This window comes from Xiphophorus hellerii, chromosome 3 (genome assembly GCF_003331165.1).
Source record: "Xiphophorus hellerii strain 12219 chromosome 3, Xiphophorus_hellerii-4.1, whole genome shotgun sequence".
Taxonomy (NCBI): domain Eukaryota; kingdom Metazoa; phylum Chordata; class Actinopteri; order Cyprinodontiformes; family Poeciliidae; genus Xiphophorus; species Xiphophorus hellerii.
The window spans coordinates 1,388,128-1,447,632 of record NC_045674.1 but is presented as its reverse complement, the minus strand read 5'-3'; the positions used below and the strand labels follow the sequence as shown (position 1 = coordinate 1,447,632).

At 42.6% G+C, this 59,505-nt stretch overlaps 4 protein-coding genes across 10 annotated transcripts; 3 read left to right on the top strand and 1 right to left on the bottom strand.

Annotated features, from left to right (window-relative positions):
* The first annotated feature begins 1,822 nt into the window (after positions 1–1,822).
* zp3d.2 (zona pellucida glycoprotein 3d tandem duplicate 2) lies at positions 1,823–5,173 on the top strand. The gene is made up of 8 exons (XM_032557464.1): positions 1,823–2,389; positions 3,017–3,132; positions 3,219–3,322; positions 3,732–3,906; positions 3,984–4,089; positions 4,185–4,270; positions 4,353–4,426; positions 5,046–5,173. The coding sequence occupies exons 1-8, from the start codon at positions 1,970–1,972 to the stop codon at positions 5,120–5,122; spliced, it is 1,158 nt and encodes a 385-aa protein (XP_032413355.1). The 5' UTR covers positions 1,823–1,969; the 3' UTR covers positions 5,123–5,173.
* Positions 5,174–6,085: 912 nt separating this feature from the next.
* fli1rs (Fli-1 proto-oncogene, ETS transcription factor-related sequence) lies at positions 6,086–25,059 on the bottom strand. 5 transcript variants are annotated; one of them, XM_032559042.1, is made up of 10 exons: positions 24,835–25,059; positions 16,857–17,062; positions 15,760–15,929; positions 11,714–11,917; positions 11,038–11,124; positions 8,956–9,027; positions 8,765–8,827; positions 8,129–8,176; positions 7,556–7,642; positions 6,086–6,977 (listed from the first exon to the last, which is right to left on the bottom strand). In XM_032559042.1, the coding sequence occupies exons 1-10, from the start codon at positions 24,850–24,852 to the stop codon at positions 6,454–6,456; spliced, it is 1,479 nt and encodes a 492-aa protein (XP_032414933.1). In that variant the 5' UTR covers positions 24,853–25,059; the 3' UTR covers positions 6,086–6,453. The 5 variants fall into 5 exon arrangements, with proteins under 5 accessions (XP_032414933.1, XP_032414932.1, XP_032414935.1 ...); XM_032559041.1 differs by lacking the exon at positions 24,835–25,059 and adding an exon at positions 24,378–24,685; XM_032559044.1 differs by lacking the exon at positions 24,835–25,059 and adding an exon at positions 24,349–24,681.
* Positions 25,060–32,261: 7,202 nt separating this feature from the next.
* etsrp (ETS1-related protein) lies at positions 32,262–36,864 on the top strand. 2 transcript variants are annotated; one of them, XM_032555062.1, is made up of 8 exons: positions 32,262–32,386; positions 32,498–32,588; positions 33,498–33,605; positions 33,684–33,752; positions 33,830–33,976; positions 34,332–34,598; positions 34,671–34,789; positions 36,187–36,864. In XM_032555062.1, exons 2-8 carry the CDS (start codon positions 32,507–32,509, stop codon positions 36,454–36,456), a joined length of 1,062 nt encoding a protein of 353 aa, XP_032410953.1. In that variant the 5' UTR covers positions 32,262–32,386; positions 32,498–32,506; the 3' UTR covers positions 36,457–36,864. The 2 variants fall into 2 exon arrangements, with proteins under 2 accessions (XP_032410953.1, XP_032410943.1); XM_032555052.1 differs by having other exon boundaries at positions 32,265–32,386; positions 33,687–33,752.
* Positions 36,865–38,368: 1,504 nt separating this feature from the next.
* caspa (caspase a) lies at positions 38,369–57,449 on the top strand. 2 transcript variants are annotated; one of them, XM_032558583.1, is made up of 9 exons: positions 38,369–38,695; positions 39,272–39,322; positions 42,458–42,502; positions 42,732–42,778; positions 43,053–43,229; positions 43,327–43,561; positions 43,648–43,788; positions 43,873–43,982; positions 56,422–57,449. In XM_032558583.1, exons 1-9 carry the CDS (start codon positions 38,452–38,454, stop codon positions 56,539–56,541), a joined length of 1,170 nt encoding a protein of 389 aa, XP_032414474.1. In that variant the 5' UTR covers positions 38,369–38,451; the 3' UTR covers positions 56,542–57,449. The 2 variants fall into 2 exon arrangements, with proteins under 2 accessions (XP_032414474.1, XP_032414475.1); XM_032558584.1 differs by lacking the exon at positions 42,458–42,502 and having other exon boundaries at positions 38,370–38,695.
* Positions 57,450–59,505: the final 2,056 nt, after the last annotated feature.

Sequence of the window (59,505 nt, the reverse complement as noted above, 5' to 3'; positions counted from 1 at the left end):
ATATCCCACAATAAACAGATGGTTTATTATTTACAGTGAGGTTATGCAGAGCGGTTCTGAGCAGTCAGCAGGATCTCAGTGTGGAGAATCAGGGAGAAATTCTCAAAGGGAGCGAAGCAGGAAATAAGATGCTTCAGCTGCAAACTGGAAAATAATCAGATTATTGTTGCTTTATATGACACCATGTTATATTACATTATATTATATCATCATTAAAAGCATGAACAAAGCAGTCTGCTGTATTTCATGACACTGACTGCAGCCTGCTGTCCTCCAGTCTCCCTGTTCTGCTACACCTGCGTGTTTCCGGCCGTCTCTCCTCTGGACTGCATCCGCTTCCCGCTGAAGTGTCCGCCGGGGCAGCTGTGCCTGTCCAGCCGGGCCGCGGGGCAGAAAGGTGAGCTCCCCTCGGGTCGCTGGGTGGGTGAAAGCGAATCAAACCCGATTTAATGGACCTGGTGGTTCTGCAGGTGACCTGCGGGTGGTTCTGTACGAGAAGAGCTGCATCCTGCCCGCGCTGTGCGGAGTCACCGGGGAGAAGTACGCTCTGGGTCTCAACTTCACCTTCATCAACGAATGCTGCAACACACACCTGTGCAACGCGGCCGGCCCCCCCGCCCGGTCCCCGCTCTGGACGGCCCTGCTGCCCCTGCTGGCTCTGGGCTCCGCTCGGTGAACAGAAGAACATGAACGCATCATGGAAACTAACAGGGAGTGAATCCTTCTGATTCCAGATACATGTTTCAGAGTTTTAAAGTGAAACTAAAACTAATCTCTGAATTAAAAGCAGAAACTTCAGAAATGATTCCAACCAACTGAACTTTTCCTGTTTTGGTATTTTATTCAGATTTATGAGCAATACAAAGTCAAGCAGGATGTCTGAACCGGAGGGAAACAGAAATTCTCCTTGGAGCCGAAATATTAAAACTCATCTGATGAAAGAACATCTTGTGCCTGAAATGTGATTATATGCTTCTGATAAATGATTTAGAGTCTGAGGCTGGATGAATGCTGGATGTTACCATGATGTTTAAATGTCCCAGAAAAAAGGTTTGGATCCAACATTCAAACAATTATACGAGTTACTTTTTGTATTTTGAGTTTTGGATCAAATTCAACATGAAATAATCTCAGTAAAACCCATAAATAACAGTAAATCAAAGAGAATTTGCACATTTTAGTTGGACTTTGATAAATTCAAGAGGAGTTCAGCACCAAACTGGACTTTTTACTTAAAGTGTAACTAACCAAGCTGGACCTTTAGAACCAACAGGAACATTCAACTGCAGTAGCAACACTGCAACCCCAGAGGGCAGCACTGACACGGTTTTAGGAAAAATTTTACAGAAATAGTCTGAAAAGTCTCAAAAACTTTTTATGTTGCACAAACAGACATCAGCAAATAAAATACAGCAAAAAAAAAAAAAAAAAACCTGCAGAAAAATATCGGACTCATTCTGTCAACAATATTTAGGTTTTTATTGCATTTTTTGGTCAAGGCTGAATTTTCTCTGCTTTGTTTATAGATTAAGAAAAAAAATAGTTGAAACTGTAATTTTGACCAAACTTCAAAAATAGTTAAAAACACACTCCACGAATATTAAAATGCATAAATAAATATATTTACTTAATAAAATGTGTATTTTTTTAAGTTCATATATTAAAAAAACATAAACAGTGTTATTATGCAGTGAAGGAGTTTATTATTAAAATACTTTTACATAACAGATTTAACTGCTGACCTCGGAAGAACATGGAAAAGAAATTTGTCTTACATTTTCTTCTGAATCTACATTTAAAGATAATCTCTAGTTTGGTTTGGATTATCAGTTTGCTGCATTACCTCCCGCTGCCAGTGAGTGGCGCCACCTCCGGTCCTTTCCTCCAGCAGGTGTTCCTAATTGGACTGAGATCATGAGGCAGCAGAGCTGCAGCCTCAGTTAAATGCCTGAACGGTGTTCTCCTCATCATGGTTCTGCTGCTGCTCCTGCTGCTCTGCGCCCGTCAGACGGTCCAGAGCCCGAACCGAACCGCCCTGCTGCAGCACACCTACCTCAGCCTGCCCATGTACCTGGACTGGGCCCTGCCGTTGATCCGAAAGGATTTCTTCTCCCCGGCCAGAGGCAGCGGGCAGGGCGGCTTGCCGCGGCCGGTCCGGGAGCTGCTGCTGCCGGTGTGGCCCCGCGCCGGCGGCCCGCCCAGCGCGTCGGGGGCCGCCGTGAGGACTTCCTGTGAGCGCAACCGGATGCAGCTGCAGGTGGAGCGGAGCGTCCTGGGCTCCGGGGAACCGGGCTCTCACCTGAAGCTGGGGACCTGCGGGGTCAGCAGGTCCACTGAGGATCACCTCTACTTCGAATATGATCTGCGCATGTGCGGAACCAAGCGTACCGTGAGTCTGAAACGCAACAGGGATGCTTTAAAAACCAACCAGGGCGAGATTTAAATCTAATAGAATCAGGGATGCCGTTCCCAGTTTGACCAGTTTTGTTTTAAGGTCTGAACTGTTAATCCCAGTTTGTCCAGCAGCTTTGAATCGAGATGAAAATGAAGGAATTACAAGATAAACACATAAAAACTTAACAGAAATATTATGTGTTTTAGTGAACTGAAGACCGATTCAAGCTGCTGGTTGAAGCTTTTAGACTGAGCAGATCAAGTAAAACCAGCTAATTTCTAATCTGATCGATTAATCTGTGGTTTTTATTGTTTCAGAGTTTTTAAGCTTTTTCAAATGTTTGGACATTTAAACTCAAATGATGCAAATATTCCTGTTCAGATCCAAAATATTTAAATGATCATTTCTGCACAGAAAATTAGTTTAGACTCTGGCCAGTCAAGTCAAAAACTCTTCAGAAGTAAAATGTATGGAGAAAACATTAATTTAATTTTGGTGATTACACCTATTGATGTTTTATTTTAATTTCCAGAGGAGGAAATCCAGTCACTCAGCTTTAAATACAAAAGTTCAACACCAGCAGTTCAGATCAAAACTTCTCTTATTATTGACCACTTACAGATGGTCAATAATCGGATGGTTTACTTCAACATGCTGCATTATGACCCTCTGAAGCCAAAAGGACCAATCAGACGAACGGCGCCGTTCAGCGTGCCGGTGGCTTGTTCTTTTAACAGGTCGGATTAAAACGGGAAGAACTCGGCCTTTTATCACGGAGCTGAAATCATGTTGACTTCTGTGTTTGTTTTCTTTAACTGTTTAGGTTTGTTTATTCGTATAAAGTTGGATACTCTCCTAAGGTGCAGGTGAAGAAGTTCCTGAAAAAATTGAAGAACGTGACTAAATTCGTTCTGGCTCCAAGAAACGGTAACGAACTTTCTGACTCCAGTTTCCTTTGGGATGTTTTCAGCTGAAAGACAAACTTTGTTTTCTTCTGTCAAAGTTGCTCCTTTGTGTTTGAACTACAGACAGCTGAGATCAACACAGAGCTTTTAAGTTCCTGCTGGTGGTGCTAGGCTATTGGATCTCCATTCTACTGCTTTTCATCCGTCTCTCCCGACTTTCTCTTTCTAAATTGGAATAATTAACAGAACTCTTAATTTTATTCACTCACAGTTCATCTGTTGACTTCATCTGAACATATTTCACAACTTCAGACATGAGCTTACTAATTATATTCCAAATTAAATGTCAAAAATCATTAAATAAGCTCTTCATATCCCCCTAAATGCTAAAACCATGGATTTCCTTGCGGTGCGTTTGGCCCGGCCTCCAGCCCAGTGGAAGAAGCTTTCCGGGTCGGATCACTTTCTCCTCGGTGAGCCCGTGTTCTTCGCCGCTGAGGCTCAGGCTTTGTCCAGAGATGAGCGACTCTACGTCCTGTCCTGCTACGTGACTCCAGAGGAGCCCCCCTCCTCCACGCCTCAGTTTCCAGTCATAACTAACTTTGGGTAAACCTCAGCGGCGTTTATTTTTAGGTTTTAAATGACCCCATGCTGACAGGTTCTCCTCTCTCCTGACGGTGCAGATGTATGGCTGAGAGTAAGAACAGCCGCTCCAGATTCATCCCACACGAAAACGACGCCGTCAGGTTTTCTGTCGATTCCTTCGTCTTTAAGGGAGAGACGGGTCGGGTCAGCAGAAATATCGAAAACTTTGAGTTCATGTTAAATAAGCCGCTGCAGCTTTTAGAGGTGAAATAAAGATGCGTTTTTCTCCTGTGCTGCAGCTCTACATGCACTGCAGCATGTTGGTGAGCGGTTCAGAACCGACACCGACAGCAAAGTCCTGCAACTATGACACCAAAGCCAGAAGGTTGGTGGATTATTTTCCACACAAATGAATAATAATTCATCTCATTTTGATGAATGGACTCATGGTTCTGGTCGTTCTGCAGGTGGGTGGAGCTGTTCGGGTCCAACTCTGTGTGCGACTGCTGTGATTCCAGCTGCAGCTCAGATGAATCTGCAGGTTTGTTGTGAATGATCCAGTTTTTAATGATCTAAAACAAGCAGAAAGTTTTAGTGAACATGATGAAAGTTTTCCTCCAGCAGACGGTTTTCTCTGATCAGTCGCTTTGGTTCCGGTCCAACTCTGATTTCCAGCAGTGGTTCTGTTCTGAGGCTGTTGGTTAATATTTTAATGGTCTTGGGAGAGGGGAGGAGCACAGACAACATCACCAGTTTGAAGGAAGTTCTTCGGTTTGTTCAGATGAAATATGAAGTTTGTCCCTGAAAACCGAAGCATGAAACGGCAGTTTCCCCCGGAATGAAACGGCGTGGAGCCCGGTTCATGTTTGTTATCTCAAAACAACTTTGTTCAGTTCAAGGTTCCCAAAAACATGAGCCCCACTAACAAACAGGTTTATGCTCAGTGCTGGTCATTGCTGATGTCTTTCTAACTTGGTGTTGGGTTGAGCTATTCTGGTTTATTCCTCAGAAACAAAATGTTTTTGATTAATAAACTTCCTTTATATGCAGATATTTTCTTTTTCCTACTCCCTGTTTTAGCAACGCGGCTCTGTTTTGTGATCAATGAAACGTCTGACTGAAAGGTTAACTAAGAAGTTAAATATATATTTTATATTCAGAGACTGAAGTCATCAGCAGCACGTCGTGGATCCTAAATGAAATGGAGGAGAAGGACGAGGACATCTTTGATTTTTGACTTAAATTATTATTGCATTTGTAAAACACAGCAAATAAAACAAATATTTGAGTGAAATCGGTGTTTGTTTCTGACCAGGAAGTAAAACCACAAAGATTTTTTTTTAATAAAATTTTTTATTTCTGCTTCTCTTCGGTGGGAACTGAAACGTTTAATGATTCTGACCGGTTAGAGGCTAAATAATCCGTTCCTGGTCAGTGAACTCACCACACCAATGCACCAACAGGTGGCGGTGAAAACACTCTTCGGTGTGGAAGTTGTTACTGGAGAGGAAAAATCAAAGGTGTTCAGAAATTTTGTGGAAACTTGAACTTGTAGAGAAGAAGGGAAAGTCTGTTGGGTTTAAAAACTCTGCATGCTAATCATGCTAACGGCTAAGATGCTAACCACGGTTTAAAATGTCGGCTGGAATCATTTTGAATGTTGGTGAAATCCGTCTTACTGCAGAGCTGGGTGGCACCTGCTGCTCTCTGCCACACAGTGTGACATCTCCTCTGCTTAAGGCTCCTCTGATGAATAAATGTTAGGAAATATTTATGATCATGTAGAAGAATGCAAAAAATCTGGAAATTTGATCCATGTTTGTTTTTTTTTTTTTTGTGCAGCGAGAACTTAAAATGTGTTTAATGGAGTAAAGGATGCAGATTGTGGTTCTGTTGGGTTTTATTTATAGATATTTTATTATTTTCATGCAGAAACACCGCTCTGTAACATTGAGCTTTATGTTTTTTAATTCTTCTTTCATTATGAACATTTTAATGCTGACAGTTTGAATGTCAAATCATCCAGAAAGTATGAAAATTATTTTAAATAGAAATGAGACTGCGCTAAAATTAGTATTTGTGGGTCAGAAACTGATAATTTAGTTTATCTGAACTTATCAGTACTTTAAGTTTCCTGAAGTGGATTTTTACCAGATAAATTAAGATGTTAATATTCTAACAGAAGAAACTGAAGCCTTGATTTAGCTATAGATAATGCATAAATGTTTTATTGTTTCCTGAAAAAGATTCTGTACAGATTGTTTTACAAAAAGTCATCCTTAATGTGAACTTTTTTTTTTTTTTTTTTTACTGGATAGAACAATCATAAAACCGTTAATAACAGGTGCTATCAAACAAAACTACTTACAAACTGAATGGAAATGTTAACTGAATGCATACACTGTGCCGTCCGTAGTCTGAGTCCAACCCGTGGTTCTGGTTCTGAGCGGGGAAGTGTGATAATGCCTCGTAGGAAAATGGACCGTAGGGTCATGTTTCCTTCTGGTTCTGCTTGAGACGGGTCAGCTCAGGTTCAGCACTTGGGTTCGCCTCCGGATCGTCCCGTCATCAGTAGTACGAGCTGAGGTGGGAGTGAGCGGCCGGGTGTCGGGTCATGGCCGACCCGGGGTAGATGGGGCTGCTGGCCGAGTTCCAGTACGGCGACGGGGAGCCAAAAAAGTTCCCTGGGGAGACGGACATGGGAGCGGGATGTCCGCCCATGAAGTTCATTTTGGGCTGGTGGCTGTGGTACTGCTGGACGTAAGACATCTCAGTCTGGTACTTGACGAGGCCGCCGTCCGCCCCGTGGTTCTGGTGCGCCTGCGAGATTCCCTGGAAGTCGAACTTGTAGGCGTAGCGCTTGCCGTGAACTTTGGTCATGATGTTCTTGTCGTAGTAGTAGCGCAGGGCGCGGCTCAGCTTGTCGTAGTTCATGTTGGGCTTGCTCTTGCGCTCGCCCCAGCGCTTGGCCACCTCATCCGGGTCGGTCATCTTGAACTCGCCGTTGGTTCCCTCCCAGGTGATGATGGCGGCGTTGTTGCTGTCGGACAGCAGCTCCAGCAGGAACTGCCACAGCTGGATCTGACCGGAGCCTGGCGGGAGACACGGAGCGTCAGAACCACTGAACAGCGAACTTCTGCCAAAAACTCCGAAATTTCTGAGCTCCAAGTCAAACATTTACAAGAGAAAAGTCATTTTCTGAGCCAGTAAATCAAAAAATTTCAGATGTCAAAGTTGACTTGACGAACTTGGAAAATGTGTTTGATTTAATAGAAAATTTATGAGACTAATCTCTAAATCTGAGGGTTTTTTCTGGCAAATGTTCAACTTTGTTCAAAGTTTTTTTTGTTCTTTTCTAGAAATTTCCAGATTAAGTTTTCAAGCTGAGAATTTTTTTTCTCCGTTTTTCTCACATTGTTGACTTTTAGAGGTCAAGGAATTTAGTTGTTTTTCTAAAATTTCTGAGTTTTTGGTGAAAATGTACTCCTTTTATCTTTATATCTACTATGGCCCTAATAAGCTGCCGTTCAGGTTTATTCCTTCTCTTCATCTTAAACTTTAAGCACACAAGCAGACAGCTCTATCAGGTCAGAGGTTATTCATTTCACCAAATGTGACCTTTTCACTGTGAGGCTTGGAGGAGCAGCAGGAAGCTGGGGCAGAAACCTACCCACAGGCCTGTGAGCGCTGGGGTCAGGCAGCTTGTACGGACTTTGTTTGCCTGTTCGGTTCTTGGATGAGCTCAGGACTTGGCCTTCTGTGAGGAAACAGAAGGGCAAACGGTCACTTTGGTGAGATGGACGCCGGGTTTGGAGTCCGGCTGAATAGTCCGAGGTTTGTGAAGGAGTGAAATGACCTGGAAGTGTCTAAACAGCCTCGATAAGAGCTGGACTGCTGCTTTACATGTGGAGGAAATGAGCTTCAATGCTTCCTAGATCATCTGAGGAAACGGCGGACCATCCTTCATGGATGAAACTTTGAAGGAGATTATGGTCTGACTGAAAGCAGAAGCAGTCGAGCTCCTGTGGATTGTAAATTTTCTCCTAGAAAAAGGTCAAAGGTTGAGGAGAACGTGATGGGATTGGAGGTTTGACTATTCAGCCGGATCCTTGGTCTTGGCGTGAACTCTGCCAGCCCTTTTCTTGCTTGTTTTAAGTTTTGAAATAATTTTGCCAAAGCAGACAGTGTAAAGGCCTCATTTGTTTCATGTTAGTGTTTCTGTTTGCTGCTTTGGGAGCCTTACCTGGATTGGCCAGCCGGCTGCTGATCGGCCCTAACGTCTGATACGGGTCTGCAGAAAAGAAAGCAACAGTATTTTAAACATTTTAAGTTAATTATTCCTTCAGGTTTCACAAAGTTCTCATTCTGGATCTGATGAAATCAGGAAAGCTGGTTAGCATTTGTTTTTTTGGCCATATCAAAATTTATTTATTTTGCAAAACTGCAATGGAAACACTGTTTTTGCATCATGAGTCACATGGTCAACAGCCAGATGTTGCTGCTGGCGGACGCCATGGAGACAACAGGAAGTAGCTGCAGGAGGATGTTTAATGACTTATCACATGAACAAACTTATTCACTTGTGATTTTAATTGATTTAATGGAATCGCCACAATTACATTTTTGTTTTCAACATAGCAGAACTTTGACACAACGTTTGTAACGGAAACCCAGCTTTTGCTGCCTGGTTTCAACCCTGGCGCCCTGACCACCAAGTTGATGGTCTGTGAGATTTTTTAGGATCTTCTGAAATCAAGGAGAACCATCTTACAACAGACCTGGCAAAAGTTTTGCTTTCTATGACTTTGTCTCTGTTTTCAAAGCATCGAGTTTCTGTCAAAACCAGCGTGGCTTTATTGAAGTCAGAACCTGTTTGTACCTTGGATGATTCTGGGCGTTGGATCCGTCACCCTGCTGTTGTGTTGGTGTTCGATCGGAGAACCTGGAAACCGGAAGATGGATGTATTACATATGAAGCTGTTTGATCATCCGCTGCGAAACATTTTTATGCAAACGTGGTTCTGTGTTCACGGGTGAGTGAACCGTCACACGGCCGGCCTCGCTGCCTACCTTTGGGCACCGTGGGCGTCATGGTGTTGGTCGGCCAGCTGTTCCTGCGGCCGATCTCATCAAAACTGTTTTCTGCAGCAACACAAAGAGGGAAAAATGGATGAACTGGATGTTGGTGCCAAACGTGTTTGAAGTGAAGCCGGCTCTGCTGGGGAAGGAAGCAACCGGAGACCGACCCGATAAGAGCGGAGCTCTGAAGATGACCCAGACTCTCTTCTTGGGTGAGCCTGCTTTTGTTTCGGGCCACCAGCAGATGAAATGGATTGTGTCCCAGGAGCAGGACCCATACCCCCCATTTCCTGTGACGGCGCAGCTGTTTCCTGTCTGAAACTGGCTGTTGAGTTTTGGACTCGTCACAGTTTTTGTCAACAGCAGTTTGTGCCGTGCAAAGAAGCCTTTCAGCCCTTCGATACCGTGTTAACGTGTTTCTGAAACTCAACACGTTATTCTTAGATCCCTAAATCAATCAAGAAAGTTCCTTACAGCTTTTCTCTGAGTTTTATTTCACACCAAACCGCGTGACTCACAGGAAATGGTGGCAGTTGTGAAATGCAGAAAGATCTTTTGCATGAATTTGAATTGTGCAAAGTTCGAAGTGACTTCTTTCCCTTGAGGGGAAGTTCTTATAATCCGTCCAGCAGATCGACGAGCCTGACATGGAGACGTACTGCAGCTCATCCTGCAGAACATCCACATCACCCATTAACACTCTATCTACCTCTGTTTAAATAAAGATGTTAGTTGATCTCTGTGGCCTTTGAGTCGTCTTTAACTGAGCCGTACGTTTCCAGGATGTTACTCATTCTGCTCAAACGTGTGAAACTCGGCGCCGTTGGCACGAGTTCACCTGAAGCTGCTGTGTGAAGTTTTCCTCCACACCTGCCAGGTAAATGTTCTGCAGAATGTTAAAACACTGAATCAGTGTTTTGGTGAAGCTGACCACAGACCGTCTTCCTCCATCTCACCCCAACCGAACCCTCTGCTAACCTCAGTCTGTGCACCAGGAACCATTCTGTGGTCTCCGCCTTCTTCCTCCCTGCCAGCTTCTCCATTAATTAACCTCCAATATTTGTCTTCTGTGAATGTCCAAACCACCTGAACCTAACTTTCACCACCATCACATGTTTGACTGCAGGAGCTTTAATTATTCAGTTCCTCCATTTCCTGCTTCGTTTTCTCACTAAGCGTCACAGTTTTGATCTGTGAACATCAGAGACGAAACAAAACCTCCAAATCACCACAATCAGTCCATCAAAGAGGATTAGACTCAATAATTCACCATTAAGTCAGATTTCATTTCAGAGGTTGAGAGTGCATCTAAACCTTTTAGATAAACAGAAAATGAGCTGAATGTCCAAAAGAAAAGACTAAATAAAATGTATTGAAGCGCAGACTGTTTTCAGACGGTTATGGAAAATCATCATGTTTTGACTAAAAACTTCCCCAGGACATTTTTGTCTTGATGTTTTTTACACTTAAGTGTTGAATTAAAACAAAGTTCACATCAATAATTTTGACTGTTTAAAAAGAAAATAAAAACATGAACTTCAGATCTTAGAGAAACCTGGAAGCCAGTAACGGTCAGAAGAATCCTGGCTGATGAAGTTGGTTCTGGTTCTGCCCCAAACAGGTTATCTATTAAAAATATGTTCTTTAAATTAAGATATGGATTCAAAGTGACATAAAGATGCTTAAAATCAGAGGCCAGAATCGAACCTCAGTGAATATCTGCTGATTTTCTGTCCCACACATTCAGAAAAGAGAAGTAGAAAAGTTCTCACATTGAAAGACGAAACTGATTTTCCACAACTTTAGTTTCTGCTGCCAACATGCATAAATGTAAACAATGTTAAACCTAAATACTATAGAGGCTAAATAACTGGGGGCCAAACACCCATCATGCAACTGAAACAAAATTTGGTTGAACTCCTAAAATTGACCAGAGGTTTTTTTTTAGGTAAATGACGTCAAAATGTTTGAACTCTTTTAGAAACGGGAGAGTTGTCTGACCTTTGCAGTTCCTCAGAAGCTAATATGAAAGGCTGCATTTTGATTTGTGTGTGATGAAAGTGGAAATCTCACCTGCTTTCACTTGCAGCCTGGGCTGTGGAGGCTGTGGTGGAGGCGTGTTGTTGGAGGGCGTTGTGGAGTAGGAGAACGTGGGGCTACCTGAGGCGACACATGAAGAAGAAGAAAACTGAAGTTTTTCCTGCTCCAAACGTCTGAATCCAGAAATGAGCCGTTAGTTTGCAGACAGGTCTGCAGCCTCAGCTGGAGTTACTTCTTGAAAAGCAGCTGAAGTGCGACTGTAGCAGTGATTCGCAGAAACTCGATCAGCTGCATCGATGGTAACATGACAGGATCATGCAGCAAAAGTCACAATCATCATGAACCTGCATGTTTACCAGGCTGAGTCGTCGACGACCACAAACATTGTTTTCAGTGCAGCAGTTCACAGCTTCATGCACCTGAAAACCTTCTTCTGCAAACGTCTTCACACTGCGGTGTGTGAGAATGTTCAGTTTGATTTCTACCACTGATCAAACTAGTTTGAATTAAATGTTTTATGATGTGCAAGAAAAATCTTTGTTTTTCTGCTGAATTAAAGGTTAAAATGAGTTTTAATTTACTTTAAAAAAAAACATGCCTGATTCATCTCAACCTGAAGATTGCTTCCATAAAGACTCAACTCATCTTCAGCTTTATCTCTGAATAATGAAGTGAACCAGAGCAGGACTGTGGAGGCGGAGGGCCTTACTCTGCCGGAGGTAATTGAGGTGAGAGAGCAGGATGTCTGCGTTGTAGGCCGACGTCAGCCGCATCATGTCGTCTTTGGTCATCTTGCACAGCGCCTTGCCGTCCAGCGCCTGGAAGAGCGAGACGTCCACCTCTTCCAGGACGTACTCCTTAATGGCCCAGTCCAACCACTGCCGCACGTGGTCCTGGGTCCAAACCTCAGGGTCTGCAGAGCAGGAGGAGGAAGAGCTGCATAAACTCTGATGCTCTGCAGAGAATCTGAATTATCATAAAATACTGAATACAAACAGGAGCTAGTTACTCCAGAGGTTTTCTGCTAAACGCAAATAAGGTGCAATCTGAACATGCTAATTCATGACGCGCATGTACTTGTATTTTGAGACACGTTAACATCAGTGAAGTGAAACAAAAGATGGAGTCATGCAGAGAAGCTGAGCAGCAGCAGCATGAAAGTGCTGAATAACAGCGGAAACCTGATGCTTGTGATTCTGATGCTGATTATAACAATGAGCTGAAGCAGTGAAAACAAAAATACCTGAGACTCCGCCCCTAACATGCTTAGACCTGCAATATTTTATCAGTTCAAAAACTAAAAATAAATTAATATGCATTAATAGACTGTAACATCTGGTCTCTATCTCTAAGTAAAGTGAATGGTTCGCCTGTAAATGCAGCCAATGTTACAGATTCTAACGTCACATTTAAGGATTTCTGCTGAACAAGCTGCACTGAGTTCTGACAGGAAAAGTCCAGAAAGGAGAATCTCAAATGGCTACAAGTTGTGAAAAGGGTCTGGAGTCATTTCTAAACATCTGCTGGATCATCGGAGTGACTGGAGGTCCAGTTGATCAGGTGTGTTTCCAGGTGGGAGAGGAAGTGATGCAGGGAACCATCAGAGCTCAGTGTCAATATTAAAACAATATGCAAGATCTGCATGGTTTAATAGTGGAAAGAATATTGATAGATTCAAAGTGACTCGTTTTCAAATCTAAGGACACCATGGGAAACATGGTGGTGGCAGCATCATGCTGTGGGACTTTCCAGCTGCCAAAGTTGACAGAAAACTTATTTCTTTACTGAGTCAGAATCCTGATCCAACATCAAACTGGTTTAAATGGAAAAAGGATTGAGACTAATTTGATTATTTAATAAAGATGTAGACATTCAACTTGTAAAGGCACCATTTCTGATATTTTCACAATTTTTTATAACATATTTTTATGCACATGAACTTTATAATTCTGTCATTATTCCTTATAAAACACTTCATTTTACAATAAAAAGTTCAAATAAACAATTTTAGTCACAAAATGTTTGTAAAACAAATTGGATAAAAAATGTACCCCAATATTTCAGATGATCAAACTAATTTTAATATCAAAGGTTTTTTTAAAGAGAAACCCAGAACTCTAAACCATGAACACTAATTAATCCTGAAGTTAATCATTAACTGTGATTAACTCCATTTTCTGTAAATCAGTTTAATTTGACTGATTAAAAGGTTAAAATATTCCATATTACTGGCTGGGTTTAGGGTGCACTTACTTTTCACATACAGCCTGATTGGTTTGGACCATTTTTCCCTTATTAAATGAAACCATCATTTAATAATCAGATTTTTTTATTTATTTATGTTACCTTCAGCATTTTAGTGACCAAAAAGCAAAAATAGAAAAAGTCTGTCTGAGGGTGTGAATACTTTTTCACTGAACTGTGACAGAATTTCCACTGAGTTAAAATTGAGTATGAATGAATACATGATGAAGGTTTTCTGCATGTTGACTCATTACATCTCCTGTGGATTATCATGAGGAATGTCAGAGTTTTTCTGCCAGTAAAACTTTAACTGGACCAGTGGAATGTTTCCAGTGTGATTCAGGACGCGGCTTTCCAGAAGCGAACAATGCGGCCGTCATGTGAACGGCCCGTGGAGCTGGACGGCAGCGCGAGGGGCGCCACGCCCTGGGCAGCTGATTGTTTCGCTCAACACATGCCGCCTGACGCAACATCCGGCCATTATGGAGCCCAGAAACGCGGCTGGTGACTCAGTCTGACTGCAGCGGGACGGAGCTAAACTCTGGACAGCAAATGACAAACCATGTTTAAAACCTGGAATAAATCAGAGATATTCCTACAAAGAAAACTGGAAATGCATCTGAAAACTTCAAGAATTTAATTCCAACTTTTCTCCATATTTATGTTTTTTATTTTTATCTAATTTTATAGTTTCATGTCTGCTGCTAAAGCTACAAGCTGGTGGTGTTTTTCATTTGAACAACAGCTGGACCACAATAACAAAAACTGACACGTCTAAGGAAGTGAGGATTTCCACTACAGGTTTTCACTAAAATACAGAAACAAGCTTTAAAAACTCGACTAATTCTGGATTGAAGGTTTTCTGGCTGGTGACGTCAGACCTCTGACCCTGCAGCTCCTTATGTTGGACTCTTAGTTTTAGTTTATTTATTTCAAAATTCACATTGAATTTTAAACGAGATAGACAGAAGTAAAAACTTATTTCCTCCTTTCATTTATATCTTACTTTTTCATATTATTTATTTAAGGGGAAAAAAAGATACTCTGAGTTTCAGGTGTTAAGAAAATGCATGATGAAGTAGAAATGTGATTAAAAACAGATGGAGGCAGTCAGACGTTTTTAATCATGTGACCTGAGCCTGTTGTGATGTCATCAGAAGCAGAAACGTTTGTGTAAGATTTGATTTCCTCACAACTAAAGAGATTTACAACAAAATGCAAAACCAAATGAAGAAACTGGCTGCGGGATGTTTAGTGGGAAACAAACCCTCACAGATTTCTCCTGTGTTTTATTTTTATTTCCTGGGTTTGACCCGGTAAAGCCCACTGACACCCACATCTCATTTCTATCCCATTTCTTTGTTTTTCACCAGCAGCATCCGGATCGCTGCCGGGCTGGAACCGTCTGACAACACGAAGCAGGTCAAAAGATCTGGAAAAGCAGCAAGTGAGAAACGGAGTCACAGACGTCAGTTAGAGCTTCCTCAGGTTCTGGGAGTCCAGTTAGAACCGTTACCATGGAGAACCGTCCAGAGGCCGACCCACCAGAACCACTCCAAGAAGGACATCTAGAGCCTCACTGCCCCAGTTAAGGTCAGAGGTCATGATTCAACAGTCAGAGAGAGAAAATGGCCTCTGGTAAGGCAGAGTGGGCCGACGCTCAGCGCAGCGGTTACACGAGTCTCAAAATAATAATTTAAAAAATACTTTTTTGTGTTGAAATTAGTTTGATCTTTCTAAACATTTAAGTGGGACATAAAGGCAACCAGAAGAAAACGAGTTTTACTGTCAGGTTGTAAAAGAGCGGATCAATGACTAGGCCCGTTGCAATAATCAATAATCAATAATGAAGAAATCAATAAATCACATGATAAATTGAAACAAACTCATTAATTTCCATTTACAGGATTTATCATTTTTCTCTTTCTACCAAAAACTGGATGATAAAAATCTTCAGTCTCAACAAAGACTTTTATTTTGAAGGTCAGTTTTTTTACGGGCACTAAATAATTAATTTGATTGAATATTTCTGTTGTTTTGGCTTTTGATTTTGGATATTTAAAATGTCTTCCTGCTCCAGTATTAAAAGTTTATTGTTCTTGCATCATTACGTCGCCATAATATTAGTTGAAAATGGTCTCACAACATCAATATTATCGTTTATCTTAATAACTTCCGGGACGATTTATCGTCCAGCAAAATGTATGTGACAGCTGTACTTGTGACTTTCATAAAACTTTTGTTTTATGATTTATTAAGAAGCATCAGATGCAGCTTATTTATATTTATTTCTTTACAGAACCAAAAAGTGAAGCTGGGAAGATTATAAACAATCATATCTGCGCCTAAAACGGTTCGACCCCGTGACGTCACGCTGCGGCAGGTTGAGCTGCAGCCTGTTGCTGCAGCCTGCTGCTGCAGCAGCCTGCTGGAGGAGGAGGATCAGAGATTCAGTTGCGGTTCGCCAGCGGTTGGGAAGCCGCGCTGTGACGCGCAGACGGCGGGCCTCACCTGCCGGGACGATGACCCTCTTCTCCTCGGTGGGGTTGGTGCTGGGCGGGGTGGCTGTCTGCGGGCTGACCCGCGGCTCCGGGTAGGACGCCTGGTACGGCAGCGGCCCCCCGTCGCTGCTCATGTGGCGGGACCGTTTGGTGACGCTGCAGTCCACCGGAGAGCCGCGGCTGAAACACACATCCGGTTCCCCTCATTACTGCAGATTTCAGGTGTTTAATCTGAGGCGCCGCGACTGAAGCTCATTAAACCCGATGGGGGAAAAACTGCGGCTGCTAATCTCTGGCTGCAGAGAAGATTTTGCAATATTAGTGCATTTCCTCTTGCAGTGTTTTATCTGTTGGTGACAGGAGATAAAATTAACATCTGAACGAAACTTTTCCACTAAGCAGGTGACCACGACAGAAAATGACTTCAACCACATAAACAAGTTTTATTTTTAGCCACCAACATTCACCACCAGAGGTTTGGTCCTTTCCTTTGCCGACATGTAAAAACTTAACTTCCTTAGTTTTAGTCATATTCTAGTGAAAATAATCTTTATCGATCAGTTATCATTAATTTGCTTCCGATGAAACATGATCTCTCTATCTGACAGTCACATATGAAAGCTGAGTCAGTTTTTGTTTGATGTTCATGTTGCAGTAAAATCAGCTGCTTAAAGCTGCAGACAGAAACTTTACAGCCATACTTACATATTAATACATGGAGTTAATTCAGCCGAGATCAAACAATTCATTGGAGATTAAACCAGAGACAATTTATTCAAATTAGTATGAAAATAGTTTCAGAGATTTGATTTACAACCTTTAACTATTAAACAAGCTATTTTAGTATTAAATGTATCCAGTTTGTATTTGTTGCTCCAGCAGCAGCTGGGCGGCAGGAATCTCTTCCTCTGTCGGCCATAATGTGTATTCCTGCAGTTCGGGTTAAAAACAGAACAAAGAAACAATCGGGACGCTCCGTTTGGATCCTGAACAGTAAACAAAGAATTTAAGTGTCTGGAAAATCCCGAGTGTCCACACCGGCAGCCAGCCCATCCGGGAACCCGGCCCCCCGCCGCCGCCCCTCTGCGCGGCCCTGGCCTGACTCACCTGGTCCCGTTGACGTGCTCGGATCTCTTGCCGGGGTTCTGCGCCGCCGAGCCCACCCACTCCGACTCGGCGGGTTCGGGGCTCGGCTTGGAGGCCTGGCTGAAGCCGCCAGGTGACGTCATCTCGCTCTTCATGTGCATGGCGGGCGCCGCGGAGAAGTTCGGCTCGAATATGGGCTGATCTTCACTCACCACAGAAAGCGCTTCCTGGCCAACACAGAACCGGCAGACGGTCACGATCCATGAAGCTCAGTTGGTTCCGGACAGGTCGGGTTACTGTCGGGTTGCTTTACTGCCATTTATTTTCAGATCATCATATTTTCTCTGGTAATTTGGATAAAAATTAGAAAATTGAAGCTATTTATTTTTTTCAAAATTCATTTAAACATGGTTTACTAAGTTTTTAACAGAATACATTTTAAATTTAAATACATTTCAGTACATTGTTCTGAATTTTATAACGTTTTTCCTGCTAACTAAAGATGCTAAAATATGAATTCACTTTTAAACAATTAAAACATTTCTGGGGAATAATTTTATTAGAGGTGGGATTCAGGGTTCAGTGAAGGGAACCGGATCAAGCTGGGCTCAGTTCTGCCCTGTTCCTCCCCTTGTGCCTGTTCTCTGTCTCACTTAGCAGCAACAGAGGAGCTAATGTAGCTTTGAGTTTGTTAGCGTAGAAACACTCGACCCGCTTCCCGTTATCCACATTAACAGGTTCTGATTCTTCTGTTTTCCCACTTCAGGGTTCAGTAACACTAACATCCCACGTTAGCTAAAGGCTAATCGGCTACAGGCTCAGCTCTTTGGGTTTTTAAACGGAAATGTTACAATAACTTTTAACGATCAAAAAGTGATATAAAGGCTTTAAAAGGCTTTTAAATATGCATATCCAGGCTCAGTAATAAGTTCAATCATTTTAGATATTTATCCTGTGTGTGATAAGACTGCAGCTGTTTGGTTTCTGTGCTGCTTAGGCTAACTGTTAGCTTTAGCCTCCAGAAACAGCTAATCTGTATTTAATTTGCTTTTTTGTACTCAGAAGTCAGAATTTCCTTTTAATATACCAATAATCTAAAATGTGGATTAATAAACATTACTTCCACATCGGACAGACTGGATCAGTGGCAGACGGAGAAAGTTACGGCTTCAGCTGATGAACAAGTTCAGCAGAACAGGAAGGGAAATGCGTCATTGTTACGGGTTTGGGTGTTGAACAGAAACTTGGACTGGACCGAGACTTCTGACTAATAAAACATGAACTTCAATACAAATGAAAGCGTTGTTTATAGAGGTTAGTTATAGTAAAGTGTTCTGTGTTGCTGTCAGTTTTCATCTCAGCAGTTCTATCCGTTATTTCATCACTTCATCGCCTGCCTGGGATTTTCTGCAGAAGAATCTGGACCAGGCAGGATCCAGTGAACTTTAGCCTCTGACCCGGCCTGACCTCCAGGTCCAAACTCTGTTGGGTTTATCTAAGTAAAGTAACTGGACATTTTCATACCATCTTGTGTGGCTCATAAATTACCACTGAGGAAATTGAAATGAATGTTTTCAATTCAACATGTTAGGTCTTATTGGAGGTCCGCCATCTTTGATTTCAAAATGGACGCCATTTTTATTCCACTTCTGTTTCTCAGTATATTTGAAATTGACCAAAACCTTAGAAAGGTCATGAACCCTGGAAAACTACCGGAGGTTTTCCTGATGAGGCTCCAGAAACGTTTTGGGTTTCCTGCATGAAATGAAAAATATCTCCAAAGCGTAAAACCGTTTTCTGTCTGTTTGTTTTTCTGAGGAAAACTTGTTGTGTTTTGAAAGCTTGTACTGTTGTCGCCATGGAAACTTTCTCTGGCAGGTTACAGGAAATGATGTACGTCAGACTCTTCTGAATAAATGAAACTTTTTGAAGAGTTGTTTTGATAATTAAAATCGTCCATTTTTAGACTTTATCTTTTCTTTTCCTTTACTGAATATTTAAAAACAGTTGAAGTTTCTTTCGATCAGAGTGACTCTGTGGTTCTGATCAGCGCCGACCCGAACCAGCGGCTCAGTTCACACCCTGACCTGAACTGAGCCGCTGACTGGAGATCCAGGCGGAGGTTCTGGTTCTGACTGGTCCAGTTGTCAGATTAACTGAGATTACAGGGATTAATCTGGATTCTGTTGGACTGATTTGGACTTTGGACCTGCCTTCAGATGGTTCCTGTTACTTTGTGCAGATTTGGAAGAGCTGACAGAAAATCATCAGAGGCTTTATGTTCACTTTTAGGTCCACTCCAAGTTGGACGGTTTGGACCTTCGGCTCCGTTTCCTCTGAACGATGGAAGGAGATTCTGCTGCTGAACTGCTGGAGGTTTTCAAGCATCTAAGAAAAACTCTGAGCAGCGACGTGAGAAGCTTGGTGCTCAGAAATAGTGTGAAAGCAGCCAGCAGGTTTTCTAATCTCACATGACATCAGTAACCTTAACCACACTTTTATTTAGTCGTTAGGATCGGGGGTTGCTGCGGGGGGAGGGTGAAGCTCAGGGCGGAGTCTAATTCAGATTTAACTCCGTCTTCCTGTGTTCCTCCACAAACCGCCCTGAGATGGCACTTCCATCCAGCGGCCCGTTCTTCTTCTCTGCTCCTCAGATGGAGGTGGGGGGAGGGGGCGGGGGGCGATGCGTGTTTGTTTAGAGGAGCCCAGCATTGTCTTCAGGCCTCGTACGTCAGCGCTGAGCTTTTTCAGTGGCCTGCAGGAAGCCGGGCCGCCATGTGCACACGAACCTTTTGGCACAGGCCAAGGGAGAGGAAATGGAGGGGAGGGGGCACAATGTATGAATGTGGGTCATTTTAAAGCTGCAAAACAACTCTGAAAAAGATGGTGGGGGGCGGGGGGATCATTGGATAGAAAGGAGAGCTCAGGCTGTTTGAAGTGCCGCCATCACATTGTTCTCTCTTTGTGTTGTTGTGTTTTTAGCTCAGTTGCTGCCTGAACACTGGAAACCACATCTTACTGCCTGGCACCAGCCGTTCAGGCGGCTCCGCAGCGCAGCAGTGTGTGTGTGTGTGTGGGTGTGTGTGTGTGTGTGTGTGATCACACACACTGCTGCACTGAGCACACACACTGCTGCAGCGATCACACACACTGCTGCAGCGATCACACACACTGCTGCAGCGATCACACACACTGCTGCAGCGATCACACACACTGCTGCAGGCTGCAGCTCCTGGCTCTGCAGCCTGCTTCATGTTCAGCTTCAGATGAGTTGATGATGCATTAACTCGGTTTGTGAGGCTCCGCCCCCTGCAGGTTGACCGAGGCAGCACCTGCTGCAGGCCTCAAACATCCTGCAGAGGCCTGATAACATGTTTCACGTTTCTTTATCAACGTATCGCAGCTCAGTGAGGCCTGAAAGATGACTTCTTTGTTCAGAAGCAGCAGAACCAACATGGCCGGGTTCATGAGATCAGCAGAACTTCAGCTTCTAGAACCTGAAGATCCATTTAACCCAGAGAGACTCAGAGCTGCTGGAATAAAAGCTACAAATGTTTTCTTCAGGTTTTTAACTCGGACTGAGAGGCTGAACCCTAAAGTTCAGTCGAAGATGTTGAACCAAACCCCCGCTCCCAAACACACACACACACACACACCCGCCTACACACACACACACACACACCCACACACACACACACACACACACACACAGCTAAGGCTGATCTGTGATTCACTGCACCGTTTTTTCGGTTCATCGTTGCATCAGAACATAGAGATGTGTAATTTTTGCGCAACAATTCTACAAACTGCAAACTAGAGCATCTTTTATATCATATTTAATATTAAAACATTTTTTTTAACTTTACAAAGTAAAAAGAAAATCTGTGAACATTTTCATCTCCAAACCATCTAAACTTTTAGTTTGAATGTTTTTCCATGTCTGGGTGTTTCAGGGTGGATCAAACTTTTTCTGATGTTTTGATTAAATTAAAAACATCTCAAAGTTTTAAAGTTTTCAAACTGCCTGAACTTTTTCCTCATTTCTTCACAACAAACTTCAGTGAGTTTATCAGACAAGCACAAAGTGGAGTAGAAGGAAAATGATTCATGGTCCTCACAGTTCAAAAACAGAATCTGAAAAGTGTGGCATCTCCTCAGATCCTCAGTGGTGTTTAGGTCTGGACTTTGACTAGGCCATTCTGCAGTTCTGGCAGAATGCTCTGGTTTTCCTCCAGGACTGAACTGTCCCACAGCATGATGCTGCCACCACCATGAGGAGGGATGTGCCGTGTTGAGGTTTGGTTACAAACCAAACTTCTGGCCTAACGTCCATAACGGCTCAACTCTGCAGCTCCTCCGGGTTGCCATGGTTACCTGACCTGCTGCTGGTTCTCTAATGTTCCAGCAAACAGAATCAGTCAGTGAGTTTCTGCTAAACTTTCATCTTTGGTGTGTGTAGAACACACACACTTTACTCAACAGAACAAGAAACGACTGAAGAGTAAAAAAGTATTTGGTAAAAAAGCAACACAAGTAACTGAGTAACTGATGGAAACATCAATTATTTAATATTCAAAATTACATCTTCAGATGGACCAAAATATAAAGTTATATGAAGATTTGAAATGAAGATGGAGATGAAAATAATTCGTATAGATTACATATTTATAAAGTAACAGAATTAGGCGAAAGACAAAAAAAATCCAAATTAATTTCTTTCAATATGAAGTTTATAAAAGTTTAACAAAACCTGCAGGTTTGTTATTCCTTCAGTGAAGTGACTGTAGAGGAGCCAAACATTTTACCCAACAATAATTATACTTAATAAAGTTACTCAAGAAAAGTAAAAAGTACAAAAACTCTTTCAAGTATTTTTTCCTCTAAAACTGACTGACCTAACAGAGTCTGAGTTTTCAGCTGACCGGTGAGAAACTGGATAAATAATGTTCTGCTGATCGGTCCCGCTTTCTCTGCCTCTTCACTCTGTGCAGAAGTGAAACTTTGGCCTGAAGGCGGGATAAAAACTCACTTGTGACTCCAGACTGAGCAGAGCAGCGAAGACCTGAGGAGTTTCCTCCTGTTAACCGGATTTTATGGAGTTTTGCTCTGCAGAGTGAAGGAGGAATGAGGCCTGAGCTTCATCTGCGTCTCTCTGCGTCTCTCTGCACACTGATACAAATATACCAAACTGTGGCCTGACCGCCGATGCCACAACTGACTTCCTGTTCAATGTGTTTCAGGCTGTTGCTCGGTGACACAAAACAACTTTATAAAAAACAACATGACCCTGTTGAGGCAGAAGCCGATGTCCTAAAAATCCTCTGCGCTGCAGCTCGACACTTTTCACCTGCTGCAGCACAAACACCGAGTCCTGCATGGAAACCCTGAGCCAACATGGCTGAGCCGTCAGCAGCGCTGCGGGTTGCATCATGCATGTTGCCCAAAGCGGCTGCAGCATCAGCGGCTGCAGCAGCAGCGGCTGCAGCAGCGGCTTCTGCTGCCAGATGTCTGATTCCTTCACCAGAATAACGACACAGATCAGCAGATCTGCTGCGAGTCTTCGTGACCTTTAGGCTCAGAGACGTTTTAGGATCGAGAAGCAGAAAGAAGCAACAAAAACATCTAACATTTTTAAATCAATAAAAAGCATAATTATTATATTCCTGGAAAATATTATTTTATTTTAAAAAACATTTTCCAAAGCTTCTCTATAGTTAGTGTAGATTTAGTTTTCATTTATGTTCCAGTTTATTTAAAATCATATAGTTTCCTTATTTTGGACATTTTTATTACGATAATCCACTTAAAAATGAGTTTTGAATAATTGAATATAAATTTTAGTACGAATTTTATTATAAAATATATGAAATTCATTTTTAAATTGTCAGAAAAGAGAAAAAAACAATTTGGCGTTTTTAAACTTAAAAATATTTATGGCAAGATAGCATATAAAAATAATAATAATAATAATAATAATAATAATAATAATAATAATAATAATAATAATAATAATAATAGAAAGTTTCACCTTCTGAAAATGTTTGTACTGTTACCTCTGATTTCTTTTTTGTAAATAAATAAATAAATTAATAAATAATTGCCTGTAAGTTTCGAAACGACTTCTGCGCAAAAAGCCACAGAAATAACAGCAGCTCTGGAGGTTAGAAGTAAAGAAGGAAGGACTTCCTCCGCCTGGAGCTCAGCTTGTGGTTCAGTTTTTCTTCTTGCATAAAAACCGCATTCAGATCCATCAGTTTGTGACACTTTTAGGTCATCGACTCTTTAGTTTCTCACTAAGATCTGCTAAGAAAAACAGACGCGTTTCTGGCGCAGCTTTTTTCAGACACAACGAGGTGAAAATGTTTTCGATCTGCTGAATTCGTGGATTTGATTTGATTTTAAGAAAAGCAAAATTATGTGAGGATTTTTTTCTCTTTCTGAAGCTGAAAGTTTGATTTCCTGGTTCGGAGATCCTCGTTTGGATTTTTAAAATGTAGATTTAAAATGTTTGAACTAATTTGTTCCTGTTGTAATTAAAGCTGAATTTATTGAGCAAATGGAGGCAGGAGAGGCCTCGCAGGGGGTTGTGTAAAGGCGCAGCCCTGCGTGGCGCAAAAAGCAGAAGTAAAAGTCGCAGCGAGCTGAGTGTGCAAAAGGCCTGAGCGGCAGCGCGGCTTTCTGCGGGCTTTTCTCTGCGCGGCCCGGTTCGGTTCGTCCACCGACTCTTTGTTGCCTTTCTGTTTTTTTTTTTTTAAACTGTGTGTAAATGTGTGTGTGTGTGTGTGTTCTCGGGTCCAGGGTACGGAAATGTGTGCGGAAAGTCTGAGGTTTGAGACAGGAAGCCTGCAGAGTTCAGATAACGACACCTGACAAGCGCTCCAGTTTGCAGCCATAAATTCTGCTTAAAATAAACCCGCAAACACAATCTGCTCCGGAGAATAATCATCTGGAAAATAATAATCAGCGAACATTCCCGGAGCCACAGCAGTGGATTCAAAACAGCAGAAAGTAGGAACAAGTTCAAATGAAATGAAGTTAAATCACACGCTGCTCAAATCAAACCGAACCCAGAAATGGGTCAGAACCTTTTAGTTCGTCGGAAACAAAACACGAAACGAGCGAAATATTAGTTCCTCAATCTGAGGGATTGTTTTGTAAAGAAACTTTTATTTTCTGGTTTTACATGAAAATATTAAAAAGGATTTTACTCCAACCCGATAAAATCATCTCCAAATTAAAATATAGAAATAAGTAATTTAGTTTTAAATTTAAACTGTTTACATTTTATTTAGCATAAAACCGAAATAAAACCATCGTTTCCAGTTCTGCTGTGAATATTTTAGCTGAAACTCAAACTGATACATTTAAGATGAACTTCTACATTTTTCACTTTTTCTCCTTATTGCGCAATAAGCAGCTTTGAGTTTAAAATAGATGAAAATCTAAATGTTGGAGCAGCAGCGGCAGAGGAGGAGAGGACAGGTGGACCCGACAGGCAGGAGCTGAGAAATACCAGTTAGCTGCTGGGAGCGGACCCCCCACCTGCTCCGGTTCGGTCCATGACGCCTTCAGGGACACCTGCTCTGCGCGCATCTGGCACCGCGGCCCGCCAGGGGCCCATTTTCCGTTAAGTTCAAAAACAAAAATAACAATTCAAAAAAGCTGAGAGAGATTCACGCTCCGTGTTTCTGAAAGTGGCTCCGTGGACGGCGAACACGCAGAACCCAAAAGACAGAAAGAGAGAGAAAAAAACGCGCAAACTTGTGCAGATTCCGCTTTTTACGCGCGCAGCCGGCCACCAATTAGTGTTTTTATCTGAGTGTAAAGATGCAGCGGTTAGTTGTGTTATTATAGAGCCGACATACAACCACGAACGGGAAGGAAGAGGAAATTTTGTAGCAGAAGGAAAGAGTGGGGAGCCTCTCTCACTGCGCAGGCTGCGGCCGCCCGCCCGCCCGCCGCCTCCAGCGGCTCCAGCGGCTCCAGCGGCGCCTCTTACCTTTATGGAGCAGTCCATGTCGGCAGCAGCGGCAGCAGCCTCCAGCCCTCTGGCATTTAGTCGGTTTGAGGAGAAACTTGGAGCCAATTCAGCCTCTGACCTCAGTTCACTTCATGCAGCCTTGCATTGCCTCTGTGGCGCAAACCATTGCACTCAGTTTCTGCTGCGCGCTCTAACCGGATGACGGCTCGTTTTTTTCTCGCTCTCTCTCTCGCCCTCTAAAATTGGGAAGTGAAGTCACTCTGAAGCCGCTTCTCATGAAACCAACACCTCCTGCTCACAAAGAACAACAAAAGCAGCGTTTTAAACCTAACAGGAGCTTTATTCAGCTTTCTGGGGGAAAAATGTTCGACCTGCCGCGCAGAGCTGCGGAAAAACACGTTTCAATGAAACTTTAGGAACCTGGGAGGAAATAAATGTAGATTAAAATGTGACGCAGCTTAAAGAGACGGTGGGTTTGTAGAGTCTAAGCTTCGCTCTAAGGAAGTGAAAATGCTCAGAGTGAATGAATGTGTCATCAGCAGGATGATTATTAAATATAAGCTCTTAAATCCCCTTCACATCATGTTTTCATTCATTCAGACATGCCTTCCTCTATGAACACATGAAAACAGAATTTATGCTTTAACCTGAAAGTTATAAAATACATGAAAAATATTTATAAATGTATTGAGGCTTTTTTCTGCTTCAGCATTTTATGGAGTGTATATCAGATAAAACAATAAATAAAATAATATTTTTGCTGCAGGAGAAATATAACAACTCAGCTTTGACTTTGTTTGCTTTAATGCATCTGAGCTCCTGGTTTTTCTATAAATGAAGCAAAAGTTTCAATAAAACAAGTTCTGCATAAACAACAACAATAAAAGTTTCCGCTGCAGACAGACGGAGTGAAAACGGACAGATTTCCTCAAGATGGAACCAAATATGTGCTCAAAGTTTCTTCCTGCACAAACCGCCAGCTTTGAACAAACTTCCATGTCACCGTGTCATTTTCTCACCTTCGATGCTAAAACAGAGAAACTGTTCAAATCTCTCAGGTCACACAATCTGCAATAAATCAATAAACGATCAATTCTGATTATTTCACTGAGTTTTAATGATACAGAGTCCAGATGAGAAGAACAGAACCTGAGCGATGAACCGTCTGATTACTGATCATGTTTCCTCCATGTTTCCTTCATGTTTCCTTCATGTTTCCTTCATGTTTCCTCTTTCCTTCATGTTTCCTTCATGTTTCCTCCATGTTTCCTTCATGTTTCCTCCATGTTTCCTTCATGTTTCCTTCATGTTTCCTCCATGTTTCCTCTTTCCTTCATGTTTCCTTCATGTTTCCTTCATGTTTCCTCCATGTTTCCTCTTTCCTTCATGTTTCCTCCATGTTTCCTTCATGTTTCCTCCATGTTTCCTTCATGTTTCCTCCATGTTTCCTCCATGTTTCCTCCATGTTTCCTTCATGTTTCCTCCATGTTTCCTCCATGTTTCCTCCATGTTTCCTTCATGTTTCCTCCATGTTTCCTTCATGTTTCCTCCATGTTTCCTCCATGTTTCCTTCATGTTTCCTCCATGTTTCCTCCATGTTTCCTCCATGTTTCCTTCATGTTTCCTCCATGTTTCCTTCATGTTTCCTCCATGTTTCCTTCATGTTTCCTCCATGTTTCCTTCATGTTTCCTTCATGTTTCCTCCATGTTTCCTTCATGTTTCCTCCATGTTTCCTCCATGTTTCCTTCATGTTTCCTTCATGTTTCCTTCATGTTTCCTCCATGTTTCCTCCATGTTTCCTTCATGTTTCCTCCATGTTTCCTTCATGTTTCCTCCATGTTTCCTTCATGTTTCCTCCATGTTTCCTTCATGTTTCCTCCATGTTTCCTTCATGTTTCCTTCATGTTTCCTCCATGTTTCCTCCATGTTTCCTCCATGTTTCCTTCATGTTTCCTCCATGTTTCCTTCATGTTTCCTTCATGTTTCCTCCATGTTTCCTCCATGTTTCCTCCATGTTTCCTTCATGTTTCCTTCATGTTTCCTCATGTTTCCTCCATGTTCTCCAGTTCCTTCATGTTTCCTCCAGTTTCCTTCATGTTTCCTCCATGTTTCCTTCATGTTTCCTTCATGTTTCCTCCATGTTTCCTTCATGTTTCCTCCATGTTTCCTCCATGTTTCCTCCATGTTTCCTGAGTCTGTATTTTATTGAAACCTGTTAAGATCAATACTTTACTTTCAGACTCCCTCTTGAAATTTGATTTCATGTTTTCCTTGTAGTTCCTCAGCTTTGCTTTCAGAAACATTTTTGTGAATTTGCTCTCAGATGTTCATGTTTTGCACTTTATTTATTTTCCCATCCATTCAATTCCACTGTAAAAACAGAACAGTTGACCAAAGTGCTGGACGCCACAATCAGAAATACAATCAAACAGCACCAATGTGATAACTAGAACAATAAAAAGCAACAATAAAAAGCAACACGTCAAGCTGAGTTGAAAGTCAGAGAGAAAAACATCGTCTTAAGAGAAAAAGTCAAATCATGGAGACTCAGTTTGTCTGAAATGTAACTGGATGTTTTGTTTCATTGTTTCTGTTTGTGTTGTTATGAAAGTATGAAGGTGCAGCATGTCAGCTGTGAGCTTGTGATGTTTGGCGTGTCCGGGGTCAAAGGTCAGGCAGAAAAAGCTCGAACTCAAGATTCGCTACTGCTTGTTTCCATGGCAACGCAGCTCTAAAACAATAAAACAGAAACCTCTCTGTGTTCCTTCAGGAACCACCAGCAGGTTCCAGATGAAACGATGATTTTATGATTTCAGTTTAATAAACTGGATCAAACTGGATCAAACTGGATCAAACTGGATCATCTGTTTCTACAGGATTTTAGTTACTTTTCCCTTAAGACTTAAAGTCCAAAAATAAATCTGGAGAACTTTTGATCCACAGAACTTTGACCGCTTACGGGAAAGTCTGTATTTCAGGAAGGAAAAAGAAGAGCCGTCTGCCGATGAAGACTTTAACTCAATGTTTATTTCCTGCTTTTTCTTCTTTTAATGTTTTTTCTCCTCAGTAGTTTTCCAGGTTCTTTTCTTCTCTTATTTTTCCTGTCTGGAACATTTGCTTCCCGTTAAGGATTCGTTTCTGTAGCCGATGCGTCAGAGGAGGAAACTAATCCGGAACCAGCAGGAGGAACGTTTGCTCCAGTTTGATGCTGCCAGGATTTAAGCAGCATCACGGTTCTGCAGCGGCACAAAGAGAGAACTCCAGATCTCCAGAACCAAACGGACCGTCAGCGATGCTGAAAGTCTCACTTTGATTTCAGAGACCAAGGTCAAGGCTGGACCTTCAGGCCTCTGTTACCGGGCAGATTTCCTACACAGAATCTTCAGAACGAATAATAAAAAGAAAGAACAACAAAAATACATGAGACACAGAGACAAACCTGCAGTTTATGTTAGAGTGAGACCTCCTGTTCATACACCAGCTTTGCTGTTCTAATCTTATTTTCTATACTATAAAACATAGAAAATAATAATAATAATAAAAAAAAAATAAATATATATATATATATATATATATATATATATTTATATATATTTATATATATTGTATATGTATATATAATGTATAAGGAATAAGTAAAAAATGAAATAAGGCAGAATTATTTTACAAATAAAACATTTTAAATTTTCCAGTTGAACTTTTTCATCAATATTAATGAACGATTGACTCAAAACAAATCCCTCAGTTCTGTTGAAATTTGATTTATAATTTCATTTTGTCTCATTTCAAGTGTATGAAGATATTTGGACACTAAACAAAAACTCTTGGTAAGATTATGAGTTTTTGCAGTGCATACAGATTTCATAAATATTTCAAAAACATTAGTTGAGCAGGTGAAAAAGAAAATATATTTTTAAAAATCACAAACTAATTTTTGCATTTTTAGTGTAATGAATTTTGTGATCTGCCAGTTTTGGCAAAAACTTTTTCACATTTTAGTTTTGGTTATATGTAGTAATAATTGTATTTATATATATAATTTTCTCTGCATCTGCAGCTTTGGAGCCGCTTTCAATGTTCATGATTAAATAACAGGAGTTGATTTGGACCGAGTCCTCTCCTGTCCTCCTGTCCTCTCTTGTCCTCCTGTCCTCCTGTCCTCTCTTGTCCTCTTTCCTCCTGTCCTCTCTTGTCCTCCTGTCCTCCTGTCCTCTCTTGTCCTCCTGTCCTCTTGTCCTCCTGTCCTCTCTTGTCCCGCTCAGAGGTTTTCCTTCTTAATCTCTCGTTGTGGATCTTCACCTCGTGTCTCTTTCTCCTCGTCACGACTCCTGTCTGTGCACGACTGCGCCGCCGCACTTTTCCAGATGCAGTCTGTCCCTGCGCGTGCGCGTGTCTCTGTGGCTGTGTGTGCGCATGTGCGTGAGCAGAACGTGAGACTGTTTGTTTACTCAGGTCTCCGGGGTCAGCCTTATCTCCTGCAGCCACTCACGCTGAGATTTCTGACTTTCTACAGCAACTCCTACTGTGAGTGCGTGTGTGTGTGTGTGTGTGTGTGTGTGTGTGTGTGTGCGTGCGTGTGTGTGCGCGCGCACGAGCGTGTGTTTTACGGGCCATTGTTTTGTCAAATGGTTTTAAAAGATCCAGGGATTTTTTCTGCTCTTGGCCTCCACCTCATTAAAAAACGCTCTGATTTCAAACAGGCGCAGCTGAAACGTGTTAAAGGCATTCACACACACACACACACACCCACCCACACACACACACACACACACACACACACACACACACCCACACACACACACACACACACACCCACACACACACACGCGCACACACACACACACCCACACACACACCCACACACACACACACACACCCACACCCCCACACACACACACCCCCACACCCACACCCACACACACCCCCATACACACACACACACACACACTGAATGACATTTAATACCGGTAGAACAGAAGCTGCAGCAGGTCAAACTTCACATGATATCTGGAAAAGAGACACAAACCAGAATTATAATGTTCCTCCAGGCTTTTATTAAAATGCAGTAAAATGAAATTAAAGCACAGTTAAGGTGAACCTCAGCATGCATTTAAAGGTCTACTGTTTAATAATTGATTTCTTTTTGTTTACTAGTTTTCACAGAAAAAGAGAAAGTTTTGCGTTAAATCAAACAAACCTGTAATTTAACTCAGAAACATTTAATTCAGTTATTTGTTGTAACTTCAGTCAGAACTGGATTCTGATTTTAGGGTTTAATTTAACGGAGATTTGCTGCTTTGTCAATATTTATTTTAGGATGAGTTGGAGATTTTTGGAAAATAATTAAAAATAAATCAGACATAATCACGTTGGGACTTTACTTTGAAAAAAAGATTTTTCAAATCGTTTTTGAAAAATTTATCAGGTTACATTTTTTAACCTGACAAAATAAAGGCTAAAAAAGAATCTCATCCGTTATTATTGGTCTGAGATTTTTCAGATGTTTTCTGAACCATAAAGAAATATTTAATACTTTTTAATCAGACTTGTTATTCATGAAGAACAAAATAATCCAGCTGTTCTCCAGGTTTTATTCTCTAAAGAGAATTAAAAACTCTTTCCTGCGTTTCATAAGTAATCTTTACGTCATGCAACGATATGAAGATATAAATGTAAGTTTAATAATTTCCAATGAATTAAATCATCTCACTGAAAATCAAACTTCATTTCTGTAATTATTAAATTAAATTCATGAACATTCCTAAACAAACCTGTAAACATCACAGCTTTTAATTAAGTTGAACCAAAACTTCTTCCTGATAAAGTACAGATTCCAGAAACTCTTCCAAACGGTCCGAGTTTCCTTCCTTCATCCTTCCTTCATCTTTCCTTCATCCATCCTTCATCTTTCCTTCATCCATCCTTCATCCATCCTTCATCCTTCCTTCATCCTTCCTTCATCCATCCTTCATCCTTCCTTCATCTTTCCTTCATCCATCCTTCATCCATCCTTCATCCTTCCTTCATCCATCCTTCATCCATCCTTCCTTCATCCATCCTTCATCCATTCTTCATCCATCCTTCATCCTTCCTTCATCCTTCCTTCATCCATCCTTCATCCATCCTTCATCCATTCTTCATCCATCCTTCATCCATCCTTCATCCTTCCTTCATCCATCCTTCATCCATCCTTCATCCATCCTTCATCCATCCTTCCTTCATCCATCCTTCATCCATTCTTCATCCATCCTTCATCCTTCCTTCATCCTTCCTTCATCCATCCTTCATCCATCCTTCATCCTTCCTTCATCCATCCTTCATCCTTCCTTCATCCATCCTTCATCCATCCTTCATCCATCCTTCATCCTTCCTTTATCCTTCCTTCATCCTTCCTTCATCCATCCTTCATCCATCTTTCGTCCATCCTTCCTTCATCCATCCTTCATCCTTCCTTCATCCTTCCTTCATCCATCCTTTATCCTTCCTTCATCAGCAAATAAAGTTTTACTCTCTGATGTGTCCTGTATGTGGTTTATTTTATGTAGAGTATAAAATGTTTAATCCCAGGCACAGAGCCGTGTGGAACGCCACAGGAGACCTTCAGTGATCACAGAATCTCCTGTAATCGTCTCAACTGTTTGGTATCTAATATGTTACATGTTCATTTTTTTAATAATATCTCCAGCTTTTTTCTTTTGTTATTAAACAGTACATTTTCTTTCATTCTCTGTTTTCTTAACCCTGGAGTTGAAGTATTTTACATCTTCAGATTGGAGATGATCAAATATAATCTTAAAAGTTTAAATGTCTCGTTAGTTAGCGGAAGCTATAAATCAGACACCGACTTCGGCCATGTTTCCCTCCTCACTATATTAATCACATTCATGATGATTGAAGCTGCAAACAACCAGAAAAATGGAAACCAGTTACAGAAAACTCGTTTGTTTCTCCAAATGTTTTGCCTCCGTCAGACATGATGACGCGCTGGCCGTGAGCCACGTCACCTATCTGAAAAATGAGCGATAAAAAATAAGTTTATGGATTATCAGTTTCTGTTGCTGCTCTTATTTCGCCGCCCTGTCAGCTTCACTCTTTAATGAAAGAAAAGTTTTCTTCTAAACTTTAATATTTCTAAATGTTGAGACTGAATTATAAAAATCCAAAGCTGTAATGATTTAATATTTTTCATTTCCCGCTCTTCTTCTTCCCATCAAATAAATAATGAAACATTGAATCACGTCATAAATAATTCATCTGCGGTTTGTTTGCGGATCTTTTATGAATGAATGTTGGTCGCTGGTTCATGTGGGGAGGCTGTGTGTGTGTGTGTGTGTGTGGGTGTGTGTGTGTGTGTGTGTGGGGTGGGGGATTCTGACGTAAACAGACCTCGGATCCGCAGGTCACGACGCACCGCGGACCCGCGCCCCGCCCCCGCGCCGCTGAGCCTTTATAAGCGGCCCGGAGCCCACCGACCACCAGGCTGAGCTCCGCTTCCACCGCCGCTGGGAGCCGCTTCTGGGAACGTTTAGGGAACCTGGAGCCACGGAGGGGAACGACGTCAAACTAAAGGTTCGTTCTGCTCTTCATTCCCGTCAAATCCTGGTTCCCGAGTCCAAACGGAACATTTTCAGATTCAGGCCGAATCATTAGATCCGTTTGTGACTGAAGCTGTTTGTGCAGGAAGGAGAGATGGAGGTTTGTCACACTGGATTCTACACTGAGGACTTCAGCACGCAGGAAGTGCCTGCAGGCTTCGACTTTGCGTCTTATGGTGAGTTCAGGTTCTGCTGGTTCCTCTCTGACCCAAAGGAGGAGGAGGAGGAGGAGGAGGAGGAGGAGGAGGAGGAGGAGGAGGAGGAGGAGGAGGAGGAAGGCTCTGCGTGTTTATCTGAGGTGTTTCCTCTGAGCTGAGCAGCTGAAGGACGCAGGAAGTGCTGCAGACTGTGTCATCACGTCTGTCAGAGGGCCTCATCCAGACCCTGACCCGGACCGGACCGGGCCGGGCCGGGCCGGGTGGTCAGGCTGAAGACTCGCTCCGTCTGTCGTCCCTAATCCTTTCCTCCAGATTTCCTCCTCCAACAGATTTAGAGTCCTGCCTCCTCTTCCTCCTCCTCCCATCCCTCCATCACTGCGCTGTCACTCCCTCCGCTGGCGTTTCCTCCCCTCCCTGCTCAGCTTCCTCCCTGCAGCGTCTCCATCCATTCATGTCATCAACACTCAGAGATTCACTCGTTTCCTGCTGCTGATGAGAGCCGAGCAGGGAAACGGCTAAACGCTGCTACATTCACTCAGTTATAGTAACTGTTTAAAGTTAGAAATAAAGACTCAGCAGAGAGAATTTAAAACGTTGTTGAACTCATGAAGATGGTTCTGATCTGGAGTGGAGGCCGGATCAGAACCAGGAGTTTGAGTGATGCTTTTCAGATGTTTCTGGTTCTTTCAGCTCCAGCTGAAATGTTTGCAGCTTCATTTCATTTATTAAAATCTGAAACTAAATTGTCAAATTTTTCTGAAATGCAAAATCAATCAGCCTTTGATCGGCTCTGACCTGCAGGGAGAATATGAGAAGTTTTATTAATGTTTGCTGCATTTTCTTTCTTTTACGGTCAACATTTTCTCATTTAACCGTGTGTGTGTGTGTGTGTGTGTGGGTGTGTGTGTGTGTGTGTGTGACCTCCAGACTGTCCAGGTGAAGACCCGTCCCTCCTGTTGGACAGTAAAGCCTTCGGGTCGCAGCAGTACTACCCAGAACCGCCTAAAGCTCCAAACCTTTACCACCACAGCAAAGGTAAAACCTCCAGACGCGTCCCGCTAACGCGCCGCTCTGCTCCGGGTCTGAATGTTCTGATGGGACCGTGTTCCTCAGCAGGTACCGCCGATACCGGACTCTTGAACCTGGACTCACACCAGGACTTTACCTGGCTGTACCCGGACGGTGAGGCCGGACCGCAGAGCGCTGACTGGCTGCCTCTGAGGTTTGTTTGGATGTCTGACCGTCTCCTTCATCCCCAGATGGTTTGACTCTGGACCAGAACCAAACTGGGTACCAGGAGGCCCTGCAGACCTACCAGAACCTGCCTCAGGCCGGACCGTTCAGCCCGGGACTGGACGGCAGCCACAGCCCGTTTCTGACCCGGAAAGGATCCAACCCGTTCCAGAGTGAGACCCTCAGTGCAGCAGCGCCACTCCGGGCCTGGGGAAAGTTACACTGTAAAAAACAATTTATTTATCCTGTCAGGTCATTTTACAGTCATATTTTCACCATGATATTCATACATTTATAAATGTCCAAACTAAATATTTCATTCACATAGATTTAGATTTAGTTTCAGACTGAATATTTAAATATTCATATTGTGATATTTAATCTGGAACTCTGACATTAATAAATATGACTGTAAAATGAACTGACAGGATAAATAAAATACTTCTGTGTTTTTACAGTGTAACTTTTCAGACAGCCTCCCACATTCCCGGTTTTCCCGTTTAACTCCGGATCTTTCCGTTTCTCCAGATAAAAGCGATCAGAGTTTCTACGACTCAGACGGACACAGACAGATTTCTTCCTTCTGGCCTGAATATTCACCTCCCAGCTTCACCTCCACCCCGCTTCACCCTCCTCTTCCTCCTCCTCCTCCTCCTCCTCCTCCTTCGTCCTGCCCCTCGAACCCCAGCACTCAGCCTGCAGAGCACTACTGCCCCCGTGTGGCCAAGCGCAAGAACACACACCTGCAGAGGCCAGAGAGGGAGGGGCAGGTAACGGGAATGTCAGCGTATCCAGGTCTGAAGAATCAGAACCGGAAAGATTTCAGGTGAAGAGATGAAACGTTAAAGTTTCTTCCGGGTTCTCCAGGTTCTGGTCCCATCCAGCTGTGGCAGTTTCTACTGGAGCTTCTTCTGGACTCCGCCTGCAGGACCTTCATCTCCTGGACCGGAGACGGATGGGAGTTTAAGATGTCTGATCCCACCGAGGTGAGGAACAGTCCAGGTTCTGGTTCTGGTTCTGGTTCTGGAACCAGAGCCGAGGTTCTCCTCCGACCCGTTTAGGTCTTCTAATTTAAAAAACAGATATCTGAAGAAAAGTCGCAACAAATCAATAAAACAGATGAAAAGTCGATTTTGATTAAAATCTCATCAGCTAATGTTTTAGTAGGAGAGCAAAGATTGATAAATATTTTTAAATGTGTTATTCATTAATAATTATTGTTAGTTATTTGTTTTTGACTGGTAAAATACAACTTATTGATTAAATATTGATGGATAAACAGCCTCTGGTGAAAAATGACACATCTGGTTTCAGACGAAAGGATTTCAAAAACTGAAAAAAAAAAACTGGGTAAAAATGTTGAATAATTAGTTAAAACATTAAATAAATATAAAAAAAGAACAAATCAGAGCTGAAAATATTCAGCTGAAACATTCCTCAAACCCAGACTTAACTTTTGCTTCTCCATCTATTTCTCATTATTATGATTTATGGAGATAATTAATCATGAAAAGAGTCATTTATATTTTCATGAACTGTTTTCAGTCATAGTTCTGATCTCCACTTGGATCAGTTAAAAACTAGTAAAATATGAGTTTTGATCAAAATGAAATGATTAAAATGATCCTCTGATCTAAATGTGCCACATTTACATAATATTTATATAATCAGCGCACGTCGTCTCTTTTTAAAGGAACTAAAATAAAGAGCTGAAGGTCTTTGTTTCTGTGAATCAGCAGCTGACTGAGCTGCCATGAAACCACATTTTAAATCCATGATTCTCTTCCACTCTGCAAACATCAGATTTAAAAAACCGCGACTGCAGAAAGAAGAAACTCATCAAAGCTTCACAACAACCTGAAATAACTGAACAGTTAAAAGAACTTCTGAGGAAAGTCTGCAGGTTCAGGATGAAAACATTTCAAGCTGCCAAAACTTTCACCGTTTTATTACCTCTATGTTTAAACACAGTTAAAGATATTTAGTTAGGAGCCTCTCTGATATTTAATGTGATGTTTGCTTGATTTGATTCCGAGCTAACATCTGTCCTGACCTTTGACCTGGTCTGAGCAGCTGTTTGTCTCTACATCAGATTCTCCAGACTAACAGAACAACAGCAGGAACCATTTGATGTTGATGCTACATTAGTTTATTTAATACATTTATATTCCCTTTGAGAAGTTAAAATATCCAGTTAGCAGTGATGAGACTGAATTATTAAACTGCATCATCAGCCCAGATCTGGGAACCTTTGGATTTGAAATCCAGGATTTTCTCTGGATTTTCAACAGGCTGACCCTTTTAAGGCGAAGTTGTATTTCAGATTCGGTAACATTTTCATGTTCATAATTCATCCTAATTCTTTGGTTTCTCCTTCCTGCAGGTGGCCAAGCGCTGGGGTCAGTGCAAGAACAAGCCAAAGATGAACTATGAGAAGCTGAGCCGCGGCCTGCGCTACTACTACCACAAAAACATCATCCACAAGACGGCGGGCAAACGCTACGTCTACCGCTTCGTCTGCGACATGCAGGGCATGCTGGGAAAGACGGCGCAGGAGGTCCTGAGCAGCCTGAGCGTCTCACCCACAAACACAGAGACGTGGCCGGCCTCCGGGGGGGCGGCGGCGGCCGAGCCCAGCGGCGGGCCCTGGTGAGGGCCGGGTCCAGCCGGGTCCAGCCGGGTCCAGCCGGGTCGGGAACTCTGCCAGAACCAGAACATCCTCAGAGGATGAACCTGCTTCAGGAAATGTAGAGATGCTGCAACCAGCAAAAACACAAAGCAAAAAAACTTTGTTTCATGTAAAATGTTTGGAACCTCCAGACCAGAGAAGCACTACGAAATTTCACCTGATGCTCAGAGGACAAGAGTAAATATTGTTAATAAGACTATCTTGTAGAGTTTTGTGCATTTATATTATTATTATTATTATTATTTTTTATACAAAACTCATTTCTACCTCCTTTGCTACAGAGAAGAACAACCTGGTGTTTCGTTCAGACACCTGGAGAAAATAGTTTCATCGGTTTCTGATGAATATTTGTGTAAATAAACTATTTCAGACAAAAATTGTGTTGAGACTTGTTATATTTTTGAACCAGTAGGTGTCGCTGTTGGCTGATTCTTCTTGAATTTATTAATTTGGGTAAGTGATAAAATGGCTGTGAATTTTTCACTGAAACATTTGCCATCCGTAGAGAATATCAGCTATCAGAGAATATTCTGGTAATTTGTTCTGAATTGTGGATTTTTTAATAAATTTATGAAATTTCAGTTTGTCATAAAATGAGCTGAAAAAACATCAAAACTTTAGACATTATAAACTGTTATCTTGTTTCACATTTTGACATGAACAAATATTTTTGCAGTTTGTTTATGAATTATAGATTTTACTGGTTTCTGCTGCTGGTGTGATTTTTATGAGCTCACTGGAAAACCTGCTGGTTCCAGGAATCACCTGGCCGGGCTTCAGGGGGAGGAGCTGCTCCTTCATCATCATCATCATCATCATCATCATCATCATCATCATCATCATCATCATCATCACCACCATCATCATCATCACCACCATCATCATCATCATCATCATCATCTTCATCTTCATCATCTTCATCATCATCATCATCACCACCATCATCATCATCATCATCAACATCATCATCTTCATCATCACCACCATCATCATCATCATCATCAACATCATCATCTTCATCATCATCATCATCTTCGTCATCATCACCATCATCTTCATCATCATCATCATCATCATCACCACCATCATCATCATCATCATCATCATCATCATCATCATCATCTTCTTCTTCATCATCTTCATCTTCATCATCATCTTCATCATCATCATCATCATTCTTGGTAAGTCTGCTTTGAACTGAAGAAATATTTTTGATTGTTTGGACTCGCCTCAGGCTTTTCTGTCTCTCAGGTTAAGGAAACCCGTTCCTGGTTCAGTAACTCATCAGTTGCCAGAACCGGGGACTCGGTCAGCTCCATGTCTGGACTCAACAGAACCTTTCTTTCGGCCGTGTTTAGGATTTATGTTCCAGTTTGTGTTTCTACAGCATCAGCTTGTAGTTCAGCTGCTGATCACATGAAACCAGCTTCCAACTGGTTCACACACTCTTTACTGAGCATGCTCCATGCAGGAGATCGATTTGACCTTTGACCTCCAGCAGTAAATGTGATGCTGCAGAAGCATCCTGCTGCTCTGCAGGTGGAGCGAAGTGGAAGTTCAGGTTGAACAGATCAGTCTGCAGATCGGAGGTCCAACTGGTTGTGTTAGTTACATGTTTAGAACTGAACTGAGGAGGAGCCTCCATGGTGCCTTCAGGGACCTCTACCTGCAGGAAAACTGAAGCTGCTGCTTTAAAAGTTCAGCTCCACTTCCAGAGACACTGTCGCCTTTAATAATCTATAAAACATCTGCATATAAAACAACACATGTCTGCAGCCCTGGGAGGAATTTATCATTTTAATAAATATTATTCAAATTAGATGGAAAAGGAGGGGTCAAACAACATTTTCCCATAGCATTTGAATGCATCACTTTAAGGAGTGGAAAAGTGTCAGCAGTTTATTTAAGAGCAGCGCCTGTTGCAGCAACCCCAGCACCTCCACATCATCTCAGTGAGAAATGGCTCCAAAAAAGCCCAAAAAGGTTCTAGCAAATGTCTTGGAGAACCTGTCAGAGAGGAACTTTAAGAAGTTCTGCTCAGAACTTCTGGACCGGGATAAACGTGTCAAGAGGAGCCAGGTGGAGAGAAAAGACTTCTTGGAAGTTGCAGACGTGATAATTGAGAAATACGCAGATGAAGCTCTGAAGGTGGCCGAGGAACTCCTGAAAGAGATCGACTGCGAACAGGCAGCACATGACCTGGGTGAATACGGCCACATTATCCGGATCCATTCATCCTGCAACTCATGTCTGCAGGGATCTTCAGCACAATTTCAATGTTTCTTCTCTTTGTTTTGTTTTCTCTGGCTGAACTGATTTCACAGAGTAAAGATTAAACCAGTTCATCTCCTTTACTTTTAAAGTAACGACTACAGAAAACATTGTAGTTATGCTGAATCGGTTCTGATCCAAACTGCAGCTCAGGATTTGTGTGCTGCCTCCTGAAATAAGACCTAGCTATAACAGAAGATTTTTATACAGACATAAATGTAAAATATTATATTTAAGTAGAATATAATTAGGTACAATAATACATTTAGCTTTTGTTCTGATTGTTTCCAAAAATATTTTAACTAACAATCAGAACAAAAGCTAAAAGCTTCATGTCTGAATCGACTCACATGTTTAAACCAGCAGATCCTCCTATTTTTATTTAAAAACCACATCTGTGTTTCTATCCTGTTATAATGGTCACACTGTATTCTTCTATGTTGTCAACCTGCAGAAATGGGTCAAAATGTGTGGATTTTGTGTTAAGTTGTATTTGTATGTTTTGCAGCTGAAGAGGCTAAAGAGGCAGGTTTATACTGGGCAGATGATTCCCCCACTGGTGAGTTTTTATTTTTTCTTTTAAACATCAGTAACAAAATCTCAGCCATTCTGAGGTTGTAAAAATCTCATTTAAGATAAAAGACCATTATTGTGACATACAGTTTTAAAACAACAGTTTTTAAAAAAAACCTCTCCTCTGAAAGTTAAAGTATTATTTCAGTAATTGGGTAAGCTATTGATTATTAATAAATACTGATATATTCTTCCTTAACGGCGGCATTAATATTGGATATTCTCCAAAAATCAATGAAAACCCAAACAAATCTGGTGAAAATAGGATGAATGTTGAGCTGATAGCACAGAGATTCATCAGCAGCTAGTCAGAGCGCTGCACAACGAAAATCCATCCGGAACAAATGGCTCTAAATAATAAAACATAATTTAATGAAGCTTTGAGGTACATAAGTTGCCTCAAGGAATTTTAATAATCGACATACTTGAATAATTTGATGAATCGTTACCGCCCTAAAGTCAACTTTCATTCTTCTTTTCCTTTCCTGCTTAAAGTCAATCTAAATGCTCTGCTGGTCTACAAGGCTTCAGTCATTCTCCCATCGTCCAAGATGTTCTTCCCCCGTCCATCTCCCAGGACCTCCAGGTCCATTCATTAGTTCTCTGGAGGACGTGTCCACAAAGCAGGACCTAATCCCCCTGAGTGTATCTGCTGAAGGAAAGAAGAGACATTTATAAAACTGCGATCAATCCCTCAGTCCCTTAAACTACCAAGATGAACCATGCAGGAAAACCAATCAGCAAGTCATGCAGGCAGATTGAGCGATCTTAAAAATGTAAGACAGACCGGTAAAATGTTCAGCTGCAGATGTTTACATGCAGCGCAGAGGCTTTTAAAACACAAATAGTCCACGGATTTAACAAGGAATGGTAAAATTAGAAACAAACTTCAGTGTCATCTGCAAACAAGCAGAATCTCCTACAACCTGCACAGCAAAAAACTAAACAAAAATGAACAATGACAGTTGAGAAAACCTATGAATTTATTTAATCATTCAACAGAGTGGAGAAGGACAATATCTTTTTGTTTTCTTCTCATCAAACAAAATCCATATTTTTTTCCTTTTCCTTTTGGGGCTTAAAGAGGCTTAGAAACATTTCAACAAATGTTTCACCAGCGTGCCACTGAGTGTTGGCAAGGAAACCCGAGATCCTCCCACTTCTCCATGCTGGAGGTTTTAGTTTAACAGTAACAATAAATAAAGTCACCTTTAAAATTAATCACTCAAGTGACATCAAGGCCCAACAGTAAACTTAAACTTCAATAAAATCAATCTGGTTGTGTGTTGTTTTTGTCTCCTGTGAACTTTGCTTTAATTCTATTTATTTTCTCTATCTAATCATAAAAAATCATAGTCAGACAGAGAGAGTCATGAAACAGGAAGAGCAGGTTTCCTGGAAAAGAGGAAGTAAGTTTCCAGCCTGCAGATTTATAAAAATAGATGAAACTATTCCTTATTTCAATGCATGAAAGTTTTAAAGAATAAAATCTAAACATTTTGAGGAATTGGATAAGATTCAAAGTAAAATACTTATATTAATATTGGTTTACTTGTAAGAATACTTACACTAACACTTGTGGAAATACAAGTAAAACAAGTAACTGTAACTTTGGTATCAAATAATTAGAATCATTGATTATTTCTGGTTTCTTTTCAGAAGAACATCTGAAATAACTCACTTTATGATTATAATAATAGTAATAAGTTATGGTTGTCATAATATTATAAATGAATTCTAAATCAGAGAAGCTAAAGAAGTTATAAATGTGATTTTGACATTGAACTTGAGATGGTGTAAAATGTTTAACTGTAATTAAAGATCACTGATGTGTTGGAGGTGGATGGTAGGTGGAAGGTTAGAGGGAAAAGAGGAACTAACAGGAGAGCAGAGATGATCAACGCCTTATTTGGAAACAGATTGTTGAACAACTTGAACTGTTGGGAAGAAAGATTGTGCAGGCAACGAATGTAGGAGGACCGTAGAGCAACCCTGAGACATCAGCACAGACATCAGGACATAATGTCTGTAAGACAAAGATGGATCTGAGATCATCTGTCTGAGCAGTCAGCCAATGAAACAAGCACAGCATCAGTGCTAGCCAATGCAAACGCACCAAAATGGTGGATAAACCCTATAAAAGGTGAGTTAAAGAGGAACCTTCAGTTGGATCCTCCAGGCAGCTTCAAGCCAAGAACAAGATGGACAAGATCTCTGCAGCTGAAGAAGAGCCGGGACCACAGAGCCGAAGACTGTCCTTCTCATGGGGACCAACCCGTCAGGCCCACAACCTGTGGCTTCACATCGCACTTCTCTCCTCAGCTGGGTTCAGACCCCAAAGACAAAGATGAAGACAAAGAAGAAGAACTGGTGCCTTCCTTCCATGAGGTCGGCTCGTCTACATCTCAACGGACCAGAAAGATCATGAGACAAGATGAAGGGAGATTCAGAGCCGCAAGACAAGAAGCTGAGGAACGCTACACACAGGAAGAAGTCACCCTAAGACCCAAGACCTGCTGCTCCAAGTCAGTACTCTTCCTGCCAGCACCAAGTCCTGTGTGACCTCACCATCCATGCAGAGACAGAAGCTCATCAGACCTACAGAGATCCTGCCTTCATCGATCAACTTCCTCCTCCTGCTGCAGCACCTTCATCATCATCAGGCCAGTTCTGGGGTCCAAAACGCCAAACTCTGTCCGTCTCTCTCAAAGGTTCCCTCTTTAGTTCTCAGTGTCAGTAGTAGGGAAAGATAGACTAGATGATTTGATTATTTCTGCTGTACTGACCCTGGCAAAACTGTCTTACTAATAAAATATGAAGCATAAAATCTAAAAGATGTTGTGGACATTCAGTTAATGAGTCGCCTCAAAGTTCTTTGATGGTTGTGAAACAGCTCTGATGTTTGATTCTGGAGAGGAAAAGATGGAAAATGTTTTATCGTTTGCTTTTAGCCCAAAACTAAATGTGAAACATCATCCTTGGGACTCACTGAGTCACTAAAACCAACCTGGTTCAGTAACAAGAGCAAGTTGTAATAAAGAGAAGGAGCGTTAACAGGTGTTAACAGGTGAGCTCTGTGAAACTAGTTGGCTGCAGGCTGATCAGTCTGGATAATTCACAGGGGGAAGAAGGGAGGGACGCCTGGATGGAGGCCGTCAGGAACCAGGCGAGTCGTTCTGGACACCAGCTTTAAACAGAGTTTATCCAGTTCTGGATAAATCCCAGCAGATTTAGGAAACTCAATTCACCCGTTAGACGGAGAGCTGGTAGCATCTCCTCTCTCAGAGGGGGCAGGGTGCAGCAACAACACCCTGTTGTTACATGCATGTAGATAATGCATTCATAAATATGCTCTAAAAAATGTAACTTGAACTTTTCTATCTTTTCTCCACCAGTCGCTACTGTGAAAGACTTTTGGATGTCCAAAAAGGGGGATCCAGAGGTCAGTCATTTCTTATCCTGAGTGAAATATACTTATTTTGGTAAAGAAAAATGTACACATAAAAAAACTGGAGGTATAATAGTTTGTTATTTTGGATGTATTACCAATCTATATATATTTATGTAAATAATGTAAATCTTTATTTGATTTTTGTGCATCTTTTTCTCACTGTAATGTTAATTTTACTTTGACTTGATACCAGGTTCCAGTTCAGCTGTTTCTTTTTAAGTCAACAGTTAATTCTTAGTTTCTTTTCTCTCTGTTTATCTGTCAGGTTTATCCTGTGACTGAGGATAACTACAGGAACCGAGTAGCTCTGATGATCACTAACATCAAGTTTTCTGATGAGAAACAGAACAGAGATGGAGCAGAGAAAGACGAGGAGAACATGGAGAAACTTCTCAAAAGTCTGGGATATGAGGTGGTAAAACACCGAAACCTCACTGGAAAGGTACTTTATTCTAAATGGGAGAATAATTCAAACTGGTTCTTGTCTGGTTGATAAACAAATGTAATAACTGGTTACATGATTTCATGTCTTCCTTCAGGGGATTGATGATGCATTAAAAAGCTTTGCTAAACTTGACAAACTGAAGCGGACCGACAGCGTGTTTGTGGTTATTATGTCTCATGGCAAACTGGGGAAAATTCTTGGGATTGACTACAAAGAGGACAACCAAGATGATTTTGCAGTCGACAAAATTTTCAAACGCTTGGACTCCCACGGCTGTCAGGCGCTAATAAACAAACCAAAGGTCGTCATCTTACAGGCCTGCAGAGGAGGTGACTTAGATCTACAGATCAACTAAAACTCACTGAGACGTCGTGTAAGGGTCTTTCCTTACCTGAGTGTCATTTTTAACTTTCAGGAAGAAGTGGAGTCACAACTTGGGTCCATGACGGGGAAAGCACCGGGCCGCCTGCTCCACCACCTGAGGACCAGGAACCAAACCTGGATCAGTCTGTGCACGTAGAAAAAGACTTTGTTTCTCTTCTCGCCAGCACTCCTGGTGGGTTTAGAGTCCAACTTTAGAGAAACTTGCTCTCATTCTTGTAGCTTCATGACTTTTTCATGTCTGTTTGTCTTCCTACAGACAACAAGGCGTTCAGAGAGTCAAAAAATGGATCTATCCTCATCCAGAACATCATGGAGGTTTTCACTCCAGAATCATATCAGAAACACATTATTGATCTTTTCACCAAGGTACAAAAAAGCTCTGATTTCTGAAATCAACTTTCAATTAATTTTGTGACAGTTTTGAATTTTTCCCCATTAATTTACTGCAGATTATATAAAGATTAGGATTCAATTATAGCAATGGATGAATGAAGCGTTTTGGGACAGTGGCTCACACACAGTCCCATTCCACACATACATGAATACAGAAAAACAAATATTTAGGCCCGAGCAGCAAAGCGCTGCGAAGGCCTATTGTATCTGTACTGTTTTATTAGGCCCGAGCAGCAAAGCGCTGCGAAGGCCTATTGTATCTGTACTGTTTATTAGGCCCGAGCAGCAAAGCGCTGCGAAGGCCTATTGTATCTGTGCTGTTTATTATTAGGCCCGAGCAGCAAAGCGCTGCGAAGGCCTATTGTTTCTGTACTGTTTCTTATTAGGCCCGAGCAGCAAAGCGCTGCGAAGGCCTATTGTTTCTGTACTGTTTCTTATTAGGCCCGAGCAGCAAAGCGCTGCGAAGGCCTATTGTTTCTGTACTGTTTCTTATTATTATTACGATTCTGCCCCCCCAAAGAGGCGCCTTTTTGGGGGCTTTATCATATTCAAAAACTCACCAAACTTGGCGGTGGCGACTAGAAAATTTAAAAATTTTGAATTTTAAGGTTGTCGCAAAAATCGCAAAAAAAATTGCTGAACGGCGGCAACTAGCAATTTTCTGTTGACACAATGGTATGAACGTACTTCATCGTAGAGACATGAAATTTGGTACACATGTAGAGCTCACCAAAAGACTCAGAACTTACATTTAATGTTATAAGCCAACTATCACAGGAAGTCGGCCATTTTGTATTGAACGTCCATTTTTTACCTCGATTTTGACGTTTACAGCCTTCGTATTTGATCGAACTCCTCCTAGGGATTTCGATTGATCGACTTCAAACTTGGTCAGTCTGATCATAAGGCATGTTTGATTTAAAGTTATCAAATTGGTGAGTTTTGGAGCATGTTGAAGGGGGGTTAGCAGGGGTCAAAGTTCACCTACTCGCCATGAAACACGAAACTCTTATATTTCCTATACAAAAACACATAGAGGGACCAAACTTTCAGTGATTGATCGTCATCGGGTGCCCTACAATACCCTATGGTCAAATGATGACATCACTTAGGCCACGCCCCCTGAGAACAGGAAGTGTCATGTTTTACTGTGAACGGTCGCTATCTTAGCCCTTTGACCTCATCAATATGAAACTGTGTCCAGAGACAGAAGACATGTTGGTGTGTTGAGGATTCCAACCCTGACCGGCTTTGACATAGCAGGTGGGCGTGGCGGCGTGGCGAAGTGACCTGTAACGCCGTTGCCATACGTTTGGCTCTGAATTCCACAATTTCGGGCCCAGCTGCTCCAAACTCACTAGGATGGATCCTTATCCACTCACCGACAGGAATTCATAACAAAATTTGGTGGGCGTGGCCTAATTTCTCTATAGCGACCCCTAGAGTATTTTAAATGAACAGCCCCAAGCCATGCTTAAACCTAGAATTACGAAACTTGGTACACATGTGTATTTTGTCGGGACGTACAAAAAAGTCTCTTAGAGCTATGCTCTAAACCCAACAGGAAGTCGGCCATTTTAGATTGAATTTCATTTGACCTCGATTTTGACGTTTACAGCATTCGTATTTGATCGAACTCCTCCTAGGGATTTCGATTGATCGGCTTCAAACTCGGTCAGTCTGATCATAAGGCATGTCTGATTTAAAGTTATCAAATTGGTGACTGTATGAGCTTGCTGAAGGGGGGTTACCAGGGGTCAAAGTTCACCTACTCGCCATGAAACACGAAACTCTTATATATCCTGCACAGAAACTCACAGAGACACCAAATTTTCAGTTATTGATCAACAATAGGTGTCCTAAAATACCCTGTGGTGAAATGATGACATCGCTTAGGCCACGCCCCCTGAGAACAGGAAGTGTCATGTTTTACTGTGAACGGTCGCTATCTTAGCCCTTTGACCTAATCAACATGAACCTGTGTCCAGAGACAGAAGACATGTTGGTGTGTTGAGGTTTCCAACCCTGACCGGCTTTGAGATAGCAGCTGGGCGTGGCGGCGTGGCGAAGTGACCTGTAACGCCGATGCCATACGTTTGCTTCTAGATTCCACATGTTTCGACCGAGCTGCACCAAACTTGGCTTGAGTGATGCTGGTGTGATACCTGAAAATTCTATGTCATCAGATTATGACGTCATCTAAGCCCCGCCCCCTCAGAACAGGAAGTGCTATTTTTTTCCTTGGAAACTTTCATCTATGGCTCTCTTGACCTAATCAAGGTGATTCTGTGTTGGATGACAGATAGGAAGTTGGTCTCGCTTGCTTTAAAGTGCCAAGAGTTTTCAATGGCGGCAACGCCGTTCGTATACGTTTGCCTCTACATTCCACATATTTTGACCGAGCTGCATCAAACTTGGCCTGAGTGATCCTGGAGGCTTGCCCGTCAATCCTACGTCATCACATTATGACGTCATCTAAGCCCCGCCCCCTCGGAACCGGAAGTGCCGTTTTTTTCCTTGGAAAGCTCTGTTTATGGCTCTCTTGACCTAATCAAGGTGATTCTGTGTTGGATGACAGATAGGAAGTTGGTCTCGCTTGCTTTAAAGTGCCAAGAGTTTTCAATGGCGGCAACGCCGTTCGTATACGTTTGCCTCTACATTCCACATATTTTGACCGAGCTGCATCAAACTTGGCCTAAGTGATCCTGGAGGCTTGCCCGTCGATCCTACGTCATCATATTATGACGTCATCTAAGCCCCGCCCCCTCGGAACAGGAAGTGCCGTTTTTTTCCTTGGAAAGCTCTGTTTATGACTCTCTTGACCTAATCAAGATGATTCGGATGATAAACTCTGTCAATGCTCACTGCTGGCTGAACCGTGTGGGCGTGGCCAAATGGCGAATATCAGTCCCTCGCCATATACATACGTTTGGCTCTAATTCACACATGGATCATCCGATTGGCGCCAAACTGGATATGTATGACCTTTGTTCTGCTCTAAAGAGCCCAACGGGTTTGAGATGTAATTTGGGGAAAATGCGCGACAGCTTCTGCAGCGGCTAGCGGGCGGCAGTGCTGGAAACTGCGGCAGAGCTTCTGCGGTGGGGAGCGGGCTGCGGCTCTGGAAAACGCGCGAGAGCTTCTGCGGTGGCCGGAACCCCCGCGGTGGCCAATAGGCCGGAGCGGCGCTTGCTGCGAGGGCCGCCCGAGGCTGCTCGCAGCTTTAATTATTATTACGATTCTGCCCCCCCAAAGAGGCGCCTTTTTGGGGGCTTTATCATATTCAAAAACTCACCAAACTTGGCGGTCGCGACTAGAAAAATTCAAAATTTTGAATTTTAAGGTTGTCGCAAAAATCGCAAAAAAAATTGCTGAACGGCAGCAACTAGCAATTTTCTGTTGACACAATGGTATGAACGTACTTCATCGTAGAGACATGAAATTTGGCACACTTGTAGAGCTCACCAAAAGACTCAGAACTTACATTTAATGTTATAAGCCAACTATCACAGGAAGTCGGCCATTTTGTATTGAACGTCCATTTTTTACCTCGATTTTGACGTTTACAGCCTTCGTATTTGATCGAACTCCTCCTAGGGATTTCGATTGATCGACTTCAAACTTGGTCAGTCTGATCATAAGGCATGTTTGATTTAAAGTTATCAAATTGGTGAGTTTTGGAGCATGTTGAAGGGGGGTTAGCAGGGGTCAAAGTTCACCTACTCGCCATGAAACACGAAACTCTTATATTTCCTATACAAAAACACATAGAGGGACCAAACTTTCAGTGATTGATCGTCATCGGGTGCCCTACAATACCCTGTGGTGAAATGATGACATCACTTAGGCCACGCCCCCTGAGAACAGGAAGTGTCATGTTTTACTGTGAACGGTCGCTATCTTAGCCCTTTGACCTCATCAACATGAAACTGTGTCCAGAGACAGAAGACATGTTGGTGTGTTGAGCATTCCAACCCCGACCGGCTTTGACATAGCAGGTGGGCGTGGCGGCGTGGCGAAGTGACCTGTAACGCCGTTGCCATACGTTTGGCTCTGAATTCCACAATTTCGGGCCCAGCTGCTCCAAACTCACTAGGATGGATCCTTATCCACCCACCGACAGGAATTCATAACAATATTTGGTGGGCGTGGCCTAATTTATCTATAGCGACCCCTAGAGTATTTTAAATGAACAGCCCCAAGCCATGCTTTAACCTAGAATTACGAAACTTGGTACATATGTGTATCTTGTCAGGACGTACAAAAAAGTCTATTAGAGCTATGGTCGAAACCCAACAGGAAGTCGGCCATTTTGTATTGAACGTCCATTTTGGACCTCGACTTTGACGTTTACAGCCTTTGCATTTGATCGAACTCCTCCTAGGGATTTCGATTGATCGGCTTCAAACTCGGTCAGTCTGATCATAAGGCATGTTTGATTTAAAGTTATCAAATTGGTGACTGCATGAGCTTGTTGAAGGGGGGTTAGCAGGGGTCAAAGTTCACCTACTCGCCATGAAACACGAAACTCTTATATTTCCTATACAAAAACACAGAGAGGGACCAAACTTTCATTGATTGATTGTCATCGGGTGTCCTAAAATACCCTGTGGTGAAATTATTTTTTTAAGTAGGCCACGCCCCCTGAGAACAGGAAGTGTCATGTTTTACTGTGAACGGTCGCTATCTTAGCCCTTTGACCTAATCAACATGAAACTGTGTCCAGAGACAGAAGACATGTTGGTGTGTTGTGGATTCAAGCCCTGACCGGCTGCGATGAAGCAGCTGGGTGTGGCGGCGTGGCGAAGTGAACTGTAACGCCGATGCCATACGTTTGCTTCTAGATTCCACATGTTTCGACCGAGCTGCACCAAACTTGGCCTGACTCATCCTGGTGTGATACCTGACAATGCTATGTCATCATATTATGACGTCATCTAAGCCCCGCCCCCTTAGAATGAATTAGAGAGATCTTCTGTGTAATTACATAATAAACAGTCCATGTTCGTTGTTTGTAGGGCAATGCTGCCCTCTGCTGCCCACTGAAATAGTTTCATTATTTCAGTAATTCGACACCAGAGGGCAGCATTGCCCTACGGAATGAAAGTTCAATGTTGTAATGGAGGAAAAAATTAAATAATTTGTAATTCTAACACAAAAATTCACAGAGACACCAAACGTTCAGTGATTGATCATAATCGAGTGTCCAATAATATCCAATGGTCAAATGATGACATCACTTAGGCCACGCCCCCTGAGAACAGGAAGTGTCATGTTTTACTGTGAACGGTCGCTATCTTAGCCCTTTGACCTAATCAACATGAAACTGTGTCCAGACACAGAAGACATGTTGGTGTGTTGAGGATTCCAACCCCGACCGACTTTGAGATAGCAGCTGGGCGTGGCGGCGTGGCGAAGTGACCTGTAACGCCGATGCCATACGTTTGCTTCTAGATTCCACATGTTTCGACCGAGTTGCACCAAACTTGGCTTGAGTGATCCTGGAGGCTTGCCCGTCAATCCTACGTCATCACATTATGACGTCATCTAAGCCCCGCCCCCTCGGAACCGGAAGTGCCGTTTTTTTCCTTGGAAAGCTCTGTTTATGGCTCTCTTGACCTAATCAAGGTGATTCTGTGTTGGATGACAGATAGGAAGTTGGTCTCGCTTGCTTTAAAGCGCCAAGAGTTTTCAATGGCGGCAACGCCGTTCGTATACGTTTGCCTCTACATTCCACATATTTTGACCGAGCTGCACCAAATTTGGCATGAGTGTTCCTGGTGGGATGCCGGACGATCGTACGTCATCATATTATGACGTCATCTAAGCCCCGCCCCCTCAAAACAGGAAGTGCCGTTTTTTTCCTTTCAAAGCTCTGTTTATGGCTCTCTTGACCTAATCAAGATGATTCGGATGATAAACTCTGTCAATGCTCGCTGCTGGCTGAACCGTGTGGGCGTGGCCAAATGGCGAATATCAGTCCCTCGCCATATGCATACGTTTGGCTCTTATTCACGCATGGATCATCCGATTGGCGCCAAACTGGATATGCATGACCTTTGTTCACCTCTAAAGAGCCCAACTAGGTTGAAATGTAATTTGACTCCACTGCGCCCCCTAAGTTAATACATGGGCCGTATCTCCTCGACGCATCGACCGATCTGCACCAGATTTTTCGACAGTCGTCGGGGAGCGCTGCCGAACGCATTCACGCGTGTCGCCTGGTGGACGGGTGTGGAAAATGCGCGACAGCTTCTGCGGTGGCTAGCGGGCGGCGGTGCTGGAAACTGCGGCGGAGCTTCTGCGGTGGGGAGTTGGCTGCGGCTCTGGAAATCGTGCGAGAGCTTCTGCGGTGGCCGGAACCCCCGCGGTGGCCAATAGGCCGGAGCGGCGCTTGCTGCGAGGGCCGCCCGAGGCTGCTTGCAGCTTTAATTATTCTTATTATTCTTCCACCCAAATGAATTGCCTTTTTGGGGGCTTTATCATATTCAAAAACTCACCAAACTTGGCGGTCGCGACTAGAAAAATTCAAAATTTTGAATTTTAAGGTTGTCACAAAAATCGCAAAAAAAATTGCTCAACGGCAGCAACTAGCAATTTTCTGTTGACACAATGGTATGAACGTACTTCATCGTAGAGACATGAAATTTGGTACACATGTAGAGCTCACCAAAAGACTCAGAACTTACATTTAATGTTATAAGCCAACTATCACAGGAAGTCGGCCATTTTGTATTGAACGTCCATTTTTTACCTCGATTTTGACGTTTACAGCCTTCGTATTTGATCGAACTCCTCCTAGGGATTTCGATTGATCGACTTCAAACTTGGTCAGTCTGATCATAAGGCATGTTTGATTTAAAGTTATCAAATTGGTGAGTTTTGGAGCATGTTGAAGGGGGGTTAGCAGGGGTCAAAGTTCACCTACTCGCCATGAAACACGAAACTCTTATATTTCCTATACAAAAACAAATAGAGGGACCAAACTTTCAGTGATTGATCGTCATCGGGTGCCCTACAATACCCTATGGTCAAATGATGACATCACTTAGGCCACGCCCCCTGAGAACAGGAAGTGTCATGTTTTACTGTGAACGGTCGCTATCTTAGCCCTTTGACCTCATCAATATGAAACTGTGTCCAGAGACAGAAGACATGTTGGTGTGTTGAGGATTCCAACCCTGACCGGCTTTGACATAGCAGGTGGGCGTGGCGGCGTGGCGAAGTGACCTGTAACGCCGTTGCCATACGTTTGGCTCTGAATTCCACAATTTCGGGCCCAGCTGCTCCAAACTCACTAGGATGGATCCTTATCCACTCACCGACAGGAATTCATAACAAAATTTGGTGGGCGTGGCCTAATTTCTCTATAGCGACCCCTAGAGTATTTTAAATGAACAGCCCCAAGCCATGCTTAAACCTAGAATTACGAAACTTGGTACACATGTGTATCTTGTCAGGACGTACAAAAAAGTCTCTTGGAGCCATGCTCTAAACCCAACAGGAAGTCGGCCATTTTAGATTGAAGTTCATTTGACCTCGATTTTGACGTTTACAGCTTTCGTATTTGATCAAACTCCTCCTAGGGATTTCGATTGATCGACTTCAAACTTGGTCAGTCTGATCATAAGGCATGTCTGATTTAAAGTTATCAAATTGGTGAGTTTTGGAGCATGTTGAAGGGGGGTTAGCAAGGCTCAAAGTTCCCCTGTGATCGACTGTGTAATACAAAGGGCTTTGTCATGTGTAGGGCAATGCTGCCCTCTGGTGTCGAATTACTGAAATAATGAAACTATTTCTGTAATTTCAGTAATTCGACACCAGAGGGCAGCATTGCCCTACGGAATGACAGTTCAATGTTGAATTATAGAGGAAAAAATTAAATAATTTGTAATTCTAACACAAAAACTGACAGAGACACCAAAGTTTGAGTTATTGATCATCCTCGGGTGTAGAATAATATCCAATGGTCAAATGATGACATCACGTAGGCCACGCCCTCTGACAACAGGAAGTCTTGTATTTTACTGTGAACGGTCGATAGCTTCTGCACCAAACTTTGCACGAGTGACCCTGGTGGGATCCTTGACGACCCTATGTCATCATATTATGACGTCATCTAAGCCCCGCCCCCTCAGAACAGGAAGTGCCGTTTTTTTACTTGGAAAGCTCCGTTTATGGCTCTCTTGACCTAATCAAGATGATTCGGATGATAAACTCTGTCAATGCTCGCTGCTGGCTGAACCGTGTGGGCGTGGCCAAATGGCGAATATCAGTCCCTCGCCATATGCATACGTTTGGCTCTTATTCAGGCATGGATCATCCGATTGGCGCCAAACTGGATATGTATGACCTTTGTTCACCTCTAAAGAGCCCAACGGGTTTGAAATGTAATTTGGCTCCACTGCGCCCCCTAAGTTAATACATGGGTTGTATCTCCTCGACGCATCGACCGATCTGCGCCAGATTTTTCGACAGTCGTCGGGGAGCGCCGCCGAACGCATTCACGCCTGTCGCCCGGTGGACAGGCGGGGAAAACGCGCGACAGCTTCTGCGGCGGCTAGCGGGCGGCGATGCTGGAAACTGCGGCAGAGCTTCTGCGGTGGGGAGCGGGCTGCGGCTCTGGAAAACGTGCGAGAGCTTCTGCGCTGGCCGGAACCCCCGCGGTGGCCAATAGGCCGGAGCGGCGCTTGCTGCGAGGGCCGCCCGAGGCTGCTTGCAGCTTTAATTATTATTCTGCCCCCCTCTTCGTGTGCCTTTTTGGGGGCTTTATCATATTCAAAAACTCACCAAACTTGGCGGTCGCGACTAGAAAAATTAAAAATTTTGAATTTTAAGGTTGTCGCAAAAATCGCTAAAAAAATTGCTCAACGGCGGCAACTAGCAATTTTCTGTTGACACAATGGTATGAACGTACTTCATCGTAGAGACATGAAATTTGGCACACTTGTAGAGCTCACCAAAAGACTCAGAACTTACATTTAATGTTATAAGCCAACTATCACAGGAAGTCGGCCATTTTGTATTGAAAGTCCATTTTTTACCTCGATTTTGACGTTTACAGCCTTCGTATTTGATCGAACTCCTCCTAGGGATTTTGATTGATCGGCTTCAAACTTGGTCAGTCTGATCATAAGGCATGTTTGATTTAAAGTTATCAAATTGGTGAGTTTTGGAGCATGTTGAAGGGGGGTTAGCAGGGGTCAAAGTTCACCTACTCGCCATGAAACACGAAACTCTTATATTTCCTATATAAAAACACATAGAGGGATCAAACTTTCATTGATTGATCGTCATCGGGTGCCCTACAATAACCTATGGTCAAATGATGACATCACTTAGGCCACGCCCCCTGAGAACAGGAAGTGTCATGTTTTACTGTGAACGGTCGCTATCTTAGCCCTTTGACCTAATCAACATGAAACTGTGTCCAGAGACAGAAGACATGTTGGTGTGTTGTGGATTCCAACCCCGACCGGCTGCGATGAAGCAGGTGGGCGTGGCGGCGTTGCGAACGCCATCGAATTTCGTTTGGCTCTGAATTCCACAATTTCGGGCCCAGCTGCTCCAAACTCACTAGGATGGATCCTTATCCACCCACCGACAGGAATTCATAACAAAATTTGGTGGGCGTGGCCTAATTTCTCTATAGCGACCCCTAGAGTATTTTAAATGAACAGCCCCAAGCCATGCTTTAACCTAGAATTACGAAACTTGGTACACATGTGTATCTTGTCAGGACGTACAAAAAAGTCTCTTAGAGCCATGGTCGAAACCCAACAGGAAGTCGGCCATTTTGTATTGAAGGTCCATTTTGGACCTCGACTTTGACGTTTACAGCCTTTGCATTTGATCGAACTCCTCCTAGGGATTTCAATTGATCGGCTTCAAACTCGGTCAGTCTGATCATAAGGCATGTCTGATTTAAAGTTATCAAATTGGTGACTGTCTGAGATTGCTGAAGGGGGGTCACCAGGGGTCAAAGTTCACCTACTCGCCATGAAACACGAAACTCTTATATATCCTGCACAGAAACTCACAGAGACACCAAACTTTCAATTATTGATCATCAATAGGTGTCCTAAAATACCCTGTGGTGAAATTATGACATCGCTTAGGCCACGCCCCCTGAGAACAGGAAGTGTCATGTTTTACTGTGAACGGTCGCTATCTTAGCCCTTTGACCTCATCAACATGAAACTGTGTCCAGAGACAGAAGACATGTTGGTGTGTTGTGGATCCAAGCCCTGACCGGCTGCGATGAAGCAGCTGGGTGTGGCGGCGTGGCGAAGTGACCTGTAACGCCGATGCCATACGTTTGCTTCTAGATTCCACATGTTTCGACCGAGCTGCACCAAACTTGGCCTGACTCATCCTGGTGTGATGCCTGACAATGCTATGTCATCATATTATGACATCATCTAAGCCCCGCCCCCTCAGAATGAATTAGAGAGATCTTCTGTGTAATTACATAATAAACAGTCCATGTTCGTTGTTTGTAGGGCAATGCTGCCCTCTGCTGCCCACTGAAATAGTTTCATTATTTCAGTAATTCGACACCAGAGGGCAGCATTGCCCTACGGAATGACAGTTCAATGTTGAATTAAAGAGGAAAAAATTAAATAATTTGTAATTCTAACACAAAAACTGACAGAGACACCAAACCTTCAGTTATTGATCATTATCTTGTGTCCAATAATATCCAATGGTTAAATGATGACATCACATAGGCCACGCCCCCTGACAACAGGAAGTCTTGTATTTTACTGTGAACGGTCGATAGCTTCTGCACCAAACTTTGCACGAGTGACCCTGGTGGGATCCCTGACGACCCTATGTCATCATATTATGACGTCATCTAAGCCCCGCCCCCTCAGAACAGGAAGTGTCTTTTTTTTCCTTGGAAAGCTCTGTTTATGGCTCTTTTGACCTAATCAAGGTAATTCGGATGATGAGCTCTGTCAATGCTCGCTTCTGGCTGAACCGTGTGGGCGTGGCCAAATGGCGAATATCAGTCCCTCGCCATATTCATACGTTTGGCTCTAATTCACACATAGATCATCCGATTGGCGCCAATCTGGATATGTATGACCTTTGTTCTGCTCTAAAGAGCCCAACGGGTTTGAAATGTAATTTGGCTCCACTGCGCCCCCTAAGTTAATACATGGGCTGTATCTCCTCGACGCATCGACCGATCTGCACCAGATTTTTTGACAGTCGTCGGGGAGCGCTGCCGAACGCATTCACGCGTGTCGCCTGGTGGATGGGTGTGGAAAATGCGCGACAGCTTCTGCGGTGGCTAGCGGGCGGCGGTGCTGGAAACTGCGGCGGAGCTTCTGCGGTGGGGAGTTGGCTGCGGCTCTGGAAATCGTGCGAGAGCTTCTGCGGTGGCCGGAACCCCCGCGGTGGTCAATAGGCCGGAGCGGCGCTTGCTGCGAGGGCCGCCCGAGGCTGCTTGCAGCTTTAATTTTTTATTTCCTTTCCTCCATTTTTACTGGTTGTGGATATATGATTCTGTGTCTTTCCTCTGTCTTTTTTAACTATTTGCATGCACACATCTACACACACACACCTACACACACACCCACACACACCCCTACACACACAGAGGAGCCAGCAGTTTATCTTGAGGAAGTAAATAAAGGTGCAGAGGACTATAAAAAGCACAGAGCACTGGACAACTATTCCCAGTAAGTTCAAGATTTGAACTGAACTCACCCTGCAGTTTCAACAAATGGAGCTGGAAGCGTGATGCTCAGGAGGAGCGCAGCAGATGTCACGGTCGGACATCTGTAGGTTTCGGGGAAGCGAAACCACTCAAAAAAACATCTTTGTAAACGTTCACGCCCCAAACCACGCGCAGGTCAGGACGTGCGCGGACCTGTGCAGCTCCAAGGGTTCAATTGATCCCGTCTCTCAGTACCGCAGAAAGATGAACAAAAGCTAAAAACTGGAGAAGTTGCACTGCTTGCTCAAATGGTGGACCAAAGCAGTAAAATAACACGCCGGGTTTAATTCAGACTCTAATTAAAGGGGTTGGATCAGACAGATCCAACTGGACTGACAGCTCAGATTTAAATGCGGTTTCTCTGACCAGTGTGCATTTTTAAAAAGTGTTTTATTTTTCTCTCGCTGTCCAACCCGTGACATTGTGCCTCCTGAGCATCATGCAAAACCATGGGAGGTGAAACCCGAACCAGGTCCAGATATTTAAGTTTCCCTGGCGCTCTCAGCCATTCTGCTTCCCGCTTGCTTTGCTGTTTGTAGACCACAGATTTCTATCACAAGCCAAATTCCTATTGTTTCTACCATAAACCATATTTACTGCACATTCCTATAAGTAATCTGTAATGATGTTGCTGATTTATTCAGGAAACTTTAGCTAATTGTTCACGCTGTTTCTACTCCACAGGTCCAGGACCTTGTTTCAAAATGTGGTGACGACAAAAAGAAACAGATGCCAGTTATTGACAGAATGACGCTGAACAAGCAGTTTTTCCTCTATCCTGGCCTCCTGGACAGCAGCCACTAAAATGACATGTTTTAGTGTGAGAGGAAGCAGCACGTCTTGCTCTGTCAGATTCTGTAAGTTAATGTGACAAGTTTCCCAGAGGCCTTTTGAGACGAGAGATTCTGAATGTAAACTTCATAAAGATATCAAACTCTGACAAAAATGAAGACATGGTCAGCTGAATGTTAGCAACTTAAACTACAAAGTTTCAAAGTTTTCCAAAACCTGCTGATCTGTTAACTAATTCTGTTCATTTATGTTATGGTACCTCCAGCACCGACTGTCACCAGGCAGGTGAGCAGAGAAAACTCTCGTTAACCAGCTGGAAATATTCATTTCTAAAAGTTTTCAGCTCTTTTTCAAGGCTGAGTTTCTGTCTTGTCAGTCTTTGTCATGGAGTTGTTTGTAAAAATAAAAAAAATGAAGAGAAACAAAGAATATAATTTGATTGTAGTGAAACCACAAGCATGATTTTCATTGAAATATATACCCAATTTTTATTTGAATTCACTTTGACAAGAAATCTACATCACACCATCATTCTGTTCAGAGGCTTCAGTGAATGTTTGTAGACATTGATCTGTATTAATGACATTAAACAAAAGACCAGGGCAAAAGTAATGATAAAAAATAACTTTATTCTCCATCTATGTACACAAGAGACATTATGAGTAAAACTTCAATTTGACAAATTTAAATGGCACATAGTTTTAAATCAGTGGGTGTTGAATTATCATGATTTCTGGGTTTTTTTGGTTTGTTATTCATGGTTCAAAGTTTTGCATTATTAGTTTTTGGGTTTGTTTGAATTATTCTGCGGTTCCCCTTCCTGAATAGTTTCTGTTGTTTCTGCTAGTGCATTAGTTTGTTTCATTCTAGATTAAGTCTTTTCATATTAGGCATTCACAATAAAAGAATTTAAAAGAAAATGTCTGATTTATGAATTGTTTTGGTTGGTTTGGGATTTGTGTTAAACTCCTTTCAGGCAGCAAAACTTAAACCACCAGAAACGTAGAATCCAGACAGGATCCAAAAAGGAGCTCTGAATATTTTTATATGTGCATTTCAAAATGACTTTGTTACAGTTTCACAGCAAGACATGATTCCAACCATCAGTAGGAGGGAGAGTCTCTCCTGGTCTGAGCCAACAGCTTTTAAATCATCAGGACTAATTCAGGGGAGGAGACACCTCTGACATTTACAGGTGGAAAATATACACATGTAAGCAACTATACTTCTAGAACAACATTTACATAATTAATATTAACTTTGACAACTTCAAACTAAAGCTAAAACACTATCTGGGCCCAAACCAAGACGTCTCCCTTCCCTCTCACACAACGTGGAAACACCAGGTCCCTGTCAGCGCTGCTCATGGGTGCGTTTCCATGGCAACACATGACCAGGTGACCTGAAAGCGAAGGAGAGAATGACTAAAACAAAATATTAAATAGATCAGGTTTAAACTTCCCCCCAAACAAAAACAATAATCTACCAGCAGACAGTACAGAAGCTGTTAGTGCGGCGGTGAATCCCTCGGGTTGCAGCAGGGTGGCACCTGGATCCCGTCTAGGGTTTACCAAAAGGCTCCTGAAGGACTCTCAGACCAGGAAGATCACATCTTTCTGGTCAGATGAGACAAAGATTGAACTCTGTGGTGTGAAGGCAAGGCAGCATTTTAGTTCATCACCAATCCCCACCGTAAGCTACAGTGGTAGCATCAACCTGTCAAGTTTCCCTTTTTGGCCGGTGTGGAAAAAATTACTTTAACAAGAGTCTGGATGAGAAGAAAATAAGAAATTTATTAAAACCTTGCAAGGTGAGAACAAAAGTAGAGAGTCAAAGGAGTCTGTCAAGTCTGCTCTGCCTAGCAGTGGATCCTGGTTTCCTTTTATAGGTTCTGGTCAGCAGGTCGTATAGCAGCAGGGCGTCACCGACTCTGGGTGTTTCCCAACAGAGAGAAGAGAGACCTGATTGGATTATAGGAGATTTTTATGGACCAAGGATTCTGTGGGGTCCAACACCGAAGGTCCTGCCATTTGTCTATTGTTAAGCAAAGAGGCTTTTTACTTAATGCATAAAATGCATAAAATGCAGCCTCAGTTCTGGGTTGGGGAAGTAACACCCTGATGGTCTCCTGGATCACAGACATCCGCTGCTGTATAGGGGAGCAGCTTGACCAGTTTCATGATAAGATCATGCAGACACCATCTAAAGCACAAGAGGGATGAGGGGCCCATTATAAAATGTTCCATTAAAGCTGGGAAACTACCATATTTCACCCCTCTGTCCCAGGATGCTCCTGTAATAGTATGCTCCCGTAAATTTCCTGTACTTGTATAATTATGTCTCAGTCACCAGCCCGGCCCCCCTCAAGATAAACCCCCGCTCTGACAGCAGCAGGGGACAGATAACGGCTTCCTCAAGTCCAAAACCTGACAGATGTGATGGTATCCTGCATTACTGGGATGGAACTGGTAGACTAGTTATGGTAGAGATGAATGCAGCAAAGTACAGAGACATCCTGGAAGAAAAACTGGATCTTTACCTCAGACCTGGACGTTGGCTCATATTTTAGCTGGACAATGAATTTGGGATTTTTACACATTTGTAAAATTGTGTCTGATAGTTCAATGTGAACATGAATGAAACTTTCTGTGATGATGTTCCTCTGTTCACATGAATCCTGTAGATAAAGTTCTGTTAAATCTCAGGCCTTTTAAACTCGGCAGCTGAAGTGTTCGGGTTCAGCTGGTTTGTAACAGGAGATTTCCAGGAAAAGGTCATGAAACAACAGATCTCAGATTCCTATAGGCGTTCACCGCAAGACTTTTATCAGTTTCTCTTTCTGCAAGAATTTTAACCCGTTCATGACTGGATTGGTTCTTCATCGCTTGCATGTTCCATTTTTATCCGAGTTTGATCTGTCAGACACAATCCTTCACTTCGGACTCTGGAGTAGTTTCCTACATAAAAATAGTCAAC

Coding starts and splice junctions, on each gene's coding strand:
- zp3d.2 (XM_032557464.1), top strand. CDS start 1,970: ATGGTTCTGCTGCTGCTCCTGCTGCTCTGCGCCCGTCAGACGGTCCAG. Junction 3,133..3,218: donor GTGGCTTGTTCTTTTAACAG/GTCGGATTAAAA, acceptor TTAACTGTTTAG/GTTTGTTTATTCGTATAAAG. Junction 3,907..3,983: donor CCAGTCATAACTAACTTTGG/GTAAACCTCAGC, acceptor CTGACGGTGCAG/ATGTATGGCTGAGAGTAAGA.
- fli1rs (XM_032559041.1), bottom strand. CDS start 24,428: ATGCGCGCAGAGCAGGTGTCCCTGAAGGCGTCATGGACCGAACCGGAG. Junction 15,930..16,856: donor GAGCACGTCAACGGGACCAG/GTGAGTCAGGCC, acceptor TGTGTGTTTCAG/CCGCGGCTCTCCGGTGGACT. Junction 8,177..8,764: donor AACGCCCAGAATCATCCAAG/GTACAAACAGGT, acceptor TCTTTTCTGCAG/ACCCGTATCAGACGTTAGGG.
- etsrp (XM_032555062.1), top strand. CDS start 32,507: ATGGAGGTTTGTCACACTGGATTCTACACTGAGGACTTCAGCACGCAG. Junction 32,589..33,497: donor CTTCGACTTTGCGTCTTATG/GTGAGTTCAGGT, acceptor TGTGACCTCCAG/ACTGTCCAGGTGAAGACCCG. Junction 34,599..34,670: donor GGGAATGTCAGCGTATCCAG/GTCTGAAGAATC, acceptor CGGGTTCTCCAG/GTTCTGGTCCCATCCAGCTG.
- caspa (XM_032558583.1), top strand. CDS start 38,452: ATGGCTCCAAAAAAGCCCAAAAAGGTTCTAGCAAATGTCTTGGAGAAC. Junction 42,779..43,052: donor CCAAAAAGGGGGATCCAGAG/GTCAGTCATTTC, acceptor TTTATCTGTCAG/GTTTATCCTGTGACTGAGGA. Junction 43,230..43,326: donor ACCGAAACCTCACTGGAAAG/GTACTTTATTCT, acceptor GTCTTCCTTCAG/GGGATTGATGATGCATTAAA.